Source organism: Sphaeramia orbicularis, chromosome 24 (genome assembly GCF_902148855.1).
Source record: "Sphaeramia orbicularis chromosome 24, fSphaOr1.1, whole genome shotgun sequence".
In the NCBI taxonomy this organism is placed as follows: domain Eukaryota; kingdom Metazoa; phylum Chordata; class Actinopteri; order Kurtiformes; family Apogonidae; genus Sphaeramia; species Sphaeramia orbicularis.
This window is the reverse complement of record NC_043979.1, coordinates 12,795,243-12,867,331: the sequence shown is the minus strand read 5'-3', so window position 1 is coordinate 12,867,331 and position 72,089 is coordinate 12,795,243.

Here is a 72,089-nt window from a genome sequence, read left to right as displayed (position 1 = left end):
GATTAAGCCAAAGCCTCAAGATGATGGGGTGTCATTTCCTGACACGGTATAATAATGCTTAAAATGTTTCCCCACTTTAAATGATCCCTTACAACATAACAGAATCAAGATTTATTTAGAAACGGAATTAGAACGGGTTAACGGAGGCAGCACAGACATCATATAGTAAAGACATGCACATTATGGACGCAACCCGTTGTAACGCCATTTTCGCTATACCGCCAATTTGGCCGTGCACGGAAGTTGGCGGTATAACGAGAGTAGACTGTATTTATGTTATTTTTTTTACTGTGGTTCTAGTGTTATAAGAGTTGTTTGGGTATACATTAATACTTCAGTAATCACTCTCTTGATCTTTGGTTTTTCTAAAGGAAAATGTTTAATTATCTCTTTGTAATTAGCTTACCAACTGACAGACCGTAAGCTACTGTCGTCATGCAGCATCCATCGGCGTCGTCTGTCGTCCATTACAAAAATTTCAATCGTCTTCTTCTCCGAAACTACAGTTCAACTTCAAACTTGGTATACAGCTTCTTTATAATGATGTCAACAAAAGTTAGTGAAATTATTTGGATCCGGATCTGATTCTGGATTTGGTGCGACTTTGAAAAATTTCCCCATTATAGGAGATAGGAAGTGGATGGATGCAATAACTCAGTAAATATAAATGATATCCAGTGTAAATTTCTACAGTCCAGCCCTGATGGGGAGATGACCAAAACATAATGTCCGCATGCTGATCAGGATTTTCTTCTGGATCCGGGAACTTATGGAAAATTTAACATGGGCTCTTATGGGGACAAAAATTTCAATCGTCTTTTTCTCCAAAACTCCAGTTCTGATTGATTTCAAACTTGGTATACAGCTTCTGTATGATGATGTCAACACAAGGTATTGAAATTATTTCAATCTGGATCTGATTCTGGATTTGGTGCGACTTTGAAAAATTTTCCCATTATAACAGATAGGAAGTGGATTGATCCAATAAATCAGTAAGTATCAATGATATCAAGGTGGAATTTGAATTTTTTACAGATCTGATTGTAATATGACCAAAACATGGGCTATTTCTGTAATATAATAAATACACATAGCTGGGTGATAATAAATGGCATCTGGATACATTTCCCAAAGCTTTTAATTTGGCCGGTAAGCTACAGGGCCATTGGTGCTATTTTTTTTCTGATACATTTGTATACATCTGCAAAACCCAATAAAAAAAAGGCTGAAAAAACAAAACAAAATTGAGATTGTTCCAAGTTTAGTTTGGATTGGAACATTTCTGGCATAGCAACGTGATGATGAATAAATAATCCCCTCTGAACCGAAGTGCACAACAACATCAGACACTGAATCAATCACTTAACAGTAGCCTTGAATCAATGTCCACTTTTGTTCTTTGGATTCAGAGCAGTCACTTAGCAAGTCCTCCTGACCTTGGCTGCCATGTTAGCATGCATGAGCAATCTGCATCCCTGACGCTTTGATGTGCCGCCGTCTCTCCTTCTCCATCCATGCATGAGCAACTTAAAGATTTCCTGCCCGGGTCAATCATATTGAGTTGCGAGCTGATCGACTGTGACAAGCAGCCCTCTCACCGACCGAGTTCACAGGACGTTGAGAAAACGTTTCACCTTACCCAGGTGCAGTCACCTTGGCCGTGAGCAATGAGCTCTGAGGTTGGCTGAGTAATTCCCTCCCTTGCTCCCAAGACAGCACATCAAATAGATCTGCATGTAGATTAAAACTAAAGTCTTTCGGAGAGTTTACCCTTAGCCTGTTAGCATTCACACCCACAACAGCACTTAGATAAAATTTTCAGGGTAGGGAAAAGGGCTGTGTTGCCGTGTGCACAGTAAAAGCTCTTCCCTCCATCAGTGGAGTGGAGTAAGCAAGCCAAGAGTGAGTCATTAAACGACCACCTGTTCTGCATCTCTGTCTCAGCCTTTAAGTATCGTATCCACATCAAAACATTCAGAGGCACGCTGCATATACACTCTCAAGCAAACACATCTGAGCGCTTGCACATATGCGCACACATCCGCACACACACCATCAGACACATGCCTCTGGTTAAGGTGATGATACACAACATATGGTACTCCAGAGCCTCTTAAACCTCTTGCAAAGAACACAAAGGCATCCATAGGATTAGTGTGTGAGTAGATCATACACCAAGAATTTTCAGATTCAGGCTTTTTGGCAAACGCTGACAGGCTAATGGTCTGCTTCTGAAGTTTAATTAGTTTTTACCGAGCCAACTTTTCCTAGTCATAATGATGACTTAATAATGCAATCATGGATTAGGTCATTGTTGAATTGTTAATAAAGTTGCAGCCGTTATCCCCCCGTAGAATGGAGGATGTTGTTTTGCTTGATGAGTTGTCAGCAGTCAAAGGACAGATGCGCTGACAGGAAGATGGATCATCAGAGAAATCAAAAACAGTTTAATATGATGGACCATTGTCTTTCTGAAGGTAGAAGAAGCTCACTGATAAAATGCACCTTTTGTGTAACAGTAAATTAAATATTTTCACATTTTTTCACTCTAAAGTTACTTGTTGATTTGAGCAAGTTAACCGGAAATGTCATATTTGTGGTAGAAATTTGTTGCTAGTATACAGTATATTAACTCTTAATCAGCCCTGAGCATTGTAAAGAGGAGTTGATAAGATTATTTATCTTGTTGTTTTTTGTTGTTGTTGTGTTTTGTTTTTTGTTTTTTGTTTTTTTTTTTGTGGTTAATAGGTTTGTTGTATAATTATTTATTTTTTGTATTGTGTCTGTGTGGTTCCTTTTGCCTAAGTACATGTTTATGTAAATCGGCTAAAATTTGCTTAGAGGTCTTATTTCTGTCTTTGTGCATAACAAATCAATATAAGTCAATCCCCAAAGGAATTTTGTGTTGGTAAATGCAAGTTATGCAAATTTACAGGATTTCAGTTCTGTTGCAACATGTTCATGGTCATATGAACTATGTTTTAAGCTCAAAAATGTCCAATTTCATCACAATTAATGCTATATTTTCATGTCACAAATGGCCAAGTTATATTTGAACTGAATTTACCTGAAAAACAAATATTCTATTCTTTTAGATTCCCCAATTTTTCTTACAAGATTATATACTACATATCACGTTTTATTTTTACAGGTTGCAATATGGAGTATGGTGCTGATCCATCCTGCTTATGTTACGTCAATACATACATTAAGAATGTCACACGTCACTTTTTAAATCAACAGTTTTCTAATAATAAGCATTTTTATGAAGAAATAACAATTCTATATTGTTATTTACACTTTAGTATGATGATAAACTATACAATAAATAATTCTGATCCTAGTTTTTGCACAGGGATCATTTGTGGAAACGGTGACATGGCTGCCGAGCATCAGTATGATGGGATCCGTAACAACCATGTCACATCTGTCCACTGCCACATTTTGTGTTTTTCTGTCAGCTGTTATTGTTTTAGATCCACAATACTAACATTTATGAATAAGAGGACAATTAGCAATAGTAAGTATATAAGTTTATTACTAATAAAGTACTGGTACTGACCAGGTCATCATGGGTAATGTAACGTTCGTCCACCAGCAAAAATTTTTTGACATACACATGCTATTCAAAATCCAATATTTCTGAAAATATAGCTTCCACTGTCAAATAATAACAGTAGTCTGTGCACAAATGGACTAGCATTATTTCAGCACAGTTCTATGCATTTCTTACAACTTTTTTTTTTACAAAAATGGCCACTCATTTGACCCCCTAAGTAAATTTTAGCCGAAATGTATAATTTAAAATTGTAAAAAATACAGTATATATATATATATATATATATATATATATATATATATGTGTGTATAGGGTGGGGAAGCAAAATTTACAATATTTTGAGGCAGGGATTGAAAGACAGTGTATGACCAATTAGTTTATTGAAAGTCATGAGAATTTATTTGCCACAAGAAAATGTACATAATAGAAAATGTTTTTATTCTATGTGTCCTCCTTCTTTCTCAATAACTGCCTTCACACGCTTCCCGAAACTTCCGCAAGTGTTCCTCAAATATTCGGGTGACAACTTCTCCCATTCTTCTTTAATAGTATCTTCCAGACTTTCTCGTAATAGTTTTGCTCATAGTCATTCTCTTCTTTCCATTATAAACAGTCTTTATGGACACTCCAACTATTTTTGAAATCTCCTGTGGTGTGACGAGTGCATTCAGCAAATCACACACTCTTTGACTTTTGTTTTCCTGATTACTCATATGGGCAAAAGTTTCTGAAAAGGTATGGATAATAGTGTTAGGTATGATTATGACATCAATATATGTTTGGTTTCAAAACAACTGACGTAGTGCCTGCTGAGAAAAAAACAACTAAATGTTCATTGTAAATTTTGCTTCCCCACCCTGTATATATATATATATATATATATATATATATATATATATATATATATATATATATATATAGTTAGAGTTATATTATAATCATAGTTATTATATATAGGTATTGTTATGTATCCCAGACCCCTGTTAAAAAAGAAACACCTAAATTCAACATGTCCAGATACTTTTGTCCACTTGTGTATGACTTAGGCAGTTACTCTATGAGGCTGACGATATCATAACATCCTGTTTCTAACTCTATATCTTGTGTGTCACATTTGTGGAACAGAAACACCAAGTTGTAGGTTATGGTTCAGTTAAAACAATTTGTTATGCAAGAATTTATTCTCCAATTAATTTTCCTTTTGGTGTGAAGACTAAGTAACAAGACACATTTTAGTTATTTAGGTCTGTAGTTAGTAGAATGTTTTGTGGTTATGCTTCTCCTCTAAATTAAATTTCATTAATCTGCGGAGTGTGAAGTATTTGTTTTATTAATCCCAGAATTTGGTGTCTGCATATAAACTGCATTTATTTGATCGGAATTAAATTAAATGGAACCAAAAGTCAAATCAGTGTATAAATGTTGTGAAAATAACAGTTATATTAGAATCCCATCTTTGGTTATTGCATGCTTTTTTTCTGAGAAAATAAGCAATGTGGCGAGTTTAAACTCAAAAGCTAAAAATACATAATGACCACTGGTAAAATCTCAAGGGACACTTTCTGTCGTATTAAAATATGCAGATGAATTCCACATTGAATATAACACACTGACAGGTGTTCATATGCAAATCCATGTATCTGTGAACGTTTAAATGAGCAACATTACAGCTATTGTCATGGGAGAGGAGGCTTGAGTTTCTGTGAGAGTTTTGTTTTTCTGAGTCCTGTGTGCGACAGAAGAACCCACTGCCTGTCTGCCTGTCTGTCTGTCTGTCTGTCTGTCTCCCACTATTTCTGTCAGAAGTGATGTTTCAGGCGAGGTGACAGAAGATTAGTCACTCTGGATCTGGCACCAGCAATGAAAAATGAGAGAGACGTTCCTCCTGGGGACACTTATTAAAGATCAGAACTTCAAGCACGAAAAAAAAAAAAAAAAAAATACCATCAGAGTGATTCTGAGGCATCTTAAATGGATAATGCATCTTATTAAAGTTAACCCAGGGGATCCATCCATTATTTGATAGTGTTGTTGTGACTTGAATGTGAAATCTTGGTCATTTAGTAACTGATTAAAAAGCAGCATAAATATTAAAAAGTACAATTTAACATTTTTAGAGTTATTTACATAGAACCGGAGAAATGATCTGAGTCCGATCCCTCTCCGCCTCGAGACATTCTGCTGAGGATTCTTCTTGGCTCAGACTTCAGTGATGACACCCATGTGTGGGAAGGTCAGGGTCGCATCTGGCCGGGCCTGGATCTGATCTGAGCGATCTGATGGAGCTGGCGAAGCATCAGACGGCAGCGCAGCGCTCAGATACAGCCGAGGAGAAGGAAAAGAGGCAGAGCGGAGAGGCACAGTGGCTGAAAGACGTGCAGATGGTGGAGAAAAACTCCCACCGTACACATATATGATCAGCACTTTTCCTTCCCTGTACGTCTTCTTCATATACTGACTGCTTTCATGTCTTATTCCTGTGTTATCTCCTCTGATTTTGTGTCTGATTGAAAAGTAACCCCCTCTATATCATACCGTGTGCATGTGCAACCACAATGTTAATATGAAAATAATATTTCAGTTTAACACATAAAGACCCAATGCTACTTTTGTGTCAGTTCCAAAATGATTTTTTTCTCTATATTTAACCTTTCTTAAGTGATTTTTCAGCATTGTTTTTAAATTATCTTCCTTTTTTTTTTTTTTTTTTTACATTTTCTCAGTGTAAATCATGTATTTTTATCTCCACCAGGAGGTATTGTGATCACTTTGCTTTGTGTGTGTATGTGTGTGTGTGTGTGTGTGTGTGTGTGTGTGTGTTTGTTTGTTAGCAAGAAAACTCAAAAAGTTATGGATGGATTTTCATGAAATTTTCAGGAAATGTTGATCCTGGCACAAGGAAGAAATTATTAAATTTTGCTGATGATGGGGGGGGGGGGGGCAGTTCTGTCTTTGCAGAGGTCTGCGCTCTCTGAGTGCTTTTCTTGTCCTATATTTGATTTTTTACCTCAGTGTAAATCATGTATTTTTATCTCCACCAGGAGGTATTGTGATCACTTTGCTTTGTGTGTTTGTGTGTGTGTGTGTGTGTGTGTTTGTTTGTTTGTTTGTTTGTTTGTCAGCAAGAAAACTCAAAAAGTTATGGATGGATTTTCAGGAAATTTGCAGGAAATGTTGATCCTGGCACAAGGAAGAAATTATTAAATTTTGCTGGTGATGGGGGGGGGCAGTTCTGTCTTTGCAGAGGTCTGCGCTCTCTGAGTGCTTTTCTTGTCCTATATTTAATTTTTTACCTACGCCAGGAGGTATTGTGATCACTTTGCTTTGTGTATTTATTTGCATATTTGTTTGTTTGTTAGCAACTTTATGGGAAAAGTATTTCAACCATCTTGACCTAATTGTACCCACAGATAGGCCTAGGCCCTGGGTGTCATGGTGGCGACCCATGCCCTGTGAGTGGGTTGAACCCATATCCTTTGTTCTCAGGCTCTGGGCCTGGTTCTGGGTTGGAGTGACAGCGGGAGCATGGGTTTGGGCCTGCTAGCTTAGCGGGTCTAGTTTTGTTTGTTTCTATTAATCATATTTTCATTTCATATTTATCATTTTTGCATCCTTAGAAATAGTTACATAATGGGCCCACAGATCAAAACACATTTTGCATAGCTTAGTCTGTTTCTTTTGTTCCTTTTGTTACCAACTGTTTGATGCTCACTCCATCTCCTCACCAGATTCCAGGCCTGACAGACAAACAGGAAGAAGGAGGTTCCCAAACCTTTTATAGTAGAAGGCATCAGGAACTTACCAAGGGTGGCAGCCATCAGAGGGCCAGTAGTTAACCTTTAAAATGTCCTAAACTAGGTTTAAACTGTTAGAGACTTTTTGGAGGAGTAATAAATAAAAGTACTGAAATGAGGTTTCGGTAAATATATCAGTATTATCTCAGTAAATGCAGATTGAAAGGTAAATTGAACATTTATGGTTGGTTTGTTCACGTGGGAGGGGCAGCGGGTATAAAAAGCCTGGAGTAGAAGCTCCTCGAGGCAGAAGTGTGGCTCTGCTGGAGTGAAGCAGGACACTGAAGCTGGTTGTCCTTAGCCATGGGCTGAGCTTTATATTCTGTTGTTGAAGACTGATTTTCCTTATGTTTTGTCAAGCTGTTTTTCATCAGTGAGTTTAGTTCTTTTCTTTCTTTTTTTTTTTTTGTTAGTTTTTTTTTTTTTTTTTTACTAACACAGCTCAATCGGCGATGTTACTTGGGCAAACACTGTAAATAAATCATACTGAGGTGAAGATTATTCCAGCCTCCTGGTGTGTTTCCTCCTCCACATGGTCAATCATCACACTAGGATGAACCCATTCAATTTTGGGCCAAGTAGGCCGAAGTTCAAGGTCACTGCAAGGTCACAAAATCTCAGATTTTCCTATCCCTCATCACTGAGCAATTTTCAAAAATTCATAAAAAATTCAAACTCCGATTAGCCTCCAATTTGATCCACCCGTAGCTTAGAACAATATCTTGTATCTGGCACAAAATTGTCCACATCCACTGTGGAATGTGGACTCTGTGGACATTTCAATTTCACATTGAAAATCCCATTTACCACACATTTTTCATTATAACTCAACAAATATTGATTGGAATTTAATATAATTTGACATACACATGACTGGTACCAAGCTTCAACTTTTTCTGCTGTTTGGAACAACCTGGAAACTGTTTAATTTAAAAAGAAATAGTCAATCCACACATACACACTGTTTACGGGCTTGGCGGAGGTTTGCGTTCTCTGAACACTTGTTGACTATGTAGATCAGGGGTCACCAATCCTGGTCCTTGAGGGCTGGTATCCTGCATGTTTTAGATGTTTCCCTCTTCCAGCACAGGTGACGGTCATTATCAGTCTTCTGCAGAGCTTGATGATAGGCTGATCATTTGAATCAGGTGTGTTGGAAGAGGGATACATCTAAAACATGCAGGATTCCGGCCCTCGAGGACTAGGATTGGTGACCCCTGATGCAGATGTTCATAAAACTTAGATTAAAGTTGAGGGATTTTCTACCAGAAACAGAAAAAACTGAAGAAAAAGTTACATTTTCAGCAAAGATATCAATAATTCATCATAAAAATAAGGATTTTTAATGTCATACCAGCACACACTTACACATGAGATGGCACAACATTTGATATTTGAGGTCCCAGATTTAGCCCAAAAAGATCTATATATAAACAATATGTACAAAAAAAAAGACTTTTGTATAATAATAAAAATAAAGATTAAGAAAAAAAGACCTATGTTTAACGCAAAATGCGAGAGGACGAAATCTGATTTGAGGGGGAGGGGGGTCAGTGTCTCCATCCACTGTCATTGATCCAACTCCATGGGTTTTACTGGAAAATCAATGTTGTAGAAGATGACGGTGTTTCCACGTTCACTACAGAGCTTCTAAACGTCCAAATGGGTCATATCTGATGACCATGAAAAGATGACAAACTGTATTTTACACCAATTACTCACAAGAACTGATAAGATAAGTAGATCAACAGGTATTAAACAGTTTACATCAGTAGATGATACTGCTGTTTGTGTCTACTGTGGGTTAATTCTATATTTATTTAAACACCAAATTTCTTATTTTTCTCTCTTATGTAAAATTTTTCACTCATTTGTGGTTTTTCTCTGCCTGTCTTTTTGTCTGCACTTGTTATATGTTGCTGCTGTTAACTGTGAAATTTCCTCACAGTGGAATCAATAAAGTCATATCTCATAGAATAGAATACAATACAATACATTTTTATTGTCACTGTCAGAAACAATGAAAACTTGTTTAGCAGCTCTAGCGCACAAAAGGACTGTATAAAAAATGTGACACAAAATACTGAAAAATATAAGCAATGTACGTAAGCTACAAGATAAAATAATCTATATACATATACTACTACACAGTAAAACCGCCAGTGTTTATATAACACTTAAAGAGCTAATTTTAACACTGTCTCAGTGAACATATGGTCCCTATCTACAAAGTGAAAAATTTACACTGAACATAGAGTTACATTTCCAGAGTCAACTTTACTCTAGTAAGAGTTAATATTTTACACTACACTAATTACTGTCAATCAAGTTTAACATTATGTGAGAAGTAACACCCATAGTATTATTCACATTCAACACTGAAGAGTTAAGTGTTAAGAAATAACTTTTCCAGTGTTAAACCTACTTAACACTACATGTTGATAAATAAAGTACTCCAAAGAGTGTTGATTTTTACCTGCCTCCTACCAGTGTTATATATGATGTACTATAGCCCCAGTGTCTGCAGGGGCGAAAAAAAGATACAATTATTTCTGTTCCCAATTTATTCCAAGTAAAAATGAAATACTGCAATTTAACCCTTTCATGCACAAATTATGAGAACCTTCATCAAAAAATTTTTCTGAGTGTTTTTATTCCTCTTTAGGCATGAAAAAAACGTGATAGAAAATTTTCTTCTGAAAAATAAATAAATAAAATAAAAAAAATAAAAAAATAAAAAAATAAAAATAAAAAAAATTAATTAAATACATTTAAAAAAGTAATAATGACAAAAAAATTCTTATGAATCTATTTTTCATGAAGTTGCAAAAATATCCACTCAGCGGGACACCACAAGTTTAATTTTTGACACACAGAAACATGTATTTACTGATAAATTGTGTGAAAACTGTGGGGAAGGCTTGTGATTCTGGGGGTTTATGCTCAAGAGAGATCTACATAATGTTACCAATTCATGTCAGAAAAGACATGTAGTGTCTTAAAACTTTAATAAAGATATGTGTAAAGACAAAACAAAAACAAAAAAACAACGAAAAGAACAACAAAATCCATGAATATACAAGAGAACAGCTGTAGAATAGCTGTCCACTATAGTGACCACTGTGCATGAAAGGGTTAAAGTAAACATAAAATGACATGTAAAATGAAAGCTGCCGACCCGATATCACGTTATCCATTTGAAATTCGGTATTTGAAAACACGTACCCAACACTGACAACGACGACGTAACTTTATTCTTGCACACAGATTCTGCTTGGATGAAATAACAAAAGCAATAGTTTATTTACACAAAATTACCGCAGCTTTTTGATGTGAGGAAGATGGCGATGCCAGAGTCCAACTTCTCACTCAGTTTGAACACAGAGGTTAGTGGGCGGGGCTTTTCAGAGTTTTTTTTTTTTTTTTTTTTACACTGAAAGGTATCTTGCTCTTATCGGTGTTGAATTAACTTTGAGAGAGTCGATTTACTTTAAGACTGAATATATGACACTGACAGTGTACAACCTCTGTTAACTCCAATTATTTTCACCAACACTGGAAGTTATCGTGTTAAATTTTACTCTGTCCATTGTTGGAATAACTCCGAAAGAATTAAAATACTTTGGCACTGCATTTTTTTATACTGGCAAATTTACTGTGTAAAATACTACAAAAACTACTCATATATACAAAAAGCTAACTCTATACTACAGATGGGAAATATGTATAACAAATAAGGATATAGTATACAGGTATCTTATCTTATCTTAAAGGGAAATACACCAGTGATGTTCAGGAAGCTCTTCAGATTCAGTGCTTTAAGCATCTAAAGGGAAGTAAATATTTAGTTCAATCCTACTAACTTCACCTGAATTAACCCTTTCATGCATAGTGGTCACTACTTTGGACAGTTATTCTACTGCTGTTCTCTTGTATATTCATGGATTGTGTTGTTTTAGTTCCATATCAGCCAACACAGTGGATACTTATGCATCATGTAACTTTGCTGTTCTTAATAAACCTGATCTGCAGTAACATGTTTGAGTGTAAATCAATTGTTATTAGACTGTAATTATCATTTTTTCATCAACTAAATGTTTTTTTTTTCTATATTATCTCCATGAAGTGAGTAATAACTAGTATTAGAGTATGTTTAACCCTTTTATGCATACTGGTCACTACAGTGGACAGATATTCTACTGCTGTTCTATTGTTTATTCATGGGTTTTGTTGTTTTAGTTCCATATCAGGACTCTAATGCATCATCCAAAAAACTGTAATACATACAGTTACAGTAAGTTTGCTGTTCTTGATAAACCTGATCTGCAGTAACATGTTTGAGTGTAAATCAATTGCTAATTCTTATTAGAGTGTAATTAATTTTTTTTTTGTTTTGTTTTTGTTTTTGCATATCCTCCTGAGACCCAGCAAAGCATTTTGTCCTCTGTAGGGGACAAAAGTTTGACAGTTTTACTTTAAAAATGCTGTCCATTGCAAAGAACATTCCATTAAAAAATCAATCAATAAAAAATTTTAAAAATGTATCTGAAAAAACTGTTGCATGATGCAGTTTCCAATCAAGACAATTTTTTTTTTATGTAAAAAGCTAAAACTGTCCATTTCCCGGGTCTCAGGAGGATTTTATCTCCATGAAATGAGTAATAACTAATATTTGAGTATGTTAAAATGTGAAAAAACAGTAGCAATTTAGCAATTAACGGCATTAAAAATGCTTTTATTTCATAGTTTTCACACAGTATATCACTTTCTGATGATGATTTTTAAATAAATGTTTCTTTGCTTCAAAACTTAAAAGCATGGTGTCCAGCTGAGTGGACATTTTTGTAACTCCATGAAAAATACGTTCCTAAAAAAAAAAAAAAAAAAAAAAATCAATTGAACTTTTTTTTTCATGTCTAAAGCGGAACAAAAACACTCAAGAAAAAAATATTGACTAAGGTTCTCATAATTCATGCATGAAAGGGTTAAATATGAGAAAACATCAGATTAGCAGCATTAAAAGTGTTTTTACTTCATAGTTTTCACACTATATCAGTAAATACATGTTTCTTGGCTTCAAAAAATAAACGCCTCATATCCGTTTGAGTGTACATTTTTGTAACTCCATGAAAAAAAGTTCGTAAAAAGCTGTCAATCGCATTATTATTATTATTTTTTTTTTTCATGGCTAAAGAGGAATAAAAATGGGGGAAAAAAATCATGATTAAGGTTCTCATAATTCATGCATGAAAGGGTTAACTTTTTAACCTATCAAGTCAAAAAGTTAATATAGCATACTATAATGCCCCATGCACATTGACATGGATTTTCTACAAAGATGTTTTCTTCATTCGTTTATTTAAATAAATAAATAAACATGACCTTAATTTCACAAAAAAATCTCTGTCCACAACACTGAAGGGGTTCAAATGCTCAGACAGACCACAGCTTGCACTGGATCAAACATAAAACTGGACGTAGAGGACACAGAGGCTTTAATCTGTCCTGAAGGTGAAGCAGCAACTACTTCAGTTCTAAACAGAATTTTCTGTGTGTGTTGAGGTTGTGGAAGTAGAAGTGTATTCTTTACATGATATGGATTTGTGCATGATGCCGATCTGGTCCGTTTCCCAAATGTATCCGTGCTGACCTTGATCTCCTGCCGGTCATACACTGATTTATTCTCCTGGATTATTGTTGTAGGTGCAGGTTCAGTGCACAAAGCAATAACAGACATGAACAAAATGGGATGTGACGTCATCATTTTACAATCTCTGCATTTTCCCAGAACTCAAAGAAATAAATCAGAGTTTGAAAAATGTTCACTTTGGAAACAGTTATTAAAAATGGACATTTTTGCTGTTTTGGTGCGGATGTGAGCCTGAAAGACTATGGAGAGAAATTTGTTTCTTTATTCATCAATTAAAAAGAATAGATTTGCAATTAAAAAGAATAGATTTGCAACCAAAAAAAAGATTTGAGAGCAAAACACAGTAAGTGGGAATAAAAAAAAAACCCAGATCATTTTGTTTATAAATCAGTCCTCATTGCTTGTGAGTTAAAAACTTTTGCTTCAGACTTCAAGTTTGGATTGAAAATCACTCCTCTTTGTTTGCAACTTCAAAAGTTTTGCTTTCGAATTTAACTGCACTTAATGGGCGGGGCCTGCTGATGGATGAAAGAAGAGTTCTTATTGGTGGGTTGTAAATAAAGAGGAGTGATTTTCAAGCAAAACTTTTGAAGTCTCATGGGACTGAGTGGAACAGTTTTTTTCATTGCCTCAAAACTGGACAGTAATTGGATAAATGTCACGATGTTGCCCCACCCCCGGACGCTCGGCATCTCTGGGGGTGAACGGAGCCGTGGGCGGAGCTCAGCCGGGCTGGACACCGGGCTTCCACATGGTGATTGGAGGATCAGTTGAAAGGCTGAATCCCATTTGACTGACAGCTATTTTCAGATCTCCTCCTTCACTGACACAGTTCAGTTTAATACCATCGCACATTCTGCTGTGAAATCAAGAGAGAAACCACTACAGAATTACTCGTTCATTTCTTACACTGTAAATAAAAAACACTCATTGTACTTCCTAGTTTCAATTTAACATAATTTCAACATTTTCTTGTTTACTTGGTACGATAAGGTCACTGACCATTTTCTTAAAAAGGAGCGGAGGGCCGAATTTATGTTTAAATAACTTGACATTTTTTTTGATGTAAGCTGATAATGTCTGTCTGTCTGAGAGATGAGCAGCTGCCACTGTTATGCAAAAATGTAGGGAGTAAAAGTACAAAGTTGCCAGAAAAAGAAATACTCCAGTAAAGCACAGATACCTAAAAAACTCTACTTAAGTATAGTAACAAAGTACTTATACTTAGTTACTTCCCACCTCTGTACAGTCTGATACATAGCGTTCATCTGTCGGTGGTTTTGCTCCTAAGTGTGTTTTGGTCCAAGACTACCCATTGCTGGTGACAGTTTGGAACATCAGAATTATATAGATCCTGCGATGAACTGGCGACATGTCCAGGGTGTACCCTGCCTTCACCCATAAGTAGCTGAGACAGGCTCCAAGCGACCCCTGTGACCCTAGTGAGGATAAAACGGGTTCAGAAAATGAATGAATGAATGAATGTTGATGTTAAGGTTAAATTTTCCTCCACATAGTTTATTGAACCGGATGTAAGTTTTTTATGGAATTCACGAAAATCCTTTTTTTTTTTTTTTTCAATTTCAACCCCTAACCCTTGCAGCTCCATTTCAAGGGGTAGCGCCAAATGCAAGGACCAAGGAGTAGGGGTAAGGGGGAGGGCCAAGGGGTGAATTGGGATTGGGCCAAAGTGCGTCATCCACAACTACCACCAAAGGCTTCAAGCCGTTATTGACGTTAAAGGGGCAAATACAAAGGATTAAGAACTAGGGTATGGAAACTTTTGATCAGGGTCATTTGGATGATTTCTGTTATCAGTATGATTTAGAAAAGAGCAAACACATTTGTTTGATAATAAATGGCTTCACCCAACCACTAGCCACGAAACAAAGAAAAGTTTTTGTATTATCATTCATATTCTCTGAAAAATGGCCAAAGAATCACAAATTCTGCTAAGGTATGTAAACTTATGAGCACAACTTTATGTGTTCATAAAAGTTCAAAATGTTACTATTCAGATTTAGGTTTCGATGCTTAACATCAGTGACCTTATTGTTTACCTTTCACTCTACAACATAAAAATTTCAATAAATTGACAGTGTTGCCAAAGCATCAAAATACAATTAACATTCAAATCCCAATATTATACGATCTATTTCTGTCAGCCGTCATTATGCCAGTCTGTCCATAAAGCATTCAGATATTTTAGCTGTATTCCTCTAATTTGTATTCAGTGCTTTATGCATTGTTTTTTTTTTTTTTTCTGTGCACAAAAGCATCATTGTTTTTAGGAAATCATGAAACGTCTATCCCTGCAGTGTGATATGTGTTTGTATTGAATATACATGTGCAGTGTGACAGCTGTGCAATGGGAAGCTGCTTGTTTGGAAATGAATTTGATGCTTATAAAACACACATTCTGTCACATTGCCTGCACAGTCCATGTGTTTGGCCATTTGGTGAATGTGTGGGAATAATAAAGACGAGCTCAATGATAACATGTAGCACAAATGGACAGTATAGTGGACTGCTGGTTTGTACGGACCAATGGAAACTGGACAATAGAGGGCGCTAGGATGACACCCCACCTCACATGAAGAAGAAGATGATAGAAACCATACATAATAATAATAATAATAATAATAATAATAATAATAGTGATGATAGGTGTTTATAGAGCTGCTGAAAAGTGACATGCATACTGCCCACCAAACATATTTTCACCAGCCACCACTGGTATGGACAGAATCTGACATCTGTAATCATGTAGTAATGTTTAGCTTATAAGTGGTGTCTGGTCGACTGGTTAAATGAAAACTGCACTGATTGATGAATTTCTTGAATGACTGACACTGAATACAAACAAGTGGAAATCAGTGAAATATAAAATGCTTTTTGTTTGCCGGCAGGTTATTTTTGGTGCATTGTCTTTAGCGGCTAAAATTTACTTAGGGGGTCAAATGAGTGGCCATTTTTGTCAAAAAAAAAAAAAAAGTTGTAAGAAATGCATAGAACTGTGGTGAAATAATGCTAATACATTTGTGCACAGACTACTGATATTATTTGACAGTGGAAGCTACATTTTCAGAAATATTGGATTTTGAATAGCACGTGTATGTGAAAACTTTTGCTGGTGGACGGATGTGACATTACCCATGATGCTCTGGTCAGTACCAGTACTTTATTAACTAGAAGCACTCGGAGAGCGCAGACCTCCGCCAAGGCTGATCAGTGGCCCCCCCTGTGGGCCCCCCCCACGCCAAGGAGGTTATGTTTTTGCCAGGGTTGTTTGTTTGTTTGTTTGTCTGTCTGTCTGTTTGTCTGTCCGTTAGTGTGCAACATAACTCAAAAAGTTATGGACAGATTTTGGTGAAATTTTCAGGGTTTGTTTGAAATGGGCCCCCCCATGGGCCCCCCGACCCCCGATCACCACCAAAATTTAATAATTTCTTCCTTATCCCATTTCCAACAAACCCTTAAAATTTCATCCAAATCTGTCCATAACTTTTTGAGTTATGTTGCACAGTAACAGGCAGATAAACAAACAAACAAACAAACAAACAAACAAACAAACAAACAGACAAACAAACAAACAATGGCAAAAACATAACCTCCTTGGCGGAGGTAATAATAAACATATACTAACTAATGCTAAATATCCTCTTATTCATAAATGTTAGTGTGACGTAGGCTGGCCGTTTAGCGGTTGGAGGTAAGTGAAATGAGGAAGGAGACGAGGCAGAGGCAGGAGATGGCGTGGTCCACAGTTTTTTTAAAATATTTTTAACCCTATCTACACTATATTGCCAAAAGTATTTGCTCACCTGCCTTGACTCGCATATGAATTTCAGGTCCATCCCATTCCTAGTCTATGGGGTTCAATATGACGTGGGTCCACCCTTTGCAGCTATAACAGCTTCAGCTCTTCTGGGAAGGCTGTCCACAAGGTTTAGGAGTGTGTTCATGGGAATTTTGGACCATTCTTCCAGAAGCGCATTTGTGAGGTCACACACTGGTGTTGAACAGAAGGCCTGGCTCTCAGTCTCCGCTCTAATTCATCCCAAAGGTGTTCTATGGGGTTGAGGTCAGGACTGTGTGCAGGCCAGTCCAGTTCATCCACACCAGACTCTGTCATCCATGTCTTTATGGACCTTGCTTTGTGCACTGGTGCACAGTCATGTTGGAAGAGGAAGGGGCCAGCTCCAAACTGTTCCCACAAAGTTGGGAGCATGGAATTGTCCAAAATGTCTTGGTCTGCTGAAGCATTCACAGTTCCTTTCACTGGAACTAAGGGGCCAAGCCCAGCTCGTGAAAAACAACCCCACACCATAATCCCCCCTACACCAAACTTTACACTTGGCACAATGCGGTCCAACAAGTATCGTTCTCCTGGCGACCGCCAAACCCAGACCCGTCCATCAGATTGGCAGATGGAGAAGCGCGATTGGTCACTCCAGAGAACGCGCCTCCACTGCTCTAGAGTCCAGTGGCGGCGTGCTTTACACCACTGCATCTGGCTCTTTGCATTGCACTTGGTGATGTATGGCTTGGATGCAGCTGCTCGGCCACGGAAACCCATTCCATGAAGCTCTCTGCGCACTGTTCTGGAGCTAATCTGAAGGCCACATGAAGTTTGGAGGTCTGTAACAATTGACTCTGCAGAAAGTTGGCGACCTCTTCGCACTATGTGCCTCAGCATCTGCTGACCCCGCTCCGTCAGTTTACGTGGCCTACCACTTCGTGGCTGAGTTGCTGTCGTTCCCAGACACTTCCACTTTCTTCTAATACAGCTGACAGTTGACTGTGGAATATTTAGGAGCCAGGAAATTTCATGACTGGATTTGTTGCACAGGTGGCATCCTATCACAGTTCCACGCTGGAATTCACTGAGCTCCTGAGAGCGACCCATTCTGTCACAGATGTTTGGAAAAGCAGTCTGCATGCCTAGGTGCTGGATTTTCTACACCTGTGGCCATGGAAGTGACTGGAACACCTGATTCTGATTATTTGGATGGGTGAGCAAATACTTTTGGCAATATAGTGTATGTGGGTGAGGGAGATGGCATCTTGTATTGTACTGGAACGCTTATATTGTTAAAGGAAAGGGAGGGGATTTTGTGAAAATATGATTAGATTAGATTTAATTTATTGGTCCCCGTGGGGAAATTCGTCTTCACTGACTGAAACATTACAAGAAAAAGATAACATAACATTACAAGAAAAAGACAGCAACATTATACAACACAGACAACAACAACAACAACAACAGTAGGGGCAGGCATAACAAACAGAGACATTGATGGAGTGACAGGCCGCAGACTGGTCAGCCTGTCAGCGGGGCCTGGTGTTTAGGGCGGCTATGGCTGCGGGGATCAGGCTATGGTCACCTTTAATTGAGTTTCTCAGATGTTATGAGACCAATTAAGTTTGACAATGGTGCTGATTAACAGAGCTGTATGCTGTTTATTTATGCTTATGCTTATTTTATTTATTTATTTATTTATTTTTGCTGTCATTCATTTATTTATTTGGGGGGAATATGTTGCTTTTTGTTTGCTTGATGTTGAGTATATTGTTAATTGTGTAATATAAAGTTAAATAAAGATATTGTTTAAAAAAAAAAAAAAAACTTGGCCATTTCTGACATAAAAATATAGCATTAATTGTAATGAAAATGGACATTTTTGAGCTGAAAACATACTTCATATGTCCATCAACATGTTGCAACAGAACTGAAATCCTGTAAATTTGCATAACTTGCATTTACCAACACAAAGTTCCTTTAGGGATTCACTTCTATTGATTTCTTATGCACAAAGACATAAATAAGACGTCTAAGCAAATTTTAGCCGTTAAATGAAATCAGTATTTGTAAGGTCCATGCACAGTATAATTAAAATCTCTATTTGGCGAGGGTGCCTTTCATGAGCCCACGCTGCTCTCGGTGAAATAACTGCAATACTTTAAAGTCATAAAGCGAGGATTTAGTCTTCCACCTCAGGCAAGTATTGTGAAAACAGGCAAACTTTTTCTTCTTTTTTTTTTTTTTTTTTTCTCTGGCAGCTGTTACTTAATACTCTCTAGTTCAGCGGTGATGGTGCAACAATAGAGTTCAGACAGAGGAACACGAATTAACTTGAAATGCTGTGCTCTTAGTGCTTTCCATTTTCAGAAATTATCAATGTGGGCGCTGACCGTGCTCGCTGCATATCTCAGCGCAAATAATACTCAAATGTAATACTCAGCCCTAAGTCGTTATCTGTTTCTTTCTCCGCCAAATCTATTTACAGCACCCTCCAGCAGTTTAAATTGGAAGATTACTCTTTAGTCCATACGATTTAGAGTATGCACAGCGTTTCCATCACAACAGGGGCCGTGAAATCAATATGCCAATAAACCTACATCTTTCTATTCCATTACCGTCCCTGCTGGGTGCGTTGGACATGAAAGACAGGTGAGCTGTATGAGCGCACGTGTGTTCAAATTCCTCACGTGCACACTGGTTATTTTAGGAGATTTACAAGGTTTTTCCAATACTTCTGTGATAGTAATAAAGCAGTAGATCACTTCTTTTCATTCAGCTGTACTCATCTCTTACATACATAGACCGATCTCAGGTTAATGTAGCTATTCCATGCACGGTGGAGCTGAAATGATTAATTGATTAATCGACTCGAATCCATTAAAAAATGATTCAATTGCAATTTTACTGAGTCGAAGCTTTGTTTCTTTAACCCATAAAGACCCAGTGCTGCTTTTGTGGCAGTTCTCAAATGAATTTCTCTCAATTTTTAACCTTTCTTAAGGGATTTATCAACATTTATTCTAACCTTATCATATGTATTTTGCATTTTTTTAACCTTTCATGCAAGAACTATGAGAACTTTAGCCAAGATGATTTTCCTGAGTGTTTTTATTCCTCTTTAGGCATGAAAAAACAATGTGATCAAGTTTCTTTTTTTTTGTTTTTTTTTTGTTTTTTTAAGGAGTTACAAAAATGTCCACTCAGCCGGACACCATGCATTTAATTTTTGAAGCGAAGAAACATATATTTAAAACCTCAAATCAGAAAGTTGTCATTTTTTCATTGACCTTCAAATTGTGGAAATGTAACTTGCACATAAAAATTTAAGACAATTTCGCCAAAAGTCTAATTTGTCGATTAAAAGTTTTTGCGCTGGCAAGAGGTGGTTTTTCGGGCGTAGTGCAAATGGTATATCACGCAAAACTGCAATGGAAAGACCTTTTTTCGTAACTAGAGTCAGGTGAATGAATAAAACTGATTTTCACGGACGTTACAACAAGAGAAGAAGAAGAAGAAACATGTCGCGATATGTGTTGACACACCAGGAAACCCAATCATTCTTTAAATTTAGTACAAGATAGAGGGCTAATATATAATAATAACGAATATATCTGTAAATCAACACATTTACGTTCATTGCCATGTTTATGGAATGACTTCTCGTGTCATCTCGCTATAATAAATAAACAAATCATCGCATTTGTGATTTAATGGAAAATCTGACATTATGCACTTTGGTTTTTTCGACATTTAGTAAATATTGGTAAAGTTTTGTGCAGATGTTCACTGGAAAAGCCACTAGTGATATGGAAAACTATGGAATAAAAACATTTTTAATGCTGCTAATCTGATGTTTTCTCACATTTTAACCCTTTCATGCACGAATTATGAGAACCTTAGTCAAGATTTTTTTCCTGAGTGTTTTTATTCCTCTTTAGGCATGAAAAAACACAATGCAATTGAAAATTTTCTTATGAAAAATAAATAAATAAATAAACAAAAACTATATAAAAAACAAAAAATTAAGTTAAAAAAAGACATACTACTACTACTACTAAAAATAATAAAAATGATCTTATGAACCTATTTTACATGAAGTTGCAAAAATGTCCATTCAGCTGGACACCTTGCATTTAATTTTTGAAACGAAGAAACATGTATTTACAGATAAATTGGGTGAAAACTCGTTGGGGGGGGGGGCTTGTAGTTCTGGGGGTGAGAGTATGCTCAGGAGAGATCTACACAATGTTACCGATTCATGTCAGAAAAGATATGTAGTGTCTTAAAACTTTAATAAAGATATGTGCAAAAACAAACAAACAAACAAACAAAAAAAATCCATGAATATATAAGAGAACAGCTGTAGAATAGCTGTCCACTGTAGTGACCAGTATACATGAAAGGGTTAACATACTCTTATATGGAGATAATATGCAAAAAAAAAAAAAAAAAAAATACAAAAAAACCTGTTAATTACAGTCTAATATCAATTACCAATTGATTTACGCTGAAACATGTTAGTGCAGATCAGGTTTATCAAGAACAGGAAAGTTACAGTAACGGTATGAAATGCACTGTATGGGACGATGCAGAAGTGTCCACTGTGTTGGCTGATATGGAACAAAACAATAAAATCCATGAACATACGATAGAACAGCTGTAGAATAACTGTCCACTGTAGTGACCACTATGCATGAAAGGGTTAATTAAAAAATCATGTATTGCTCTTAATTTAACCCTTTCATGCAGAGTGGTCACTACAGTGGACAGTTATTCTACAGCTGTTCTATTATATATTCATGGATGTTATTGTTTTAGTTCCATATCAGCCAACACAGTGGACCATCCCAGACACTGACATTCATACCATCACTGTAACTTTACTGTTCTTGATAAACCTCATCTGCACTAACATGCTTTACTGTAAATCAATTGCTTGTTATTATTATTAGACTGTATTTAACAGTTTTTTTTTTTCAACAAAAAGTTGTTTTTTTGCATATTATCTCCATAAAGTGATTAATAACTAGTATTAGTGTATGTTAAAATGCGACATCAGAAAACATCAGATTAGCAGAATTAAAAAAAAAAAAAAAAAAAGAAAAAATGTTCATAGTTTTCACAAAGTATGCCAGTAAATACATGTTTCCTTGTTTCAAAAATCAAACACATAGTGTCCAGCTGAGTGGACATATTTGCAACTCAATGAAAAATAGGTTCATTAAAAAAAAAAAAAGTTGAATCACGTTGTTTTTTTCATGCCTAAAGAGGAATAAAAACACTTAGGAAAAAAAATCTTGATTAGGTTCTCATAATTCATGCATGAATATATTAATCTGGTAGATGTTCATAAAAGTTCAGATTAAAGACAAAGGTTTTTCTATCAAAAACAGAGAAGTTTATTTCAAATATCAACATTTAAAACCAATACAACAAGAAAAATCATTATAAAAAAGAAAACATATTCAAAAAGGAGTGGGATGAAGTTCATCTTACATACTCCCACCCCCTTACCATATTTTTTTACTGACCATAAATTCTAGGGGTGTGGCAAAAAATCGATTCGTATAAAAATCGCAATTCTCATTTACTACGATTCAGAATTGATTTAAAATGTCCCAAAATGGATTTAAAAAGATAAAACAAATCCACCGTCAGTTTGCCTCCATTTTGTATGATGTCCCGACGTCATCACGCAGTCGGTTCTGGAACATACGCATGCGCCGTAAGCACCAAAACAAATGGAGGAGGTAAGAGAAGTTCAACGGCCCCATCCTCGTTGAAGGCAAAGATTTGGACTCGTTTGGGTTTTTACACTGAATTTTGGGTTTTCATTATGTGTAATCCATAATCATCAAAATTTTAAGAAATAAGGCTTGAAATATTTCACTGTATGTCTAATGAGTCTATATAATATATGGCAGGGGTCTCAAACATGCGGCCCGGGGGCCAAATGCAGCCCACCAACGGTTCCAATCTGGCCCATGGGATGAATTAGTAAAGTTCAAAAATTCCACAGTCAGGGCTGTGGAACTCATTTAGTTCAGGTTCCACATACAGACCAATATGATCTACAGTAAAATAAAAACAGTATAATAACCTACAAAAAATGACTCCATATTTTCTTCTTGCTTTGATGTACGAAAAATAATCTTACATTATGCCTATAAATAATACAAACTTCTTTTTTTTTTTTTTTTTTGTGCAAAAAATAACATTATGGAAGTATTTACATTTACAAACTATCCTGTAACAATAAGATGCGAATAATCTGAACAAATATAAACAACCTGAAATGTCTAAAGAAAATTAATGATAATTTTAACAATTTTTCTGCCTTTTACTAAGTGTTTAGTGTCTTTGTAGATCCGATCCATAATGCTCATGTAGAAATAATAAGCTGACGCATAATAATGTTAAAATTGCACTAAATTTTCTTAAGTTTTTTTTATTTAAATTTCAGTTTTTTTCAGGTTATTCACTTTTTTTTTGGATAGTTAATAAAAGTAAGTATATTCATAATTTAATTGGGGTTTTTTGCACTAAAACAAAGATAACAATTTGGAGTTGTCATTATTTATAGCTTATTAGGCTATTATTTGACTCGTTTGGCCCACTGCAGATCAAAGTGGGCTGAATGTGGCCCCTGAAAGAAAATGAGTTTGAGACCCCTGATATATGGGTTTGACTTTCTGAAATGAGTGACAAAAAATAGTGAACTTTTTCATGATATTCTAATTTTTTGAGATGCACCTGTACATGCTATTGTTTTCTTCCAGATCGCTTCCTCATAAAACCGCAGTTACATCCAGTACAATCACACATTATCACTTTACTGCTGCGCTACAACCACTGTGTTGCTGAAGTGGTTTTTAATACAGCATCAACCCATATGTCAAATGTGTTAAAATCAAATCTAATTCTATCCACATTTGTGTGAAGAAGGCATATTTTTGCTTTGTAGGATAATTGTCTAGTAGTAGCTAAAGTTAATCCATGTTAATCTATTTACATGACTTTTGATCACATTACATTTTATTTAATATTGGCAGAGAGATGTGACCTTCACAGATCATAGATCATAGTTAGCAAAATGTGGAATTAACTCATATGACATTCACAAGTCAAGATGTAGAAGGTATTTCTTTATTCTTGAATGAAATCTCTCCTCAGTCTTATTCATAGTCAGGTTCATATCGGAGGTGAGACAACAACAATGCAGATTTACACCCACTGTAATTTTCTTCAAGACAAGCGGCAGAAGTGTAGGAGCTGGTGTAGAAGGAAGTGGATAAGTGAAATTCATCTTCAGAAACTATACAAACAAACACTGACAAGAAAATCACTCATCTACATTAATAACCAGTGTTTACCTTGACATGAATCAAAAGGTTTTTGAGCTACAGCTGATTTAAAGATGTACAAAAAAAAAAAAAAAAAAAAAAAACAGACACTAAAGTCTAGGAATCTATACCGTTAGCCTCGTAGCATAACTGCCTAACTCATACACAAATGGACAAAAGTATTGGGACATGTTGAATTCAGGTGTTTCTTTTCTGGGATACAAAACAAAAATGACAAACGTCATAATATAGTTTTATATTGTGATGAATATCATATTGATTATGAATATTGATATTTATGTTATGAACAGGACATCTTACAGCTGTAGACAGGATGTGTCCTAATATTTTTGTATATTTTTGAAGTTTAATGGGAGATTTTCCTTCCTAAGTGAGATGTGAAGGAAGTATGTATATAAATCTGTATCGTAGAAATACTATTCATGTTGTATGGCTACATTTTCATTTTAACTTTATTGTTTTATTGATAATGTGTTCAACATCAACTGGAATATATAGATATACACACACACACATACAGTATATATAATTTTTGGTTATTATTTAAAAAAAAAAAAAAAAAATCTGCTCTGTGGTCACTTTTGCCATATGTACAGCACATACAGAACAGAATACTGAAATTGCAAAATGTACACAAAAAAAAAAAAAAAAAAAAAAAAAAAAAAAAAAAAAAAGGCCCACAGTGCAACAGGAACATTGTAAGAAATTTTGGTATTGTTTTTGGTTCAGTTTGTTTGTTTGTTTGTTTGTTAACAATTTAGCAGCAAAACTATTTGTTGAATTCATACCAAATTGGGTTTAATAGATTGCCAGTGATCCAGAATAGATGTCATTACATTTTGGGAGAAATAGGTCAAAGTTCACATTTTCTTTTAATGAATTTTTAAAATCTTATAATGGGTGAAATTTCACGTCTATAAAAATATCAATTTAGTGTCAATTTACTTCAAAGTTGGCACATATATAGAGGCAGTTTATTTGCTGTCAAAAGCACATGCATAGACATCACCTGGATCAACGCCAAAATAAGTTGCAATACATGCGGGGGGGGCGGGGGGGGGGGGGGGTTCTGGCACCACTTGTTTATTTATTACAACTACAGGAGGTCCTCGGGTTACGAATGAGTTCCGTTCCTACGCTGGCGACGTAACCCGAATTTCCGCGTAAATCGGAACTAACCCTTTAATACCCCCTAAATACCACCTAAATCTCTAAATAAATATCCAAATACATGTATTATACTCCATATTAATAAAATAAAATTAAAAAAAAAAAAAAAAAAAAGATACTGTACTTACCATCACTGCTGAGAGGTGGCTGGAGAAGAATGAGGGGAGGCTGTGAGAGCTGCTGCTGGGGAATCCGGATTATCTGGAGGGGTAGCAGGTGCAGGATCTTCTGTAGACGTTGAAGGTACAGGTTCTACTGGCCCCTCCACCTTGGTGAAGTACTTGGAGATGTGGAAGGAAATCTTCCTCTTTTCCTCCCAGATCTCACGGTAGCACCGTACACTGTCCATCACTCCCCTTGAAGCTTTCGAAAATCGTTCCATATTGGGATCCTCTGCCTCGAATTGCGCCATAGCCTGTTGTAGAAGTGAAAAGGCCTCAGCTAAGGCAGACGAGATTCAGGCGTCGTAAAGTCGAAACAGCGTAAGTCGAGGACCTCCTGTACAATAATTGGTCCCGTAATACATAAAGTATTTCGGCGCCATAAAGTGGTGACATGGTGATACAGTGATTAGCTGGGTTCCATTCCAACAGCAGCCGGTGGGGGGGGGGGGGGGGGACCTTTGTGTGGAATTTGCATGTCCAGGTATTCCGTCTTCCTCCCACCATCCATACACATGCACTGATAGGTTCATTGGTTAATCGAAATTGCTCATAAGTATGAATGTGAGACTGACTGGTTGTTTGTCTCTGTATGTCAGCCCTGTGATGAACGGACAACATGTCCATTGTGAACCCCGCCTTCACCCACAGGTAGCTGGGGTAGGCTCCAGCACCCCCACAACCCTCTCGAGGATAAAGCAGGTTCAGAAGAAGAAGATGAAAGAATGCATAAAGTTTGGTTAACCCTTAATAGGTAACCTGGGGTCCCAGCAGACCCCACGTTTTTAATTTTTTATGTTTTCTATGTTTTTATTTGAAGCTCGTGCGTGTTACTCCATTTACTCTCCTAGTATAGGGATCTGAAAAGTAAAATGGAACCAAAAAATTAACTCGTAGAATAATATAGGCAATACAGACATTTTGGGGTCGCCCGTGACCCCAGGTTACCTTTAACGTATATTGATTTATTGTTTTTCCATTTCAGGTATTTCAGTATATGATCAATAATTGATATTATAAATTTCTAATAACGTTAACCTTCAGTGCTTTAATCTTTTTTGAGTAATTTTAACATCGTGTGAGGCCATGGCTAAGAGGAAAACTCTAAGTGATGAAGATATTAGGATAGAGCTCGCAGATTTAGAAGTAGAATCTGAATCAGATGATGACCATTTATCGATTGATAGTGTTTATGACGTCAGTTTTCCTTCTGTGAAGACTGTTTGTGAGCACCTACTCGTACTACCCAATTGTGTAGTTAGTTTAGTTTTTAGTTATAGTTTAGTTTTTAGACAAACTTTATTGAAACTGTATTGCAAATGTGTTATAGCAATGCAGTGTGTTTATTTGTAACATGTGAAACTTTTTTGAAATTTTCAGTTAACTTTAGTGAAGGAAATACTTCACGCAGTAAAGGAGAATTTATTTGGAAAATAAAGCACAATTTTGTTATATTTTTTTTGTTTCATTGCTATCCTTTCATACTATAAGCAATAAAGTATTGTAACTGACTAAAAAATAACATTTTTAGATGTTTTCATCACCGTAGGTAACCTGGGGTCTAGCTGGACCCCAGGTTACCTGTAGCTGTGGGGGGCACCATGGTTACCTATTAAGGGTTAAAGGTACTTTATTTAGACATTCTCTTTCCACTAATACAATAAAAAAAAATAGAGTAATTCTGAATTTACCTCCTGATGGGGATGAGACCAGTGTCTTTACTTATATTTAACTTATTCACTGCATTTTATACAGATTTCATGAATCTGTAATTTGTCAAATATGTAAATGTGGATCATCTTCACAGAAGAATATTTCAAGCATCAACCATGAATAGATTAAAAGCAGTGACTTGTTGAACTCAGTGTCTTTATGTGTACCACGTTTTTAAAGCCACAGTCTCAAAAACTAATGGAGACATATGACGTTTACTTGGAATAATATAATTTTCTGAAAGTATGAAATGGTATTAGACGGTCAGTCAGGAACATATTTTTTAATCCAGTGATTTGTGGTGGATTTACCCAGATGGATTTCAAAATTAGGACATTTTACAATAATAAAAACACTTTTCATTCCCATAATGCTTCCATGAAGGGAATATGGCACTATCTCCTCACAGACTAATTTCAATTTGCCAATGTTGTCAAATCAAGCTGAAACTAATTAACTGTCTCCTCATTTATTAGTCTTTTTGCTCTATGAAAACTCTCATCTGGAATTTGGGTTTGACATTGAGCTGGTATCTCCTTGAGTAAATAACACTGTTGATGTTTTATTCATGATGCTGGATGAACCCTGGCCCGGCTAAAGCTGGCTCACACTGAGGATGTTAACTATTTATCTGCAGTGTTGTGCAAGTTACTCCCAAACTGGAATACATTACAGATTACTTGTTACTGTTACTTGTTACTTTATAGGTTAAAAGTTTTTTTTTCTGAGAATTAACTCTTTTTTATTATGCAAGCACTGCAAAGAAAAAAGGTTTCAGCAGCCTAATAAAAAGTCTAGTTTTAGGTCGATACAGACAATTCAGTTTCACCTTAACAGTCAAAACTCATTAGCTCAAAAGCATGTCATGTCTTTTAAATGTCACTTCATACTGTATCCTACAATAAAACAGTAAATACTCCACAGAACTCATCCAGCAAAGTCAAATAAAAGCTCACTTTTACACTGACAGTGCATCTTGTGCTGATTAATAAAGCTGTCGGAACCCGATGTCTGAGGTTAAATAACATATGTTTTGAAATCTTCGCCGAGTCTAATTACTTTGGCGTTTGCCCGACAATGTCAGGGGGGAAAACGAAAGCGATAAAAAAAATGATTCTCTTAAAATGATTTTGGAAGTGCTAATCTGTTACATCTTCAGCATGCATGAGGACTCAATAATCTGAGCTCTAGCCATAAATTAATTAAAAGCAGAGGGAAAACTGATTGAAGCCTCAGTTGAATCGATAAAACTCCCACGCTCAATCCAACGTGGCCCGGCCACAAAGAGCAAAATGATTCCATGATTAAAAGGCCTGGAGATCTGAAGCGGTTTGCTGAATTCATAAATTGTCTTTGTTTATGACTTCAACAACAGAAAAGCCTAATTACAAATAATTAGCTTCACAAGGCATTTGAGGATATAGTGATGATGTAACAACAGCTATATTAACTATTCCTTTTGATTCTGGTCTAAATTTGGGGCAAAACGACCCAAGATGTTTGGTTCTTCATGACTCTGACCTTTGAAATATTTACAAAAAAAAAAAAAAAAAAACCTTCAAATCTAGAGCCTTTTTACGCTCAATAAAACAGAACTAAGAGAAAGGATTCGCAAAAATGAAGCGGGAATAAAGTGGAAAAATTGCACTTTCTCATTCACTGAGTAAACATTGAATATTTACAAAGATAAATCAAGGGCTCTGTGGGATTAAATGTTTTGTTTGTCGTGTCTTGTAAGCCAAATATGGATATGAATAGAGAACAAAATATAGAGCTATTCATCCTGGCTCAAACCGTGTTGTTAACCTCTGCGGAAAATGCGGCTTACAGGAATAAGCTGTAATAATACGGCAGCGCTATGGCAGCAATATGTGTGCAATAAGAAGGGTTTTGACAAATCCAGAATTCTATCACACCTTGCAATGCATGGACGTTAATGCAGGACAGCGAGGGGAAAGTGTTCACAGAAGCTCACAGATTTATGTATGCAGTCCCACAGTGTTCATGGTAATAATAATAGTGGAAAAAAAAAAGAAAATAAGAGTGAAATGCATTGACAAGCTAACAATAAATAGCTTAGAAATAAAATGACAGGATGAATTGTAATTTATTTTCAAGATGTGATTACAAGCTTCTACAAATTATTATTATTATTATTATTATTATTATTATTATTATTATTATTATTAATTTGTTTGTTTATTTCGAGCATTATAGAATACATGCAGATTCAAAATCCCCCCCCCCAAAAAAAAACAAATCATTCATTTATACTTGGAAAGGAGTGGGAAGAAGAAAAACTTATTTAATCCCACCCCCATTCTCATCATCAAATAACTGAACATAATAACAATTTAACCCTTTCATGCATACTGGTCACTCCAGTGGACAGTTATTCTCCAGCTGTTCTCTTGTATATTCATGGATTTTGTTGTTTTAGTTCCATATAACCAACACAGTGGACACTTATGCACCATCCCATACACCACAGGTGTCAAACATAAGGCCCGGGGCCAAAATTGGCCCGCCAAAGGTTCCAATCTGGCCCGTAGGATGAATTTGCAAAGTGCAAAAATTACACTTAAGATATTAACAATCAAGGATGCCAAAGTTGTTTTTGTTCAGGTTTCACATACAGACCAATGTGATCTCAACTAAAATAATAGCATAATAACCTATAAATAATGACACCAAATTTTCTTAGTTTAATGTAAAAAAACATAATATTACATTACATTTATGAATAAGTAATGACAACTCCAGATTTTTCTCTTTGTTTTGGTGTAAAAACTTACATTAAATGATGAAAATATTAACATTTACAAACTATCCTTTAACGATAAAATGCGGAAAAAATGGAAATTTTGAAAGTGAAATTTTAACATTATTATTCCTGTTATTAACATTTTGTGCCATTGTAGATCCAATCCATAATATGCATGATAAATAGTAAGTTGAGGTGTAATATTGTTAAAATTGCACTTATTTTTCTCTAGAAATTTCAGTTTTTTTTCAGGTTATTCACATTATTTATGTTTGGATAGTTTGCAAATGTACATATTTTTATAATTTCATTTTGATTGCACTAAAACAAAGAGAAAAAATTTGGAGTTGTCATTATTTACAGGTTATTATGCTATTGTTTTACTGGTCCGGCCCACTGGAGATCAACTTGGGCTTAATATGGCCCCTGAACTAAAATGAGTTTGACACCCCTGCCATACACTGACATTCATACCATTACTGTAACTTTGCTGCTCTTGATAAATCTGATCTACAGTAACATGTTTGAGTGGAAATCAATTTCTAATTGTTATGAGACTGTAATTAACCGTTTTCTGAAAAAAAAAAAAAAGTTGGTTTTTTTTTGTTTTTTGTTTGTCAGTGTCCTCTATAGGGGACAAAAATTTGACAGTTAAACTAAAAAGGCTTTCCATTGCGACGGACATTCCATTAAAACAAAAAAAAATCAATCAATCCATAAAAATTATTTTAAAAAATGTATCTGAAAAAACTTGCATTATGCAGTTTCCAATCAAAACAATTTTTTTTAGTGTAAAAAAGCTAAAATTGTCAATTTCCTGGGTCTCAGGAGGATATTATCTCCATGAAATGAGTAATAACTAGTATCTGAGTAGGATAAAATGTGAGAAAACATCAGATTAGCGGCATTAAAAATGTTTTTATTTCCTAGTTTTCACACAGTATATCCCTTTCTGATGATGAGTTTTAAATACATGTTTCTATGCATCAAAAAGATTTCTGATTTAGAGGGTTTTTGGTTTTATACATTATAGCAATACTTTTGGCTATTTTTGATCTAAGTAAGTTTACATCCTTTTTCCAATTTAACTGGTCATCAATTATAATGCCTAAGAATTTTGTTGCAGACACTCTTTCAATTTCAGTGTCCTTAATTCTAATTTTAAATAGTTTGTTATTTTTCCTTTTACCAAAAATAATATATTTGGTTTTACTAAGATTTAATGATAGTTTATTGACATTGATCCAATCTATTAGTATAGCAAGCTCCTTTTCAACTGTATCTACAATTTGACTTAAATCTTTGCCGGAGCAATAGAGGCTGGTATCATCCGCAAATAAAATACATTTAAGGCTTTTTAGAATCTGACAAACGTCATTTATATACATACCATAATTGGTAAAGAACAGCAATAATTGCATACCAACAATGGTAAGAAAAAAAACAAAAAACTACAATAACACTAATGGTAAAGTGCAGCACATCCCAGCGATGGTAAGAACAATAGCAGATGGTAATGGACAACACAGACCAACTAGATGAGGAACAACAAGCACACATTAACATATAAAACAGAATATTTAGGGAACATCAGTATTAAGATCCTCCATCTTTATACTGGGACCAGACCATATTTTTGTATAGCAGTTTAAATCAGTGGATATTTTGGCGTTGTTTGTGTTGGATGTCCAGACTGTTCCAAAGTTTCACCCCACATACAGATACACAAAAACATTTACAAGTGGTTCGAAATTTGGGTTATACGAAATCTCCAAAACCTCTCAAATTATGAGTACTCTCTTGAATTGTGAAGTTTTTTTGTATATTACTTGGTAGTAATTTGTTGAATGCTTTAAATAAGATTATTGTTGTATAATATTTTACAAGATCATGGATTTTTAACAGTTTTGACTGAATAAAGAGATTATGAGTGTGTTCTAAAAGTCCAAACTTATGTATGAACCGTACTGCTGGTTTCTGTCATATGACTAATAGATTAATGGTGCATTGGTAACCGTTTCCCCACACTTCAATACAATATGTGAGGTACAGGAGGACCAAGGAGCAGTAGAAAGTACGGAGTGCATTTTCATCAAGGTATGTTTTCACTTTATTTATGATTGAAAGGCTTTTGGAGATTTTTGTTTTTATGTGTCTGACGTGGGCTTTCCATGACAATTTACTGTCTATTATAACTCCTAAAAATGTATTTTCATTTACATTTTCAATTTGAATTCCGTCAATCATTATCAGTAGTTCTGAGCTGGTTTTAGAGTTTCCAAACATCATTTCCTTAGTCTTATTTGAATTTAATGACAATTCATTATTATTATTATTATTTTTAAGTTAAGAGAAGGACATTATAATTTAAGAGGGATGTTTGTGTTTGAAAAATGTAAAGTAAGAACAAACGTTAAATATCACAGTGTTTCAGTTATTGGTGTCAAGCTATGGAACAAACTGAAGGATGAAGTGAAATTGTGTAGCTCGCTGTTGAGTTTCAAAAAGAATTTAATTTGTCAAATTATGAAGGGCTATGAAAGTAATATGATTACAAAATAACTTATTACACTGAATGTAGTATAATTTAAGTTTAAGTATTTATCTGCTGCAACTTAAGGTGTGGACTTGGACTAAGGATGTGAACGTGAGAAGCAGAAATAAGCCTCCGGCTTCAGCTTCTTCCTTTTTCAGTTACAAAATGTGTTAATTTTATGTTTGTTTTTTTTAATATGTAGGTGTTTTGTTTTGTTGTTTTTTTTAATATGTAGGTGTTTTGTATTTTGTATTTAACTGAAATGAACATTCATTCATTCATTCATTCATTCATTATCTAGGGATGGGAATTGTTAAGAAATTATCGATATTGCTTATCGATCCGATTCCTTATCGATAAAGTGTTATTCCACATATGTATTGGTTTATCAGTTTTTATCAGATTTGATGGTTTAGTCACAGAGTTTCTCATACCCAAAAAATGTTATGCATTTCTTTCACAAATGTGGGAACGATGGTCTGAAATTGCTTTAAAATGTACAAAACAGTGAAATTTCTCTTTCCTGGCCAGCCTGCACTCTGGGTGCTGAACGCCCCAAAACCTCTGATCCTAGAATCACCCCAAATAATAATAATAATAATAATAATAATAATAATAATAATAATAATAATAATAATAATAAAATCAGGGGATATGATTCTGATTTCCAATAGGAGGTGGGTTGAATATTGCTGTTTTTGTGCTTGATAACTGTTGTGTTTTCAGAGACACAGTGATTAGTCTCAACTGAGATTGTTGGTTTATAACTGTAGGATGTACAAATGCGATAATGAAATAAAAACATTACATTTGGAAGACGAATGATGAAATAAATATAAACTCAATCATAAATAATAAAGAGTGGTCCAGTTTAAATAATTGATTCACTCTAGCCTATTTCCTGGGTTCATCTATTCCACTCTTTTTAATAATATAGTCATTTGTTTCATCATGCTTCACTTATTAATGTAATATTGAACACTTTGGACTCTATTTACTTGGCAAACTACACAGTTAGATTTGTCTTAGCCTGCGGGACTGGCTAATACCCATCCTTTCCCTTCTTTATATTCATACAATAATGGAAAAATACGTTGAGGTCAAGGCAGGGCATCGGGCACCTTTGATATTAAATCTGCTTTTCTTTTCAGGTGCTTTTGTTCTTTAGAGATACCGACCTTTCTGAAGACCGGGTTATCCTAAATTGGACCCCAAAAAAATGAATTTTCATCTTTATTCTCTTTCTAAGCTATTTCCACACGACCAGGCGCGCTCTCATTTCATTAAAGGAAAGTGAATGTATTTGATGGGGTGGAGACACCCAGGGTAATTGATCATCTTTATGTCTCGGGTACAGTTTGGCAAGTGAAAAGAGAGGAGCTGCTCAGCCTCATTGTCAGAAAAAGAGGTGACAGGAAAAAAAAAAAAACAAGAAAGGCAATAGAACTGCTGATAAGAGATTGTCTGTCCTCATTTCCCTCGCCAGTTCAATTGTAGGAAGCGTTGTGTCGCACAGGGAGGGAGCTCGGCAGTGGCTGAAGGAGGTCTGCATCCTTATCTGGTCAAAAAAAAAAAAAAAAAAAGGAGGAAGCGTTCCAGTTTCACCCCCGTCAGCAGGATCTGCGGCAGACGGCGAGCGAGGTGATGCGGCGTTAAACCTGACAGGCTTGTGTCTTATTGTAATGTGAGATAAACAGAGTTGGGAGTAACATGTTACAAAAGTAATCAATTACAGTAACCGATTACTTTTTGCTGTAACGCAGTAGTGTAAGGTCAGTTTTCAGTCATATATTACTCGGTACTTGTGTTGCAACACACCTTTCGCCCATAATTTAATTCACAGGTGTCAAACATGCGGACCGGGGGCCAAAAACGGCCCTCCAAAGGGTCCAGTCTGCACTCTAAAAAATGATTCATGGGGTTAGTAAGTTAAGCTTAAAATCAAGAGCTTTCTCTGCTTAAAAAAAATTAAGTTTGTTACATGTACACATTTAAATCAGATGATAAGTTATTTTATTAAGTTGGTCTAAATGAAAAACAAGGAAAACACTCTTAACTTAATAACATATTGGTTTTGAACAGACATTTCTGCCTTTAACTTAACAAAGAAATATATTAAGTTAGTACAGCTTAAAAATCTTGTAAGCTTCCTCTAAAAGCTGAGTACAAAGCTGACGAGCCTGGACATGTTTTGCTGACAGACCACGCCCACCACAAGAAAAGGAGGGAAGCACAGAAAAAAAAGGAGAAACATGATTTTGCACAGAACTTTACCAAACTTTAAGGCTTGATAGAATTTAGCTTTGTTTCTGCAACAGTAGTTTTAATTATTCAAGGACTGAATAATACACATTTTACTCCGTTCTAATTTAAAATTGTAGTATAGATTGTCGCGTATTTGCTGCATTGCATTGTGGGTATTGGGTATATTGTTGAAAACGTGTTCTTTTATGTGCAAGGGTTCAGCAGGGTTGTGATGTTGGTGTTAATTTTGAGTTAATGTGTGCATGCTAATGTTTATTGGCCTTTTTGTGTTTATTTTTTTTATTTCTATAGAACTGCACCATGAGTCAGAGCCATAGGCCAAACGGTGCCTTTCCTGTTTATTGTCAGTTGCAGTTATGTTGCTCAATGTAACTTCTCACTGCTTAACAAATATAAATTAATATCTGCAAGAACATGAGAACAATAGTATTGTGTACATTTGAGATGTTAACATGCAGACACATTTAGTAAGTTAGTTGTGCAGAGAATTAAACGGGTCAGTCATATAACTGGAATTTCCATGTGGAATTTCTTCTGATGTACAGAAATAAGTTAGACCAACTCAAAAAATTAAAGAAACTACTTGTATGAACACTTCTGAGTAGAATAAAAGTAAAACAATAAGTCAATATAACTAAATGGAGTAGTTTTTACACAATTAAAATTAAGTTGGTTCGACTTAATTAAGCTCATAGAGTAAAAAGCAAATCATGTTGTTCGTACTAAAGTAACAGAGTTGACTTAACTAGAGAAGTCTTGTGGCATTTAAGCAATTTGCCAAGTTGAAATAACTTAAAAAGATTAATGGAAATTGTTACCTCAGTTTTTTTTTTACGTTGAGCCTATTAATCATTTTTTAGAGTGTGGCCCTTGGGATGAATTTGTGAAATGCAAAAATTGCACTAAGAAAATAACAATCCTTTTAATTCAGGTTTCACATTCAGACCGATTCAATCTCCAGTGGGCAGGATTCAGTCAAATACTATCATAATAACACATAAATAATGACAACTCCAAATTTTTCTCTTTGTAAATGTAAATATTTTCATGTATTTACACTAAAACAAAGATTAATTTTGCAAAAAATGTAAATAACCTGAACAAATATAAACAACCTGAAATGTCTTAAGAGAAGTAAGTACAATTTTAACAACATTCTGCCTGTTATTAAACGTTTTGTGTGTTTGTAGATCCACTGTGATCTGTACGTTATAATGTACATGTGGAAATGATAAACTGAGGCAGAATGTTGTTAAAATTACACTTTTTTTCAGTTTGTTCATGTTATTCACATCTTTTGAAAGGAGGGTTTATAGATGTAAACCTTTTCATCATGTAAATTTACTTACGAAAAGTTTGGAGTTGACATTATTTCTATATTATTATGTTATTATTTTACTGGTTCGGCCCACTGAGGATCAAATTTAGCTGAATGTGGCCCCTGAACTAAAATGAGTTTGACACCCCTCAAATGAAAAAAACAAAACAAAACAAAAAACAAAAAACAGCAAGACCATGAGACCTTAAGGCACAGGTGTCAAACATGCGGCCCACCAAAGGGTCCGGTCTGGCTCGTAGGATGGATTTGTGAAATGCAAAAATTACATTAAGAAAATAACAATCCTTTTAGTTCAGGTTTCACATTCAGACCAATTCAATCTCCAGTGGGCAGGATTCAGTCAAATACTATCATAACTAGAAAAGCACTCGGAGAGCGCAGACCTCCGCCAAGGCTGATCAGTGGCCCCCCGTGGGCCCCCCCATGCCAAGGAGGTTATGTTTTTGCCAGGGTTTGTTTTTTTGTTTGTTTGTCTGTCCGTTAGTGTGCAACATAACTCAAAAAGTTATGTACAGATTTTGATGAAATTTTCAGGGTTTGTTGGAAATGGGCCCCCCCGTGGGCCCCCCCCACCCCTGATCACCACCAAAATTTAATCATTTCTTCCTTATCCCATTTCCAACAAACCCTGAAAATTTCATCCAAATCTGTCCATAACTTTTTGAGTTATGTTGCACACTAACGGACAGACAAACAAACAAACAAACAAACAAACAAACCCTGGCAAAAACATAACCTCCTTGGCGGAGGTAATAACACATAAATAATGGCAACTCCAAATGTTTCTCTTTGTAAATGTAAATATTTCCATGTATTTACACTAAAACAAAGATTAATTTTGCAAAAAATGTAAATAACCTGAACAAATATAAACAACCTGAAATGTCTTAAGAGAAGTAAGTACAATTTTAACAACATTCTGCCTGTTATTAAACGTTTTTGTGTGTTTGTAGATCCACTGTGATCTGTACGTTATAATGTACATGTGGAAATGATAAACTGAGGCAGAATGTTGTTAAAATTACACTTTTTTTCAGTTTGTTCATGTTATTCACATCTTTTGAAAGGATAGTTTATAGATGTAAACCTTTTCATCATGTAAATTTACTTACGAAAAGTTTGGAGTTGACATTATTTCTATATTATTATGTTATTATTTTACTGGTTCGGCCCACTGAGGATCAAATTTAGCTGAATGTGGCCCCTGAACTAAAATGAGTTTGACACCCCTCAAATGAAAAAAAAACAAAAAACAGCAAGACCATGAGACCTTAAGGCACAGGTGTCAAACATGCGGCCCGCCAAAGGGTCCGGTCTGGCTCGTAGGATGGATTTGTGAAATGCAAAAATTACACTGAATATATTAACAATCAATGGTGTCAAAATCATTTTACATACACATATAAACCAATTAGATCTCAGTGGGGTCAGACCAGAAAAATACTGTCATAATAACCTAAAAATAATGACAACCGCAGATTTTATCTCTGTTTTAGTGTAAAAAAGTAAAATTTGATTAAATTGTTTACATTAACAAACTATCCTTTTACAAAAAATGTGAATAACCTGAACAAATATGAACAACGTGAAATGTCTTGAGAAAAGTAAATGTAATTTTATCAGTATTAAACCTGTTTGTAACTGTTTTGTGTATTTGTAATCGTAATGTAAGTTGTAATGCACATGTGTAAATGATAAACTGAGGCAGAATATTATTAAAACTGCACTTGTTTTTCTTAAGACATTTCAAGTTGTTCACGTTATTCAGATTTTTAAGGAAACGATGTAGATGTAAACATAATCATAATGTAATTTTACTTATTTCACCATTATTATTATTATTATTATTATTATTATTTTGATATTCATACAAAATAACAATTGCTATATAGTGATCATAAGGAATAGAAATTGGGGGTGGGAGTACAGAAGTTTTTACTTCTTCCTACTCCTTTTCGAGCATGTATAATTTCATTTCATTTATTTTATTCTTATTATTTTATTTTTATTTTTTCCTTTTGCTTACTTATCAACCTTTTATGTACCAGTACTGATATTTTATTGGTTAATTTTTGTTTTGATTTCACTGTCTACGTGTTCGAAATAAAAGATTTCAAAATCCGTCCCACCTGAGATCATATTGGGGTGAATGTGGCCCCTGAACTAAAATGAGTTTGACACCCCTGCCTTAAGGAATTAAAAAATGTAGTGGGGGGGGCCGTACCACGCTGTACAGCACGGGTCTCGAACTCATTTTCTTTCAGGGGCCACATTCAGTTCAATTTGATCTCCAGTGGGCCGCACCAGTGAAATAATAATATAACCTATAAATGATGACTCCAGATTTTTGTCTTTGTTTCAGTGCAAAAAAAATCCCCATTCAATTATGAAAATACTTACTTTTATAAACTATCCAAACAAAAAAAGATGTGAATAACCTGAAAAAACGGAAAGTTCTTAAGTAAAATAAGTGCAATTTTAACTATATTATGCCTCAACTTACCATTTATATACATGTGCATTATAGATCAGATCTACAAAAACACTGCTGTTCGTCCATCAGTCTCAATGACGACCTTGACTTCAGTTTTTGTGGGTCCTGGAGTATCTGCCACAAAGACACTAAACACTTAGCAACACAGCAGAAAATTATTAAAATTGTGCCTAATTTTCTGTAGACATTTTTCATTTTCAAAACACACTGTAACAAATTCCTGTAAAAACACAGTAAATTTTGTACAGAATAGTACAGTTCAATGCTGTAAATAATGAGGTCTTTAAGGTGCAAATTTAAAACAGTAAGCTACTGCAAAATTTGACAGTATTCTACAGTATTTTCTTCAATTCCTCCACTGCTGTCCGCCCAGAACTGGTCTGAACAAAGTCATCTGGTATCAAATCCCACCAGCTCATTTAGAAAAGATTCAATCCAACGAATGTTAACTATAGACTTGCTGTATCAAAGGTAAGTGGTTCTTTTTTGAAGCAGAAAGATAAAATAAAAAGAGAAAATAACTGAGGATGGCTATTTTCACCTGGACTTAACCTCATACAGCAGTGGAACGGAACCACCTGATGCTTCTACCAACACTGACAGAACTCCATCCTGCTCCAGTTGTTCATTTTTCAAGGTAATTGTGATTTTATCAACGTAACTGTGGCATTTTGGGTTCATTAAACATTAAATTGCCTCCATAAACTGCGTTCACACCGGACGCAACTTGCACAGTATAACATGTGTGATAATACGGCTTCATATTTAGAGGTGCTAACCGTATGTAGCAAACATGCAGCTAATTTAAGTTGAAGCATACTTGCTAGCTGCGAAGTGGACACCGTTAAACTAAACAGCGTGTCAATTTAATGATTATGTATAATAATGTCATCTCTTGTTTGAGCTTTTTCTAGCAATGTTCATGATTTTTTTTTTTTAAATGTAACTTGAAATGTTAAAATCCTAGCTTTTCGATGTGTTATATCGTAAATATTACATTAAATATGTTTTACAGTAATATATTTTTTCTTGGAATACGGTAGTTACTGTAAAATGCAGCAACTGTGGCTAACAGTATTTTATTGTAAAAGGAACATTATGTACAGCCCAGTACCGTAATACTTTTTACAGTAAGAAACTGTAGTTGTAGATTACAGCAGAGACACTGTAGAATAACAGTAACATGCTGGCAACTCTAGCTGCCAGTATTTTAATGTTATTTAAAGGTAAAATTTGTTACAGTGCACAAACATGTCTAACAAATTGGTAATTCCTTTTCAAAATTGGCAAATTTCTTATTCCTTCCTCATTAATGACAGTCCTGTAGTGTCACTGGAAAGGCCTCTGGTGAACGAATTCCTCCCCCCTGGTGGATTATCTGTGTATTGCGTGTATCTAATTGTATACATCAGGTTCTTCAAGAAAAAAATTATCACACTGATCATGTAGAGGGCTTCAAAACTCATCCATCAAATATGATAGGTTTGGCGTTATAGAGTTAATAACCCTCAACTTTAATCTGAGCTTTTATTAACTTCTTCATCGGGGGTGTCAAATTCATTTTAGGTCAGGGGCCAAATACAGCCAAATATGATATAAACTGGGCCGCACCAGTAAAATAATACAAATAATAAGATAAGAACTTATAATGTCAACTCCAAAGTTTTCTAAATGTTTTTGAGTGAAAAAAGTAAAATTCTATAATGAAAATGTTTACATCTACAAACTGTACTTGAGCATAACATGAACAAATATGAACAACCTGAAAATTCTTGCGAAAAATAAGTGCAATGTTAACAATATTACGCCTTAATTTATCATTTATACATTTGCATCACAAATTACAGATCACAGTGGATCTACAAATACACAAAACATTTAATAACAGGCAGAATATTGTTAAAATTCCACATTTCAGATATTTTTGTACAAGACCAGTCTGTAAATATAACCATTTTTGTGGAATTTTACTTTTTTTTTTTACACTAAAACAAGGAGGAATATTTGCAGTTCTCATTATTTATAGGTTATTGTGGTAGTATTTTACTGATCTGATCCACTTTAGATTGAATTGACCTAAAATGATTTTAACACCATTAATTGTTAATATCTTCAGTATTATTTTTGCATTTTACAAATTCATCCCACGGGCCGGACTAGACCCTTTGGCGGGCCGGATTTGGTCCCCGGGCTGCATGTTTGACACCTGTGTTCTACATGATTAGTGAATTAAATATAGGAAAACACCTGATTTTGATTTAGTGATTTATTACAAACATGCAATGAAATTTAACCCATAAAGACCCAGTGTGACTTTTGTGTCAGTTCCCAAATAAATTTTTCTTTCTATTTAACCTTTTGTTGAGCAATTTATCACCATTTATTGTAATAGTATCCTCTGTATTTTGTATTTTTTCAGTGAAAATCAAGTATTTTCTTTTATTTAATTTCCTGATCGTGTAGATGTTCATAAAAGCTCAGATTAAAGTTGACTGTTTTCATATCAGAAACAGAGAAAACTGAAGAAAAACATACTTTTAAGCAAATCTATCAATAACTGAACATCAACCCAGTGTGTCCATCCGCTGTCATTGATCCAACTCTGTGAGTTTTACTGGTGAATCAATGTTGTAGAAGATGATGGTGTTTCCACGTTCACTACGGAGCCTCTGAACGTCCAAATGGGTCATATCTGATGACCATGAAAAGATGAAAAACTGTATTTTACACCAATTATTTGCATGGATAGATAGGATTAGTGGATCAGAAGTTATTTAACAGCTTAAATCAGTAGATGCTTTTCATCAACAGTGGATGTTTGGTTTTTATGCGTTAACATATATGCACTGGCAAACATACATAATAATACAAATATCAAGAATCATAACAATCTTAGTCAGAAGAAAAACACAATAATTCCATTTACATGCCCGAAAAAGGGTGGGAAGAAGTGCAATTTATTTAATCCCACCCCCTCTCCGTACAATATAATTAATAATATATGTCCCTCTTCCTTTTACATTGCTCTTCTATATTTATATATCTATTCACACACACACAAACACCCATACACACACACTCATTCATCCATATACACATATATACGTTTATACATATACACAACATACAAATACACACATAATCTTTTACCAATGCCTTTCTTAGTTGTGCTAGCGAATAAATAAACAAATAATAACAAACTCAAGGAAGGAAATATATACATAAACAACAGTGAACATATGGTGACAATTAATAACCCTCATCCCTATATCTTCTGAAAAACATGTTCTTATAAGTGTTTTGAATTGTCTTATGTTTGAACATTCCTTGTGCTCCTCCCTCAATCTAATCCATACTTTAACACCACACACACACATATGCTAAAACTTTTCCTAGTAGTGCGCACCCTCTGAATTTTGAAATTAAATCTACCCCTTAAATTATAACTCCCTTCCCTTTCAGTGAATAATTTCTGTATGTTTCCTCATAGTAGATTATTTTTGACTTTGAATATGATTTGTGTTGTTTGTAGTTCTATGATGTCTTTGAGTTTTAGTAACTTTGACTGTAAAAATAATGCATTTGTGTGATCCGTGTAACCTGCCTTGTGAATGATCCTTACTGCTTTCTTTTGTAGAATGATTAGTGGATAGATTGTACTGTTGTAGTTATTGCCCCAAACCTCTGCACAGTAACTTATATATGGTAGAACTATGGAACAGTAGAGAATGCGGAGTGATTTGTGATCCAGAACCTGTTTTGCTTTATTTAATACTGCTATGCTTCTTGATAATTTGGACCGTATATATCTTATATGTGGCTTCCAGCTGATCTGCTCATCTATTATCACCCCTAAGAATTTGATTTCTTTGATTTTCCCTGAAACAATGCAAAACACAGAAGATAATATTACGATAAATGGTGATAAATCACATCAGAAAGGGTAAATTTAGAGGAAAAAATCGTAAGGGAAGTGCCACAAAAGTAGCACTGGGTCTTTATGGGTTAACCCCTTTAGCCCTATCAGCCTGCCCACGGGCCGAAAAAATTATATTAATATTCATCTACTATAAAAATATAATAAATCAGGACAATGAATGTTTTTTTCAACTTTTGCTCAAAGTTTAGACCCTAATGTTAATAAAAGTACATCAAAAGTGTATTTTAGCGCAAACTTTAATGTTCAAACATGATTTTTAATCTTTGTGGGGTGAAATATATGCTATTAAAAATCTCCGACACAAACAATTAATTTATGCATATCATCATCAATCCAGCCGAAAAAAACACAGGCGAGGATAAAAATTCTAATTTCTCTTTTAGTTTGTTACAGTTTATTCAGGCATAGTAATACAGACCTGATCAAAATCTTAAGACCAGTTGAAAAATAGCTAGAATTTACCTTTTGCACATTTGGATCTTAATGAGGTTTTAAATAGAGCTACAATATACAAAAGCAAGAAGGGTGAGTGAGACAAAAAGCACTTTGAAAAAGTAATTTATTGAAAACAACAAGTAAACTGAAATAGGCTGTTTATCAGCTGATCAAAAGTTTAAGACTGCAGGCTATAAAAGCCAAAATCTGCTCAAAATTCTCATTTTCTGTCGGGCATTCACACGGTCATGCCCTCCTGATGGCTAAAGCTAAGAAGCTTTCTCTTCTTGAACGTGGTCGGATCGTCGAGCTGCATAAGCGAGGCCTCTCGCAGCGTGCCATTGCTGCTGAGGTTGGACGCAGTAAGACAGTCATTCTAAATTTTTTGACAGATCCTGAGCATTATGGAACAAAAAAGTCAAGTGGTAGACCCAAAAAAATTACACCTGCGCTGAGCCGGAGGATCCGATTGACTGTCCGTCAAGACACAGGGCGGTCCTCAACCCAAATTAAGGCCCTTACTGGTGCCGACTGCAGCGCAATAACCATCAGACGGCATCTGCGGGAAAAGGGTTTCAAAAACAAAAAACGAATTCAAAGACCTCGTCTCCTACAACGCCACAAAACTGCCCGTTTAGACTTTGCCAGGGAGCATCAAACATGAGACACTGAAAGGTGGAAAAAAGTTTTATTCTCTGATGAGAAAAAATGTAACCTTGACGGTCCAGATGGCTTCCAACGTTACTGGCATGACAAGGAGATCCCACCTGAGATGTTTTCTACCCGGCACAGTGGAGGGGGGTCCATCATGATCTGGGGTGCTTTGTCATTCAGTGGAACACTGGAGCTTCAGGTGGTGCAGGGTCGTCAAACGGCGGCTGGTTACGTGCAGATGTTGCAGCGGGCATCCCTCATGACTGAGGGCCCTCGTCTGTGTGGTAACAGCTGGGTTTAAAAACAGGACAACGCTGCAGTTCACAATGCTCGCTTGACGAAGGACTTCTTCTGGTAGAATAACATCACTCTTTTGGACCATCCCGCATGTTCCCCTGATTTAAATCCCATAGCGAACATTTGGGGATGGATGGCAAGGGAAGTTTATAAAAATGGCCATCAGTTCCAGACAGCTGATGCCCTTCGTGAAGCCATCCTCACCACTTGGAGCAATGTTCCCACCAGCCTCCTGGAAACACTCGCATCAAGCATGCCCAAACGAATTTTTGAAGTGATTAACAAGAACGGTGGAGCTACTCATTACTGAGTCCTACTGAGAACATTTTTTGTTCTGGTTTGGAGAGTTTTTTGAAATTTTTTGAGCGATGGTCTTAAACTTTTGATCAGCTGATAAACAGCCTATTTCAGTTTACTTGTTGTTTTCAATAAATTACTTTTTCAAAGTGCTTTTTGTCTCACTCCCCCTTCTTGCTTTTGTATATTGTAGCTCTACTTAAAACCTCATTAAGATCCAAATGTGCAAAAGGTAAATTCTAGCTATTTTTCAACTGGTCTTAAGATTTTGATCAGGTCTGTAGGTACAATATTTTAGACAATGGGAATAGATTCTGTGAGGTCTCTAAATGTCCATAGACACCAAGAACATCCATATGAACCTTATTATTGTGAAGTAATTCTTCATTTACTTTGGGTATGTCTTTTTAGGCGTTTTTCCCCTGAAAATGTGGTCAGGGTTTAACAGGTTAATGATGCTATTTTTGAACTGTGGGCTTGTTTAGTCAGGCCTTTTTCTTTCCTCTTATAGAAAACCTAACATTTTTCTGTCAAAGAGGTCGCGACAAGTGTTCCAAAACCCTGTGCCACCAAGTAACATGGGGAGAGCAATTTACTACGCTCACCAGTCAGTCTAATCTTCAAAAGGATGCTTTTATTGCACCGCTTCCATCGCTGTGTCTCCAGAGTTTTTCCTGCCCATCCTGCCAGAGTGTGTCAGGTAAAGTGCTAGATTACAGCCTATGTCAAGTTAACTCCCCCAAAAAATGACAGCGCTTAAAATATTGATGCCTCCATTTGTTTTGTTCCATTCAAATTTTTTCACTTTTTTTTTTTTTTTTTTAAGCAGCAGGCGTGGGAGTGATACAGTGATTTGCGTTTGGTCTGCGTATCTGCATGACACCAGGCCTCGGGGAGGTGGGGCCATCCGTCCGATCTGAATGGAATGTTTCTGCATCGCCGTGACTGATGAAGTGCAAGCAGACTGTACACGGCCGGTGTTTTCCTGCAGCCTTTAAGGGATCAAAGTCAAACTCCAGCTGAGCAGAGTGGTTGGAAGTACAATGCATCAAGGGCAGCGCTCCTCTTCGCCTAATTGTGAGGTGGTTCAAAAGGGAACGAAGCTGCTCAGATTAGATTGTGCTGCAGGAGGTAGAGGGAAACCGACAGAGAAAGGAGGTGTTGCATCGGACAGGGGGGAGGAGACAAAGACAGAGATACAAGTGGGATGACAGAGGGTTGGAGGGGGAGGGGGGGGGGCTGGCGCTGAGAGCAGAACAGAGGGGAGGAAGCATGGAGCCAAACTTGGTCCCTTCTGGTGCCAGCACATTTCATCCTATTGTCTTTTTTCCACTCTTTTCAATGAGCTTTGCCAGTCACAGTCCATCGCCCAGATGAAGCTCTGGGCCACTCATTTGGAGAAGATATAAGGCTACAGCGCTCCTTCGCTTGCCAAGTTTGTGATACTGATTTTTGCCAAAGTTGCCACTGTATTATTTTTGTGGTTTTCTGTTGTATGAACAAACAAGGGCAATGACTTCCACTTTGGAATCTTTTACCGCATCGATATTTCTACTGTGTATCAGTGATGTGCAGTGGACCTGACAGTAGCCACAAACTATGGACTCCAGCATTTCAGTTTGCATTTTTTAGTCTTTCATTAGCCTCCACCCAGCAACAGGAAAAGTAAAAGTGGAGCAAAATGGGGCCGCACAGTGGTAACAGTGGGAAACAATATTGCAACTTGAAGTTGGAGGGGGGCTTATTTCAGGAAAATTTTCAGATTCAACTGTAGCCCAGATTTTCTAATGCTCCCATATCTTGGGAATAAAAAAATGTGGAAAAAAATTCAAATCAAGCCCAAACCCCCCCACCAAATTAAAAAATTGTAATCGCTGCCCAGCACTAATATATATATATATATATATATATATATATATATATATATATATATATATATATATATATATATATATATACGTGTGTGTGTGTGTGTGTGTAGTAATAGTGTCTTGTTATGTCACTAAGGTTGAAATGTTGAAATTCAGAGTATTTCTATAAGTGCCCTATAAAGGGTTGTTGCGTGGCATTATATAATAATGCTGCAGTACCTAATAATGTAATAAGTTTTCACCTCATAATGTAATAACCCCACATTTTGTAATAAAACTCTTGAACACATTTGGTAACAAGAAAAGCACTTAGAGAGCACAGACCTCTGCCAAGACAGATCTGCCCCCCCCCCCCGATCACCCCCAAATTTAATCATTTCCTTCTTGTGACAGTATCAACATTTCCTGAAAATTTCCTGAAAATCCGTCCATAACTTTTTGAGTCATCTTGCTAATAAAGAAACAAACAAACACACAAAGTAAAGTGATCACAATACCTCCTGGCAGAGGTAATAAACTTTGTTGCATTTTGAATTAGTCAAACTTAAGTCAAATGTAACTGTATTCATTATAATGGAGAATATGTTTGCAAGCTACAGACAAAAGCTGAACTAATTAAATATTACTGACACCAAACCTACTGGCACACTGAAATTTTGGAAGACATATGCACATGAAATCTGGATTATGTCATGCAAATATACATGATACAAAATATAAAAACACAAATACAAATATAGAACAGAAAAAAAGTCTTTATTCCAGCTCCATTTGTGTGTTAATGCAACAGCAGGGGATAAAAGTAAGTGAACATCAAACTGCTTATTAACAAAAAGATTTGGAATATTTCCATTGAAACATCCGACTAGTTTTTAAACTGAATTTTAATTCAGCTGGAATGCTTAATGTTGTTCTGCTGGTATGGCAGTTTTTCAATTAAGGCATCAATTTCAATGGTTTTTTGATGGTTTATTACATGATGCAAGAAATTATTACATTTTATTTTTAAAAAAGTCCTATACCCACATTTTGTGTTGTTGCAATATGACATAAATTATTACAATACGCAGCAAAGTTTATTACAAAATGCGTTCAAGATTTTTTTTTTTTTTTTTTAACTTTATTTATAGAAGATTTTGAACATTTTAGACAGAGCGATGCACAACATAGGGTATAAAAATAAAGGATAAAGATCAATTGTCACACCGGAATGTCAACTTCTTTCTCACCCACAATCCAGTGCGTTTAAGAATTGTATTCCAAAATGCAGTGTTATTGTTACACTGTGACAATCATCAGGTTTCTGTCCAAATGGACTACACATTTTAACAGAATCTTCAAAAAATAGGCAAAAGAAAAAAACACATATGTGAATATTAAGAGTTGGTCTATCATCATCATCATCATAAGAAACTAACATAACACCTGAACAGATAAATATTTTCTAAAAACCTGATTTTCAAATCATTTATTTGCATCATGAACTTGGATTAGAGTCTGTGTGTGAACCAGTCCGTTTTGTGGCTTCTTTTTGTTGCAGTAGTTGCATGTAAATGTCTCTGTATGTTAAATTCAACCAACATCTCTGCAAGATTATGTGAGGTAGTGAGGAATACAATTAGTTTCACATCACTAATGCATAAATAATGACTCCCGCTGGAAGAGAATGAACATCCTCTATCAAAACGCTGCCGTATGCACCTCTTCGTTTCCTCTGAGCTTATCATCTCTTATAGGCTAATAAAGTCTGTCATAATAAGTGTGTGGAACATGCTATTACAGTGAATGGACGTGTGCTCGCACTATTTCTCATTAGGTCAAAATGTTAGTGAACGTAAGTAATTTTGTGGAACAGCATATTGTCCTTTGTATGAGGTCATGTGCACCATGTCTGAGTATGAACGTTATGGATACACTGGGGAGTGTATTGTTTAAACCAGGGGTGTCAAAGTCATTTTAGTTCAGGGGCCAGATTCAGCTAAATTTGATCTGAAGTGGGCCGAACCAGAAAAATAATAACCCATAAATAATGACAACTCCAAATTTTTGTCTTTGTTTTAGTGTAAAAAAAAACAAACAAACAAACAAAAAAAAACAAACATTAAATTATGAAAATACTTACTTTTATAAACTATCCGAAAAAAAAACCCAAAAAACCCTGGAAATTTAAATTAAAAACGTAAGAAAATTTAGTACAATTTTAACAATATTATTCCTCCACTTCTCATTTCTACATGTGCATTATGGATCAGATCTACAAAGACACTAAACACTGAGGAACAGGCAGAAAAAATGTTAAAATTGGGCTTAATTTTCTTTAGACATTTCAGGTTGTTCATATTTGTTCAGGTTATTCACATTTTAGTGTCACAGGATAGTTTTTAAATGTAAATATTTTCATAATTTCATGTTATTTTTTTGCACTAAAACAGAGGAAAAAAAAAAGTTGTTAATTCTAGATTTTTTTGTCTTAATTCAAGATTTTTTTTACTTAATTGTAGGTTTGTTTGGTTTTTTTTGCTTAATTCAAGATTTTTTTTTAACTTAATTGAAGATTTTATTTGGCTTAATTCAAGATTTTTTTTAAAACTTAATTGAAGATTTTCTTTTGGCCTAATTCAAGATTTTTTTTACATGGTTGAAGATTTTTTTTTTTGTTTAATTCAAGATTTTTTGCTAAATTTGAGATTTTTTTTTGGCTTAATTCAAGATTTTTTTTTGCTTAATTGAAGATTTTTTTGGACTTGAAGATTTTTTTTTACTTAATTGAATTTTTTTTTTTTTTTTTTGGCTTAATTCAAGATTTTTTTTTTCTAAATTCAAGCTAATTTTTTTTTTGCTTAATTCAATTCAAGACTGGAATTTTTGCATTTGGCAAAAACATCCTAGTTAATTAACAAATATCTTGTGTAATTACGGGAGGTTTCACAACAAAAATGTTTAATAAATGTATTTTTGTGAATGTATAACATGTATAAGCACTGATAAACTGTCCAAATACAGTTTTTATCAGTGGATTGTACAACTTAGTCCCATTGGAAATTGTATATATATATATATATACATATATATATATATATATATATATATATATATATATATATATATATATATATATATATATATATGTAATTTGATTGTTTTAATACATGTAAATATTTCTTATTAAACATTAAAAAGTAAAAAAAAAAAAAAAAAAAAAAAAAAAAGCAAAATCTCATGTAAAAGTTAGGGCAAAAAACTGTATTTTAATTATGGAAAATTACCGTATTTTTATGAGATGGTTATTTTCCATTATTTAACAGTATTTTTTTGGCACCCCTGCTGCTGGAATAATACCATTTTTCACTGTTTTTTTTTTTTTTCACAGTGTATGTTGTTTGTTTACAAAATTTTGAAACTATAAGCAGACACCTTTGGCACAGGAACAAATTTTGCCAATTTTTTTTCAATGAAAAATGCTGAAGCAAGGGTTGGGGGTAAAAAAGTATATTTCAGAGGGTACTCCACTGTAAAAAGTTTGATAATATCTGTCTTAGAGCATTTGTACAACTTAGAAAACAGGCTCAACAGGTGAATGATTCATTCACTCTTTTTATGAACCACTTAGTCTTGGAGGTGGCGGAGCCTTTCCCAACTATCAATGGGCGACAGCGGGGTACACCCTGGATGTGTCTCCGGTTCACTGAAGGTTTGACGTAACCTGAGACCCAGTAACAGTTTTGGGTTTTTTTACATTCAATAATTTGACTGGAAACAGCATATGGAGACAGGTTTGTTTAGTTTTCAGGTAATTTTTAAAAACTTTTATTGAATAGAATGTCCTTCGCAATTGACAGCTTTTCTTTTATATTTATTTATTTTTTATAAGTAGAGCTGTGAAACTTTTATCCCTAATGTGTTGCTGAGGCAAGAAACTAAACAAACAACTATTCACCCTCAGATTCGGTTTTATCACTCTGTGAGGCTGTAGCCATTGAAATGTGTCTTTTTCATCATTTTTATTTCTATGTAACTGCACACAAAAGTTGGCATCTGTCTCATTCAGTTCGATCTTATCAAAAAACCAATGAGAAGCACACGAGTGTTAATGAATGTTCTAAAAGTTTGGTAACTTGTTCACACTCACCATTTTAGATTAAATCTGTACGTACCGTCTGCACAGCTAATGCATGTGGCCCCAGGCTAGAATAAAACTGGATTTGTTTTAGTTTATGGTAATGCTGTTGGCAGGAACACTTGCACCATGTCAGCACAATAGAACATAATATAATAAAAGTTAACGCTCTTACAGTAAAATCTGTATGGATAAGATAGGGCCCATCTATAAAACATGGCTCCAAATAATCCAATCATGCAGAACCCGTCCTGATGATAGTTTTGCAGATAATCCTGCGTAACATTGTCCTTCAGAATCAAGTTGCCTCACATGTACATATGTAATAAGTGGGACCTGTAAAAGTAAACAACCTTCTTCATGGGGCATTTTTAATTATTACACAAAAATAATAAGCGCTTTCCTAACTTTTTCTCCTGACAATAGCAGCTCTGTTGAGACTCCCTAGCTGTGATTGGCTGCTAACAGAAGACATTGTTGACAGTTTGTAAAGTGGCTTCATACATCTGACAGTCTTCATTATTTCTCTGTGTTTCCTAGCAACCTAAAACCCAGTGTGTGGTTTTGCTGAATGAAAGTAGATCCTTTACCCAGGTGTATAGGCTGTTACAGCCTCATTTACTGTGTTATTTTGAAAAACTATAAGAAAGTATTTAATGAGGAACAAAAATGATGGTATGTTTGAGAGTTTGATGTTAAGAGTGTCATTTTTAACATTATTATGGGACTATTCACAATGCAAACCTCATTAACACATAACCCACAGAACATATTATGTATGTAAACAGAAATGTAAAGTCCTGCTCTTTCTGTTGTGCTCCACAGGACCTTACTAAAGAAAAATGACAAGAGAAAACTAGATTTTTATTCCCATCACACCATACCATCACTGACACCTAACATAGGTTCATAAGACATACTGTATATCCAAGTCAAGAAAGTTGTAGTTTTCTACAGAATCTTATTGCAGTGAGAACTGAAGTGTATCACATTATAACAAATTTTCAGGTTAGAACACAATGATTTCATATTATGACGACATATTATATTTAATGTGATAAGTTAGTTGTTAAAATTGGACAAACATTGGTATGAAAATTATTACAATATAAGCAATGATTTTCATAATATAACGGCAGTAAATGCCCTATACAATTTCCACTTTCTTGTATTATTGAGCAAAAATGAATTAAAAAAAACATATAAAGTTATAATTAAGACAAAATGTAATTATAGAGAAAACAGCACAACGGGAATGTATGAGAAGTGAACAACAGCGAGTCCGTTGATTTGTGAAAAAGCTGATTCTGTACAAACTCGTCTGTGAGATGAGCGTGTTCTAACATATTTGTTGTCAATGAAATCTCAACACAACTGCACATATTTAACCATTTAGTTTTCATAATTTTAGGGGAAGCTGAGCTTCCTTGCAGGGTGTCCCGTAAGTCTCCATACATAGGAGACATAATACATTCCATACATACAGGGTGGGGAAGCAAAATTTACAATATTTTGAGGCAGGGATTGAAAGACAGTGTATGACCAATTAGTTTATTGAAAGTCATGAGAATTTATTTGCCACAAGAAAATGTACATAATAGAAAATGTTTTTATTCTATGTGTCCTCCTTCTTTCTCAATAACTGCCTTCACACGCTTCCTGAAACTTGTGCAAGTGTTCCTCAAATATTCAGGTGACAACTTCTCCCATTCTTCTTTAATAGTATCTTTAAGAAAGTCGACATTGCTGTGTGATGTTCTATTGGTAGCATGTTCTAAAATGCCCCAATATCATAATCTAGAGGGTTTAGATCTGGGCTAGAAGGCGGCCATAAACATGATTCCCAAAAATTGCTAAAGTTGGATTTGTTGCTGTTGTCAACAAGTGTTTTGGTGTTCTTGTGTAAGATTTTAACTTCAAAACATATTTTAATGCATTTCTAACGGTCTTGTTGTCTACCTCAAGTTCAATTGCCATTTTTCTCACAGATTTGGTTGGATCCTTTAGGATTTTGGTTTTGAGAGCTTTAATAAAAGCTTTGGTACGTTTTTTGTTGCTTCCTCCACTTCCAGACTTTCTCGTAATAGTTTTGCTCATAGTCATTCTCTTCTTTCCATTATAAACAGTCTTTATGGACACTCCAACTATTTTTGAAATCTCTTTTGGTGTGACGAGTGCATTCAGCAAATCACACACTCTTTGACGTTTGCTTTCCTGATTACTCATATGGGCAAAAGTTTCTGAAAAGGTATGGATAATAGTGTTAGGTATGATTATGACATCAATATATGTTTGGTTTCAAAACAATTGACGTAGTGCCTGCTGAGAAAAAACTAAATGTTCATTGTAAATTTTGCTTCCCCACCCTGTATATTGTTCTAACATGTATTTCTTTATATTTCAGATAACCCAAAGAATATATTTGAATAAAGAGCAACGAATTGAAATCATCCTGATGGCCGGTTCAGCAAGCAGTCGTATGGTTGCAAGCGCATTTAACAGAAAACATGGGACGAGTATCACACACGACACTGTGGCAAAACTTATTGTCAAGTTCAAAAAAACAGGAAGTGTTTTGGATCAATTTGTTCCTGACAAAATGGCAGTCATATGGAGCATATTATATAAATAAAAATGGTTTATGTCAAGAAACGTTTATTTTTCCTATGTATGGAGACTTATGGGACACCCTGTATATATATACAAATAAGGGCTGTCAAAATTAATTAATTTTAGCAGATTAATCCAGAATGACTCTGAACGTCTCTGCCAACACATTTGGGCCAGTTTGTCCAAGTACAGTTAGCGTCACACAAATGGGCAGCTGACTCAATAGTGATGGAAGACGCTAAACAGTACGTTGACCCTCTCGATGGGAAATATAAGTACAAAAAAACCCAAGATGGAACAGCCCACCCACATCACGTATTATACACACTCTGCAGGAAGGACTTTTCTTTTCACCAAAGCACTTCATCATAAAATACCACATTAACACAAAGCATACGTTAGTCAGGGATTCTGCTAACACTTCGGCTAATGCGTCGCCCAGCTTGCGACAAACACATTACGTCCATTTATATTGCCTTCTTTCTTTCTTGGATCTGTTTGCTCATGCAAAATGAAACATAATCAGTATAGATCAAAAATGAATGATATTTAATGGTGAATAATCGAAATGAATCCACAGCAGCCCTGTGATTAATCTGATTAAAAATTGTAATCATTTGACAGCACTAATATACACAGTATATCAGTTTTTCCATCTCTATATGATCTTGACGTTGAGTGATGATGATGGTGCTTGTTCAGTCTGATATCTTTGTGCTTTTCCGTGTCTGTACAGTCGATAAGTCTGTATCCTTGTTTATTGTAGGTCCTGGTTTTAGGGTTTAGAAGGGATAAAATATTTATTTAACTCAAATTCAGTGATTTTCCATCACTAGTGTTTTACCTGCTGGAGATCACAATCCACAGGGACACATTTAGGGGACGGACACATAAGAATTATTTATAAATGATAAATGGATGAAAATATTCTGAATATAGCAAACCATTAAACTGACTTATTTGTGTGTAAGTGTCAAAAATTTAATTTAACAGCAGTACATTGCTTTCATGTGGCACTGTACTGTGTCTATCCCCTAAATGGGACACAGTCAATCTTTTTTTTTTTTTTTTTACCTTCTCCTGAGCTGGACAGCACAGGTAAATAGTTAACCAACCAAACACACCCACCTCCTAAAAGGCTTATTCTATATCAGGGGAATCAATAATGATCCAGATGTGGGAAATAATGGGAACTGACATGAATTAGTTAACATTACTGAGGGCTAAACCTTAACGTGTTTCTCATTCATTGAAATATTGCGACTTTACTTGTCAGCCTCACCTTCCTCTGCTCTTTATCACTACATGAAAAGTGGTGGAATGACAAATGGATGTGTTTTATAGACTCAGGGACACATTACTACAGCAGATTGAAGAAACAGGGATATAAAGAAATGGATCCACAAGCAATACATGATGTCAAAGCTTAATAAGCACATTTCAGTCCATGTTCTCTGGCTTTCCATTAGTGCAAAAGAATAACAGCAACCTCTGCATCCACATGCTAAAAATGGCATGATAAATTACAAAGGTACATATCTACTACATGGCATTTTCCTTGCATTTTAATACCTCTTCTCATGTATCCCCACCTGCAAATGTTCCAAAAATATAACTTCCCCCTGGACACAAATGTGCAAATTGTTTGTTGCTGTGCCCTGTTCTTAGCAGTGCTACAGATGTGTTTGATTAGCTTTTTTTTTTAACCCATAAAGACCCAAATATCCACAGATGACCAAAACCATCTACTGATTTAAAATGTTTAGTCACTTCAGACCCACTAATCTTATCAAGTGACTAAATGGTGTAAAATACAGTTTGTCATCTTTTCATGGTCATCAGATATGACCCATTTGGACGTTCAGAGGCTCCGTAGTGAACATGGAAACACCGTCATCTTCTACAACATTGATTCACCAGTAAAACCCATGGAGTTGTTATATATATGTGTGTGTGTGTGTGTTTATATATATATATATATATATATATATATATATATATATATATATATATATATGTATATATATATATATATATATATATATATATATATATATATATATATATATACATATATGAATAAAAAAACATAAAATTCTAAATAACATGAAAAAATAAGCAAAAAATTGACTAAAATGAAAAGAATAAAATGAGCAACAAAATGAACAAAACAGCCAAAATGACCAATAAATTGGACAAAAATGAATAATACATGAACAAAGTAATAAGTTATGTGGACAAAATAAGCCTTAAACTGAACAAAATTGAAGAAAAAATCAAAAATAAACAACAACTTATGAATAAAATGAAGAAAAATGAACAAAATAAACATCCTCTACAACACTGATTCACTAGTAAAACCGATGAAGTTGGATCAATGACAGTGGATGGACACATTGAGTTTATATGTTTTAAATAAAATGAACAAAATTTAAGAAAAAAAACAAAAACATTAAATTATAAATAAAGTGAAAAAAAAAGACTAAAATGAAGTTAAAAGGTAAACAATAAGCAACACATTGAACAAAAACAGTCAAAAGGATCAACAAAGTGAACAAAAATGAATAATAAATCAACAAAATAATAAGTTATGTGGACAAAATATACCCTAAACTGAACAAAATGGAAGAAAAAATTTAAAAAGAGGTAACAAAGTGAACAAAAGCAAATAAACTGATGAAGAACATTAAGAACATTAAGAAAAATGAACAAAATAAACCCCCCCTTCCCCTTCCCCAAGGAAGGGGAAGGGGGGTTATTTTATTTTGTTCATTTCAATTTTCGCTGGGGGGGAAGGAGCCGGAGCTTGTGAGGGAGGTTGAGAGATACCGTCTAGATATAGTCGGGCTCACCTCCACACACAGCTTGGGCTCTGGAACCCAACCCCTCGAGAGGGGCTGGACTCTCCACTTCTCTGGCGTTGCCTGTGGTGAGAGGCGTCGGGCTGATGTGGGCTTGCTCATAACCCCTCAGCTCAGCCGTCACGTGTTGGCGTTTTCCCCGGTGAACGAGAGGGTCGCGTCCCTGCGCCTTCGGGTCGGGGACAGGTGCCTCACTGTTGTCTCGGCCTACGGGCCGAACAGCATCGCAGAGTACCCGGCCTTCTTGGAGTCCCTGGGAGGGGTGCTGGATGGTGCTCCGACTGGGGACTCCATTGTTCTCCTGGGTGACTTCAATGACCACGTGGGCAACGACAGTGAGACCTGGAGGGAGGTGATGGGGAGGAACGGCCTCCCCGATCTGAACCCAAGTGGTGTGTTGTTATTGGACTTCTGTGCTAGTCACAGTTTGTCCATAACAAACACCATGTTCCAACACAGGGATGTCCATAAGTGCACTTGGCATACCCTAGACCGGAGGTCGATGATCGACTTTGTTGTTGTATCATCAGACCTCTGGTCTAGGGTGCCGTGTGTTTTGGACACTCGGGTGAAGAGAGGGGCAGAGCTGTCAACCGATCACTACTTGGTGGTGAGTTGGATCCACTGGCGAAGGAGGAAACCGGACCGACTCGGCAGGCCCAAACATGTTGTGAGGGTCTGTTGGGAACGTCTGGCAGAGCCCGATGTCAGCATGGTCTTCAACTCCCACCTCCGGGAGAGCTTCTCCCAGATCCCGGGGGAGGCTGGGGACATTGAGTCCGAGTGGACCATGTTCTCCACCTCCATTGTCGAAGCGGCTGCTCGGAGCTGTGGCCGCAGGGTCTCCGGTGCCTGTCGTGGCGGCAATCCCCGAACCCAGTGGTGGACCCCGGAAGTAAGGGATGCCGTCAAGCTGAAGAAGGAGTCTTATCGGGCCTTGTTGGCTCGTGAGACTCCCGAGGCAGCTGATGGGTACCGGCAGGCCAAGTGTGCCGCAGCCCGAGCAGTTGTGGAGGCAAAAACTCGGGTCTGGGTGGAGTTTGGGGAGGCCATGGAGGAGGACTATCGGTCGGCCTCGAGGAAATTCTGGCAAACTGTCCGGCGCCTCAGGAGGGGAAAGCAGTGCACCCCCAACACTGTTTACAGTGGAAGTGGGGAGCTGCTGACCTCGACTGGGGATGTTGTCGGACGGTGGAAGGAATACTTCGAGGATCTCCTCAATCCCACTGTCACGTCTTCCATGGAGGAAGCAGAGGCTGAGGTCTCAGAGGTGGACTCGTCCATCACCCAAGCTGAAGTCACCGAGGTGGTTGGCAAGCTCCTCGATGGCAGGGCACCGGGGGTGGATGAGATTTGCCCTGAGTACGTCAAGTCTCAGGGACTTAGTCACTTAGTGAAAATAGTCACTTTTTCTTCAGTTTTCTCTGTTTTTCATACAAAAACTCTTAAATGTAATCACAGCACGATGATTAAAGTCCATGATAGTACATTAAATATAGGAGAATAACTGTTTTTTGTTGAAAAAGTGCAAAATACAGAGGATAATATTATAATAAATGATGAATAATAAATAAATCACTTAAGAAAGGATGAATAGAGAGAAAAAATTAAGTTGAGAACTGCCACAAAAGTAACACTGGGTCTTAATGGGTTAAAGAAATACAAACCAAACAGCCCATGGACTGTTTCCATCTTCCACAATGACTGGACGGTGTTAGACCGACTGTGTCTCCATCACTGTTACAGTTTTAATAAAGTGTGCAGAATGGGTTTAGGTATGTCAGGTGTTGCCTGTTTATAAAAAAAAAAAAAAAATACAGCTGCAGAGCCAAGGCTGTGTACAAACCCTGCACTTGTAATAGTCAGTATAAACATGACAGATGTAGTAATATCTGTGTGTGTTTATGACTCATTTTCCAGTAATATAAAATTCCCATTACCAAGCAGTGTTACGGCACTAAAAGTTCCCGACAACAAAAACAAATCCACTACCTTTATTAGCCACATCTATGTAAAAGAATGCATTCCATTAAACTGCGCCTGCAATAACACCTACTTTATAGAGCAAAAATAATGTGTTCATTCAACTTTATGGTAATTCCCGGTGGTGTTGGATTACGCTGTTTCAAGGTGTTTGTAATATTCTCCTGACTATATAAATAAATTTGAACTCAAACAGCCTCTACTACCGGCTGCTTTTTGTTTTCTCCACCTATTTCACCAAGCAATGGAAGAAAAATCAAAATTTAACCCTTTCATGCATAGTGGTCACTCCAGTGGACAGTTCTTCTCCAGCTGTTCTCTTGTATATTGATAGGTTTTGTTGTTTTAGTTCCATATGAGCCAACACAGTGGACACTTATGCAACATCCCATAATACACTGCAATTCATACCATTACTGTAACTTTTTTTTTTTTTTGAAAAATTAAAAAAAAAAAAAAGATCTGAAAAATCAATCTTTTTTTATTTATTTATTTATTTATTTTTTATTAGTGATAGTTAACAAGACAATGTGGACAGAAAAACAACAACAACACATAAACAAAGGGAAACTCAAACAAATAAACAAACCAAAAACAACAACAATGACAGAGTATTGACAAACAACAACGTCATATTACAATGAAAAAGATCAGAAATGTAAATAGCAACTAAACCATATAGCTTGGTTAGGGGTGATAGGGAAAAGGGGAAGAGGGGGGTGTAAATGAAAGTGAGAAAGAGAGAGGGGGGAGTGAGGGGGAAAATAATAATTGTTGTGATAATACAAAAATGTTTAATAATACCAGTAGCCTAATTTGCTAGAAGTATTGTGGCAGTGGTAGCGGTAGCAGCGGAGGCAGACACAATACTACTAGTTAAATAATTTAATATTTGTAACAATGTATTTGTATCAGTTACTATCTGTTTTGAGTTTATATGAATCAATTTAAATGAATATGGCTATGGGGGGGGGGGGGGGGTATAGGGTTGGATATGGGTTATACAGGATAAAAGACATACTGTGGAATGAAAACTTTTTCCTTTGTTTTTTGTAGTAATGATAATAATCCATGTATCATTCGTTCATTCGTTTTTCAATTTCAAACCAAAACTCAAAAACAACTTGTTTTTTTGTTTTTCATTTTCAAAACCAGACTGAAAAACTGATAACGGTTCGTTTTTCCATTTCCCGATTTTGTGCTCAAATGAAACATAGAAAAAACAGATAAACGGATTTTAAATTGAAAAACGAATGAACGAATGATACACGGATTAAACAGGTGTTATCCGTTTTCTCCATTTTTCATTTGAGCACAAAATCGGGAAACGGAAAAACGAACCGTTATCCGTTTTTTCATTCTTGTTTTGAAAATGAAAAACAAAAAAAACGAGTCTTTTTTTTTTATTTTCATTTTTGGTTTTAAATCGAAAAACGAATGAACAAATGATACACGGATTGTTAAACAGGATAAAAGACGTACTGTAGAATGAAAACTTTTTGCTTTGTTATTTGTAGTAATGATCATAATCCGTGTATCATTCGTTTATTCGTTTTTCAATTTAAAACCAAAAATCAAAAAACTAAAAAACAACTTGGTTTTTTTTGTTTTTCATTTTCAAAACCAGAATGAAAAACTGATAACAGTTCATTTTTCCATTTCCCGATTTTGTGCTCAAATGAAACATGGAAAAAACGGATAACGACCGTTTCATCCGATTTTGCTACTTTCAATATAGTTCAGTTGTCTGACCCGGAAGTAGTCGTTACTAGGGAAAAAATAAACACACGGAATCATGGCCAGACTGGAGGAATATTTTGCTATAATTAAGCTGCTGTTAATCTCGTTAATTCAGAAAAATAGAGCCAAATTTATTTTTTTGAGTGAATGCAATACGCTTCCGTATCAAACAGCTGCTTAATTATACTGAAAATATTCCTTCAGTCCGGCCATAATTCCGTTTGTTTATTTTTTCCTAGTTACAACTACTTCCAGGTCAGACAATTTAAATATATTGAAAATAGCAAAAATGGATTAAACGGTCGTTATCCGTTTTTTCCAGTTTTTTATTTGAGCACAAAATCGGTAAATGTAAAAACGAACCGTTATCCATTTTACATTCTGGTTTTGAAAACGAAAAACAAAAAAACGAGTCCTTTTTTTGTTTTTGATTTTTGGTTTTAAATTGAAAAACGAATGAATGAATGATACACGGATTCCGTTTCATCCCATTTTGTTATTTTCAATTTAGTTCCGTCGTCTGACCCGGAAGTAGTCGTTACAAGAGAAAAAATAAACAAACAGAATGATTGCCGGACGGGAGGAATATTTTTGCTATAATTAAGCAGCTGTTTGATACATACGGAAGCGTATTGCATTCACACAAAAAATTAAAAAAAAAAATTTTCAGAACAGTATCTCATTAATTCGGAAAATTCCGTTTGTTTATTTTTTCCCCTAGTCATGACTATTTTCGGCAACTATTTCTATTATTTAGTTATTTAATACACGCAAACCTTTAGTAGATCCGGCCCTAAGTTTAAAAAATATTGCACTATTCTGTCTATCTATCTATCTATCTATCTATCTATCTATCTATCTATCTATCTATCTAATGGTCACTTGGCTGATAAAGGGTTAACATGTGTTCATCACGTTAACTATCAGCAGACATGTTTCTGGTGTTGCATTCAGGGTCCCTGGTACATTTACTGTATGACCACCTGAGAAGTGATGTTAAACACTGACGTTCATCCGTTGGTAAATGCCTCCTGAGTCCTGCTTCTCTGACAGACTGAAATCACAAATGTTGCAGTTTTATGTTACATCCTTCATGTTCTCCAGGATCTAATTAGCAAAAAACTTTTAAAACCCACACATGCAGAGAGCCCCCGAACCCCCTCACTTCCTCCTCCTCCTCCTCTGCCACTTCAACACTCACTAATTTATTAATGATAAATGTACTTGATCTACGCTCTGACAGGATGATTAATGTGAGAACGAATATGAGTATGCTTTATGCATGGATGCTTTCAGTGGGTGACTTTTTTCTGTCAGTAAACCTGCGTGACGAATTCCTGTCGTCATTACACCCTTTGTAACTTGAAGCGTGTCCGTATGAATATGTGGTTTATCATTCAGGATTTGTTTGTAACTAGTTTTACTTTACTTTTGTTTAGTCAGACTTTACACACTTTTTATTATTGCATTTAATTGACGTTAAAATGCAGTATAACTTAATATTTATTATTTATAAAGACAATTATTTTAACCAAACTCATTTTATGAAAAGCTCAAGTACTGTCATCAAATTCACATATTCAACACTCAACTTGCCTGTAACTCCAATTTAGGTATCCATCATCTCAATACTTTTTTTTTTTTTTTAACAAATATCTGTCTTTTTTTAGACATGCTCAACTTTGGAATGAATTGCCTAAAAAGCTGAAGGACTTATCAACTTTACACACTTTTAAAAAAAGCTATGAAATCTCATTTTAACTTAACACTACATTCTATAGATGTACGGTCAAATGAATTGTATGACCTTTTTTACATTACTGATGTAAAGTTTCTGTGTAAAAGTCAGTCTGTAATTGTATGTTTTTTTGCAATGTGTATGTAGTGTATTTGAATTTTAGTCTTTTCATTCTGGACCCCAACAACCACTACGGTGGGGGCTAATGGGGATCCTATTAAACAAACAAACAAACAAACAAACACCCCAAACCACTATCTCCTGACCTTGCATATTTTTATACTACTTCAAATTTCAAAAATTTTACCCTTTTATACAGTATAATTCCAATTTGCAAATATTTTCGATTGCACACAATTTTATATTTTGTATTTTTTCATGCACGTCTGTATCTTTTGTGTTGTTTTTTTAGATTTAAGTGCACTGTTGCTGGCAGAGACCACCTGCAATTTTTTTGCACAACCAGTGTAAAGACAATCCGTGTGTTTCCATGACAACTTTTATTCCTGGTTTAATCTGAATAAACGTTAGATCCTATTTCAGATGCCCATGTAAACACCTTATTCCAGTTGAAAGAGAATAGTTCGGATTAAATTTAATAAAGTCACTGGTTTAATCCCCTTTTTATTCCGAACTAAATTATTCCTGGGACATGTAAACCCTTTATTCCGTTTGGACTTTATTCCTTCCATTCTGCGCATGCTCATTGTCTTGTCCTGTCGCGATGACGCACACAATTCTGCGCTGGCGAAAGAATATGCAATGCAGTCTAGTCTTCCCAAACCGTTCCAGTGGGCTATTCTGATGGGATCTACCAGCCTGGAAAACCCTGAAGGAAGAGTTCAACACTTGTTTTTTATTCATTCATTTGTCATGCACTAATGAGTTCGATAAGTTGGCAAATCAGTTTGCACTGCAGTGCACCGATTGCCTTGTTCTCGCAGCCCTTCCGTTAGCTTAGCTTAGCCTAGTTTAGCATAATCACTTCATTCCTATGGTCAGACGTAGCCAGGCTTTTATAGGTGATCCGTAGTATTTTATGAGTGATTTTGTGAAATTCAGTTCTCCCTAATTATTCCTTTAGTCCGCTGGGGTCAATATGATCACAAATTGAGGCTCAAATCATGGTGATGTGACTTACTGCACTAATAAAATCTTGGGAAATAAAAACTAATGCAAAGCTAAAACAGTAAAGGAAGGGCTGTGAGAACAAGGCAACGTGAGAACTGCAGCGCAAACCCTTCTGCTCACTTATCTACCTCATTAACCCTTTCATGCACAGTGGTCACTACAGTGGACAGTTCTTCTCCAGCTGTTCTCTTGTATATTCATGGGTTTTGTTGTTTTAGTTCCATATCAGCCAACACAGTGGACACTTATGCACCATCCCATAATAATACACTGACATTCAGACCATTACTGTAACTGTACTGTTCTAGATAAACCTGATCTGCACTAACATGTTTGAGTGGAAATCAATTGTTATCTGTTAGAAAAAAAAGTGTTTTTTTTTTTTTTTTGCATATTATCTCCATGAAAAGAGTAATAACTAGCATTAGAATATGTTAAAATGTGAGAAAACATCAGATTTTCTTTTATTTCAATGTTTTCATATCACTTTCTGATATTGGGTTTTAAACACATTTCTTTACTTCAAAAATTAAATGCATGGACATTTTTGTAACTCCATGAAAAAAAAAAAAAAAAAAACTTGATCACATTGTTTTATTCATGCCTATGGAGGAATAAAAACACTCAAGAAAAAAATCTTAACTAAGGTTCTCATAATTAATGCATGAAAGGGTTAATACCTCATGTAAACCTTTATTCGGGTTTAACATTTCCATGTAAACAGAAGAGAAAATACTTTAGCTACGAATTAATTTCTAATGGGGAAAAAAAATCGGATTTAAAAAACATCATGTAACCATACCCATTAAAGCCTATTCTATTCTATTCTATTCTATTCTATTCTATTCTATTCTATTCTGATATTTGTATGTGTGTGTTGGTTACTGTTAACCCCACAAATGTAATAACTCCAACAAACGTAATGAATCACAAACATATAAAAATTTGCAGCTTTTAACATAATAATCCCACAAATGTATTCAGTCTTCTACCACAAACATAATACCTCATTTTCCCACAGTGTGCTCCTACCCTCCCCACTGTTATCATAATCATATCCAGACATTTTATTTACATGCTTCAAACATAGGCTTCATTAGACCTAATGAAAATAAATAATATCCAGTTCATACTCAAGCTTTTATAATAAAACCTTTACAACATTCTGTTTTGTTCCTCCACTTGTATTTGGAATTAGTATCATGTTGTGTAACTGCAACATTTGAAAGTATTTCATCCCTCATCCAAGAGATTTCTTCAGTTCAGTTCTGAAGAACTCTCTTGGGTGAGAGACGAAACGTTTTCAAAAGACCTAAACCAGTCCAGTTGAACTGAGAAGAACTACCAAGAAGAATTTCACGGTTGCTGATGAGGCGGTGGGTCGTTGTCCAAGTCCTTCAGGGTGGGTTTGTTTGCTTTCAAGTGAGTCCTGGTGTGGAAGGTTATTAGCTGAAAACTATTCGGCCTCTTGGATGAAAGACCAAACAGTTTCAAAAGAGCAAAACCAGCCCAGTTGAACCTAGAAGAACTACAAAGAAAAAAGTTTGCCTGGTCAGCTGTTCGTCGTTCTCAATGAGAAATCCATCTGGAATCACGGGGCTTGAATCCAAATATGAAGGCGGGGTTAACAGCTGCCGAGTAAACCAATCACAGATAAGACAGGTGACTTAATTTTGCGACGAATAGGGGTGTGTATTGGCGAGAATCTGGCGATACGATACAAATCACAATACTAGGATCACGATACGATATATCACAATATATTATGATAAGAAACCAACAAAAAATTGCCTTTTTAACAGTATCACGATATGTCATAATATATCGTGATCTTTTTTAAAAATGATTACACTGGTCAACAACAAATTTATTGTTTAAGTTTTTTGAGCTGATTTAGGATAATTTTGGTGTGCTGAATCCAAACATCACATTAATTTTGCTCAATCAGGTCAACTTTCTGAACTATGCAACATATTGGCTTTTAAACATTTTTGCTTACATTTATGGACATTTTCACATCATATGATACAAAATTCTTTCATATTTCTTGCAGTAAACAAGTTCTGAAGATTTTACTTTTGCCAATTTATGATTAATGTTTTTTTTTAATATTGCAGGTCAATGAAATGGCTTCGACTAGTAAATCTAGCAAAAATAAGCCTGACGTATTCTGCTACATCTGCGGTGAATACACCATTGTACCTAACAGGAATCAAGTCACAAGTTTCATAAAGTGTGCTTACCAATCTTATTTTGGTATTAATTATTATATTTTGTGAGAAGATCAAATTTTTCAAAATCAAATTAGCAAAAAAACCTGACCTGATTGAGAAAAACAGATGTCATTTTTTGATTTAGTTGTGCAAAATGGTCCTAATTCAGTTGAAAAAACCTAGACAACTTGCAAAAAACATTTTTTTGTAACCCAGTGTTATCTTGGTAAGATTACTTGAAATCAGATTTTGCAGATCTATTGTCTAAAAATTCGTTCTTATATCTAACTGAAAAGTTACTCTTTAGGTGATTCTGTCTTATTTTAAGTGTGATGAAATATTTGAACTAGAAATAAGGAAAAATCAATTGGTAAGATTTAGATTTTTGCAGTGTGAGTGTCCACTGTGTTCGCTGATATGGAACTAAAACAACAAAATCCATGAATATACAAGAGAACAGCTGTCCACTGTAGTGACCACTATGCATGAAAGGGTTAAAAGCAATCAATATGTCTGTCTAAGAAAGAAATAGATTTGCAGCACGGAAGTGCTATTGAGCAACAATGGAGGAGAGATGTAGAAGGTGTGTGACGGAGCCTTTCTGAGGATGTTCAACTCCGACACTGAAGAAGACGACTGCAGTGGTTTCAATGACAAAAGGAAGATAAAGATAGAGATCAATGACTTTTCTGGGTTTTTTAACCAGCCGTGTTACTGACGTGTTACAGGCACTGTTTGGAAAAAAGCAGTTAAGGTAAGGAAATAAATATTTAAATAATCTTTCTGTTTACCATCCTTCTGCATAAATGTCTCATGTCACAACGTGGACACCTGCGGCTTATAGTCAAGTGCGCCTTATAGCCCGGAAAGTACGGTAATTTGTGTAAATCACCTTCAGATGGATGGATGGATGGATGGACGAATGGTTGGTCAGTCGGTCATTTCAGGTATTGTTTGAGAAGTACATGACAAGGAACATAAGCAAAATTGCAACAACAGATAAGTGATGTAGTTAAATCCAAACAAACCACAGAAGGAGACAGTTGGAATGGTACTGGAAGAACAAACTGTATGAACTCAAAGCAGAGTTTTTGATCTTTTTTTCCACTGACTTCCTGTTCAACACTACATTTTTGGTGAAAACATGAAAAAAAACATGTATTTTAGAACATTCCAGCAACATAAGTCCTGATCCAACAAACACATCATCACCTTGAACATCATTCCTTACATTAGTACCATTACTTCATGGTACCTAACAAAGCAGGTACACTCACTGGTCATGCAGAGGTGGACCTTACACACCCTGAGATTGTTGACTCACTGTCCTCACTGTAACTGTTATTGTCACTGTCACTGTAATTTATGCGTAAATTACCAAAAATAGTCACTTGCCCACTAAAGGGGTATAAATGAAGGCTGCTAACAGGTCAGGAGCTGTCCGGGTCATTTGTGGTGCTGATTTCTGACCTAACAGCAGTCATTTCTTCCCTCTATCCTTGTATATGATGTCAGTTGGCGTCAGACTTGCATCATGCTTGGCTAAAAGCCGTAGATTGTTTGTCCTTGAATGTGCATTTAATACAATTTTGAATCGTTTTTCATTTAAGTGGACGCCAACAGCTACATTTTTTCCCTCCTTAAGTGCAACATCAACAATGTGTGGCACAATGCACACAATATTACAAAGAATTCTGCTTTATTTACCCTGACTGACTTATTTTTTTCTCTTCGTTGGTGGCACTTGTGTATGTGTCGTAGTCAAACGATAAAAGTGTATAGTGTATTTCATGTACATTTGCAGGTAGTGTATAGCTGATGTTTAAGGGAGGACTGGTGGATAGTAGGAGAAAGCTTCTCTCCTCACTATTTGGTCTTAATTATAACATTGAATGCTGCAGCACTTGATTATCTAAGGCAGGATGAGACAGTTGGTTTAATACGTAGGTGCCTACCATTCAGACCATTGTATAGTAATACAATAGTAAAATCAGTTCTAAAAGAGACGAGTAATGAAGCTGAACTAGGTGTAATACAGTCCTTTTTAAATTGTTTTTGTTAAAGCTCTGACAGCTCCAGCTAAAGTTACTGTCTATTCACTGATGTCGATGAGAACCTCATGTGTGGATGTGTTTCTTCAGTATGAGTAAGACACGGTCTGACTTGATGAACTTAATGACTTAAACACTGAATGCTAAATGAAATATATCAGGGGTTATTAAGTATTTACTTCAAACACAAAACCCCTACGGTCATGAAAAAGTAGTCAGCGATCGATCTGAAATGCTGACTTCTTAAAGCGTCCCTTATGCTGCTTTGAATTTAGAGGGAAAAACATGGCTGCACTAGAACTGAGAATAACCTCTTTCATGCCGTTACATTTTATATCCCCACACCCTTAAAGGGAGGCAAGGGGTATTGTTTTTGGTTCTCTTTGTTTTTTTGTTTGTTAACAGTTTAGCAGCGAAACTATTGGTTGATTTCATTCCAAGGTTATAACAGTTTTGGATTTTTCATTATAGTTTAGTTTTATTTAGTTTTGACTTTTTTTTTCTCTAATTCAGTTAGTTTTAATTAGTTTTTAGAGCAGGTTTGCTAGTTTTTATTAGTTTTTTTCGTTATTTTCTAAATGCTTAGTTTTAGTTTAGTTTTTGTTTTTTCATATTTTTTTATCTTCTTCACTGTCAAATTCAAATAAATCCCAGACAGGACTCTGCTGCTTTCTCCCAACTTTAGTCTCCATGTTTCCAGGTAGAGTGGGGACCAGAAGACGACTGGAAATGACAAGTGACGAGAAGGGACGGACCGTTAAATATCATATGGCGCCAGCAGCTAAAAATGCTTGAGGGAAATAAATCAGTTTTATATCAATCCAACATTGACAAAGACGAAAACGAAGGGAATTTTATCCATAATTTTTATACGTTTCAGTTAGTTTTGTAAACACACAATATAGTTTCAGTTAGTTATCGTTTTTTTTCTTTTAATTATAGTTTTTATTTATTTCAGTTAACGAAAATGTTTTTACAATTCTAGTTTTTCGTCATTTCGTTAGTTTTCCTTAACGATAACCTTAATTCATACCAAACTAGAAAAGCACTCGGACAGCGCAGACCTTCGCCAAGGCAGATCATCACCCCCCTACCCCGTGATCACCACCAACATTTTATAACTTGTTCCTTTTGTCAGTATCAACATTTCCTGAAAATTTCATGAAAATCCATCCATAACTTTTTAAGTTATCTTGCTAACAGACAGACAATGAAAACATAACCTCCACCAAGGAAAGGCAGAGATTATGTTTTAATTAGGTTTATAGATTGCCAGTGACCCAGAATAAATGTGATTACCTTTTGGGAAAAGTAGGTCAACATTAAAACTTTTTAGGAATTTTTGTTAAAATCTTTTTTTCCTCCCCCATTTACTTCCAGTGGCTGAAATTCCAAATGTCGATAAAAACATTAATTTTCTTTTAATTTACTTCAAACTTGGCACAAATATACAGGGGTTGGACAAAATAATGGAAACACCTTCACCTCAAGATGATAATGCCCCAATCCATACAGCTAGAATTATTAAAGAATGGCATGAGGAACATTCTAATGAAGTTGAGCATCTCGTATGGCCGGCACAGTCCCCAGACCTCAACATTATTGAGCATTTATGGTCAGTTTTAGAGATTCAAGTAAGACGTCGATTTCCACCGCCATCGTCTCTAAAAGAGTTGGAGGGTATTCTAACTGAAGAATGGCTTAAAATTCCTTTGGAAACAATTCACAAGTTGTATGAATCAATATCTCAGAGAATTGAGGCTGTAATTGCCGCAAAAGGTGGACCTACACCATATTAAATTAGATTTTGTTGATTTTTTAAGGTGTTTCCATTATTTTGTCCAACCCCTGTAGAGGCAACTGTTATACACCACACTCCGTGTGTTTCCATGATTACTTTTATTCCTGGTTTAAACTGATTGTAGGTTAGATCCTTTTTCAGATGCTTCTGTAAACACTTTATTCCAGTTGAAAAAGAAAAGTTCACGTTGAAGGTTTTAGTCCACCCCTCGGAACATCGGCTTCACATATGTTGCACTTTGTCGTGGCACTTTTTTGCATCTCAAGTGAAAAGTACCTCCAAATTAAGGACAAGCTTTCTTCGTTTTTGCGTGCGGCACATTTACAGCAACTAAGCGGATGTGACTTTCGCCTATCTCAAAGAAGAAGAAGTCACTTCCGTCTAGTTGTCGCAAATGTGTGGACGCGGCCTCACTACTACTAAGTTGTTATTTTACTATTGCGATACTATTGTATCGGAAGGTAGATCGGTGACGTCATGTCATATTCAGATACTTTCCGATACTTCATTAATTTGATATCAGAGGCCTGATCCCGATACTGTATCGGGATCGGCTCATCTCTAGACAGAATAAATCATCCGTTCTGGGTCCACAGCCTAAGCAGGGATGCCCAAACCTCCTTCATCCTGACCTCCTCCTCCAACAGGACACCAGGACACTCCCAGTCCAGTCGACAGATATGATCAAAGATAGGATCCCAGTTTGGATATGATCAGTTTTCTTCCATGTGCACAGAGTAATATGCGCTCAATGTAATATCTTCATTTGTAAAATGTCATGTCTTTATCAGATTGGAAGTGTTGCATGTGCTTGAGTTGCAGTCATCATCCAGTTGTAATTTAGTTTTTGAGTTTTCAGAGGCAGCGGTGCATCATACCCCATACATGACTGAAACTACTCCTCTCCTGCCAGAAGCTCCACTTAGTTTGCCTTTTAGCCCCTCTTGACATTTCCCAATTTGTACTTAGTCCCTCGTCCCTGACACAAGACCGGGCGAGACGAGAGAAGGGAGGCATTGAGGCAAGAGGCATTTAACCAAATCCGAGTTGTCATTTTAAGTATGACAAGTGGAAGCGCTGCATCATCATCTGTTACCCAGATACAGTGAACCACAGTATGAGCTCAGAACAGGGTTCATTCATACTTAATGTAACTAAAACAGTGTAGGACTTTCATCACTGATTTTTTTTTTTTTTTTTTTTTAATTGTAATTGTAAAAAATATATTTTACTGTGAATCAAAATACAGTAATTTTGAGCAGGATTTTTTTTTTTTTAGCTGCCCTCTTTGGGTCATACTACGTGTTCAACATTGAATATTCAGAGGAGGCAGCCACATCACTGGAATTTCTCCAGAGGTAAGCACCTATTTGTTCTTAACCCTTTCATGCATAATGGTCACTACAGCGGACAGCTATTCTACAGCTGTTCTCTTGTATATTCATGGGTTTTGTTATTTTAGTTCCATATCAGCCAACACAGTGGACACTTATGCATCATCTCATACACTGTAATTCATACCATTACTGTAACTGTGCTGTTCTTGATAAACCTGATCTGCACTAACATGTTTTAGTGTAAATCAACTGTCATTTGTTAGGGAAAAAAAGCTGGGTTTTTTTGCATATTATCTCCATAAAAAGAGTAATAATTAGCATTAGAATATGTTAAAATGTGAGATTAAAATGTGAGATGTCAGATTTTATTTCATTGTTTTAATATCAATTTCTGATGTTGGGTTTTAAACACGTTTCTTTACTTCAAAAATTAAATGCATGGACATTTTTGTAACTCCATGAAAAAAAAAAAAAACAACAACAACTTGATCACACTTTTTTTCATGCCTATGGAGGAATATAAACACTCAAGAGAAAAATCTTAACTAAGGTTCTCATGATTAGTGCATGAAAGGGTTAATATTCTTCACTAGGGATGGGAGCAAGTATTTGTTATGTGACCACCTACTCCACAAGTAAAATACTACTCAAAATGTGTCCGATTTTCACAGATTTTCACCATTCAAACTTTAAAATGTTCAGCTTCTTCAGGACATTAGTGCTTGTATTTATATTTTTAAATTTTTTTTAAAAATATTCAGCTTTTTATGCCAAAAATTTTTAATGGTTTCTGATGGAGAAATCAGCACTTCTTCTAGTACTTGATGGCAGCGCCTGCAGCCAATCAAACTTGAAGCACTTTTTGCACTTACTAAGGGTTTTTCCCTCAAGTCTAAATTCTTGCTTATGTTGTACGTCACTTTGGACAAAAGTGTCTGCTAAATGAAATTGTAAAATTGTAGAAATCTTCAACAAGCCACACTTCCAACTTTTTCAGCTGTATTTTCAACCTTGTTTTTCAGCTCAAAGTGAATTTTAACCACCTAAAACGAAGCCCACCTAAATAAATCAATATTGGTTCAAGAGTGCGCAAAATAAAGGATATTCCCATTTTTTACGTCGCCATCACACAGCCCATTCCTTTGCCATAAGATTTTCTTAACTGTATTACTTCAAAAAATCCAAACTATCACCTCAAACAGCAGTCCTTTATTTTTATTTTTACTCACCATGCAAAAGATAGAAAAGTAAGAACAGCTTTTATTGGTTCCATGAGAAATGTAAGTCTAGAATTTATGCGCATATCACATATCGACATGTCTTTTTTCACTTCATCATTTTAAAACAAAGTTGAGTGCTTGTTTTTGTTTTGGAGTATTCAATGAAATACCCCAAATTCCCATTTCACAGTAGTCCACTATTTGCTGTGATACAAAACACATCACCATATTACAGTACTGTAATAGCAATTACAGTACTGTGATTGGTACTGTAATGACAATTACAGTATTTTACAGGTACTGTAATTTAATATACAGTAAGTATGCTGTAGAATGTAATACAACAACTGACTTGCTAATTGCTGCCAGCAAGTTACTGTACATTTCACAGTATCCTTGTTACAGTGTAACCTTAAAATGTCCAGTGCAACAAACATCAGAACACACTCTTCTTCAGTACCCATTTTGATCTACAGGGTGGGGAAGCAAAATTTACAATATTTTGAGGCAGGGATTGGAAGACAGTGTAAGACTGATTAGTTTATTGAAAGTCATGAGAATTTATTTGCCACAAGAAAATTGACATAATAGAAAATGTTTTTATTCTATGTGTCCTCCTTCTTTCTCAATAACTGCCTTCACACGCTTCCTGAAACTTGCGCAAGTGTTCCTCAAATATTCAGGTGACAACTTCTCCCATTCTTCTTTAATAGTATCTTCCAGACTTTCTCGTAATAGTTTTGTTCATAGTCATTCTCTTCTTTCCATTATAAACAGTCTTTATGGACACTCCAACTATTTTTGAAATCTCCTTTGGAGTGACGAGTGCATTCAGCAAATCACACACTCTTTGACGTTTGCTTTCCTGATTACTCATATGGGCAAAAGTTTCTGAAAAGGTATGGATAATAGTGTTAGGTATGATTATGACATCAATATATGTTTGGTTTCAAAACAATTGACGTAGTGCCTGCTGAGAAAAAACAACTAAATGTTCATTGTAAATTTTGCTTCCCCACCCTGTAATATCACCTGGTTTGACACTTGGACTGTACCTGACTCAGAGCTACCCCCTATTGCATGAGTGATGTATTGCACAGCTTGCTAGCGTTCAATGTACAGGGGTTGGACAAAATAATGGAAACACCTTCACCTCAAGATGATATTGCCCCAATCCAT